The sequence below is a fragment of the Leptodactylus fuscus genome, chromosome 2 (genome assembly GCF_031893055.1).
Source record: "Leptodactylus fuscus isolate aLepFus1 chromosome 2, aLepFus1.hap2, whole genome shotgun sequence".
Lineage (NCBI taxonomy): Eukaryota > Metazoa > Chordata > Amphibia > Anura > Leptodactylidae > Leptodactylus > Leptodactylus fuscus.
The window spans coordinates 1383741-1455829 of record NC_134266.1 but is presented as its reverse complement, the minus strand read 5'-3'; the positions used below and the strand labels follow the sequence as shown (position 1 = coordinate 1455829).

Here is a 72089-nt window from a genome sequence, read left to right as displayed (position 1 = left end):
ACGGGCCAGATTTCCATTCTCTCTCTGCTTCTCGTATTAGTCCTAAAGTATTTAAACGGGTTTCTTGTAAGAAATAGACATCGGCATCAAGATATCTCAGATGTTCATACACTGCGTGTCTTGTCCTCCTTGCTCGGATGCTATTCACATTACTAGAGATAACTTTAAGATAGAAACCTGCCATCAGAACAACTAGGAATATGAGAAACAGAGAGATGGGCCCCATTGTCATAGATCAGAGTCAGAGGTGTCCTGGTGACCAGCTGTTTCCATGTCCGATTCGGACTGCCCCTCATCTCGGTGGGGTCTCCTCTTAGTGGGGGGATCGCCCTCTGGCTCCTCCTCATACTCCGCCATCATTCGTGAGAGTTCTCTGTCTAGTTCTGCTTCTCCGTCTGACTCTGATAGGACACTAAATCTATTCCCCGTTGCAGTGACCTCACCTGCACTACTTACTCTCATCTTTGTGGGCTTTTCTACCGTGGTCCACTCACCCTCAGGCTTACGGCTGGCTTTATCCTTCTTCCTCCTTTTATTATTGTTGGATGATCGGGCAGGAGAAGAGACGACCACTGAGGGTTGTACAACCTGCTCAACAACCTCCATGGTCGTCTCAATGGGACCTGACACGGCCTGGTCTTGGGTGGTATCACCTGTATGTGGTTGAGGCTCCGCCTCCGTGACTACTGACCCTGACAATAGCGCCTCCTCCTCCTCCTGTATGTCATCAGCCGCTGCCAGCAAGTCCTCATCAGGGCTATCCTTACAGATGTTATGCCAGGCATCAGGACAATCTCTGTGGGGGTGACCGATCCTACCGCACAGGTTACACCTAATGTTTTGGCATGTGGCACTCACGTGGCCCATTTCATTACATAGGCTACACTTTACCATGGAGCATACACTGGCCACATGGCCGGCCTTCCCACACTTGAAGCACCGGCGAGGCTGACCCGCATAGAAGCAGATCCCTTTTTCTCGGCCTATAAAGAACGAATTGGGCAGATGTTGGGTTATGTTGTTCTGCTGACGCAACTTCACCAGGACCCTCCAACCACCGGTCCAGACCCCGTCTTCATCCCTGTTCTTACTAAGATCAGACATGAGGTCACAATGCCTCCTGAGCCAGATGACAATATCCTGAGGGGGAACGGCTTCATTCCAAAATACAATTGTGACAGAGGCTGTATCTGGCCTAGAGATGGGGATGAAACTGAACTTATCCCAACCTTCCGTATCTCTCAACCTGGTGAGATTGGCCCAGAACCGGTCCAGATCAGACATCAGCTTAAAACTAACATCATACCCCTGGCGGTCAGGAAGGTTTATGACGGCCAGGATATCAGTCGGCACAAAGCCCATCTGGGTACATAGGAGCTCTCGGACCACAAACCTCCTATCCGGCAGATCCTCCTTGGCACCTCCGTGCCTAAACCTGACTACATTCCTCCTCCTGAAAGCCTGGCCTGTATAATTGGAGTTTGATGCAAAAGATGGAGCACCGCGGCTCCAGGCATTCCCTGAGGAGGTACGGCCGGATCCGCCATCTTGGCGTGTTTGTGGGCGCTGTGTGGGCTGCTGAGCACCTGTACCATGTGGTTCTGCTACTGTGCGAGTATCTAGAGGGGGAAAGTCCTGCACACTGGACTGTCCTGTGTCCGCCCCACCATCAACCTCTATGTCTGCAATATCACCAGACTCCAGAGACTGGACTGCAGAGGGGTCTGACACCATAGATCGTGAAGGAACCCCCCCAGAAACACCTTCCCCTGCTGGGCCATTATCACATACAGGAATATCCATAATATCAGGCACATTAGTCAGACAATCAGCGGCAGCAGAGTCCTGCACAGCAGAGTCCATATTAGTATTATAGTCAGCGGCAGCAGAGTCCTGCATAGCAGAGTCCATATTACCACTACAGTCAGCGGCAGCAGAGTCCTGCACAACAGAGTCCACAACCTGTAACCCCAAATATGTTACTCCCCCAGTACCTTCAGGTAAGAGTCCATAGTCCTGCTGCAATGACTTGTCTCCTGGGACTTGTGGTGTCTGCACAGCTGCTACTTCATTACCATTAGGCAGGGGTCCATGACCTGGTTGCAAAGTGCTGGTTGCTGGGACTTGTGGTGCCTTGCTGAGAACTGCTGCAGGTTTTTGCTGTTGCTGAACACTGGTCGCTTTCCCGTACAAATTCCCTTCCTTAAAAGGGAAACTTGCTGGCTGCAGAACTGGTTTTACATGGGACTGCTGGCTGCCACCTTGAGAGGGTTCAGACCCAGCTTTAGCACAAGGTGATGGTGACTTCTGGTATTCCTGGAACCGCTGCTGGTTTCTGTATGATTCTCCCACCGGTCCCATTTGCTCCAGTACAGTCTCGGTCTCCCGTACGTTCTCGGCGAGCTCTTTCGCCAGTGCGTTCAGCTTCCTGTCCAGTAACACCAGTTTCTCAGGGCAGGCAGACTTTTTTAGATTATACGCACATTCAATCTGTCTCTGCAGATATATTTTACTGGCCTTCAATGTCTCCAGTCGCTTGACCAGTGCTGGTATCTCATCTGCCAGGCGCAGTTCTGGTGCTCGCTCAGTAGCTGTGACAGTCTGTGCATTGTTGGAAAGCTTTGCAGGTTGGTTACCCACAGTATGGCTTCTGGTTGGTGTAGCCTGTGATTTCTGACATGCTACGGTTGTTGTCACTGCCATGGGCCCACAATGTCCAGACTGGGGACTATGTCCCAGTTTATTTCCAGTGACTGTACTGCTGGTACCTTGAAGCTTCCCCGCTGGTCTCCCTTTGATCTCCTCCACTGCCTTCACTACATTTTTGTAGTTACCGCTTCCAGATCTTGTCCGCTCAGACCGTACCAATACAGACTGCTGCATGTTCTCCTGCATGGTCTGCTTCTCCAGGGATGTTCTCCTCTGTCTGCAGGAGGGTGGGGTGGACTGGACACCTGCAACCTGCAATGGAGTCTGCACAGGCTGCAAAGTTTGCTCCTTACATTCAACCATTTTGCTTGGTTGTTGCACCGTACTACTGCTTGCTTCCGTTACTTCTTCCTTTACAACTTTCTTCCCATCTTGGCTTGCTGCACTAGGACTGCTGACACACTGGACACGATTCCCATTACTGGGGACTTTAGGATTTCCATCCATTTTTTTAGTTGTCTGGGAATTGCTTCCCAGAGAAGGCCTTGGAGCCTGGGCCTTGGCAGGGGAACTTCCCCACCCAGGGTGGCCCCGCCCTGGGCTATCTCCAGACATCAGGAGCCTCAGGAGAGCTACAAAAACACGTCCTCACAGCTAGGAGGTAGTATTATAGTAGTTATATTCTTGTACATAGGAGTAGTATTATAGTAGTTATATTCTTGTACATAGGAGTAGTATTATAGTAGTTATATTCTTGTACATAGGAGGCAGTATTATAGTAGTTATATTCTTGTATATGGGAGTAGTATTATAGTAGTTATATTCTTGTATATGGGAGTAGTATTATAGTAGTTATATTCTTGTACATAGGAGTAGTATTATAGTAGTTATATTCTTGTACATAGGAGTAGTATTATAGTAGTTATATTCTTGTACATAGGAGCAGTATTATAGTAGTTATATTCTTGTACATAGGAGACATTATTATAGTAGTTATATTCTTGTACATAGGAGGTAGTATTGTTGTAGTTATATTCTTGTACATAGGAGCAGTATTATAGTAGTTATATTCTTGTACATAGGAGCAGTATTATAGTAGTTATATTCTTGTACATAGGAGTAGTATTATAGTAGTTATATTCTTGTACATAGGAGTAGTATTATAGTAGTTATATTCTTGTACATAGGAGCAGTATTATAGTAGTTATATTCTTGTACATAGGAGCAGTATTATAGTAGTTATATTCTTGTACATAGGAGTAGTATTATAGTAGTTATATTCTTGTACATAGGAGTAGTATTATAGTAGTTATATTCTTGTACATAGGAGTAGTATTATAGTAGTTATATTCTTGTACATAGGAGGTAGTATTGTTGTAGTTATATTCTTGTACATAGGAGGCAGTATTATAGTAGTTATATTCTTGAACATAGGAGTAGTATTATAGTAGTTATATTCTTGTACATAGGAGCAGTATTATAGTAGTTATATTCTTGTACATAGGAGCAGTATTATAGTAGTTATATTCTTGTACATAGGAGCAGTATTATAGTAGTTATATTCTTGTACATAGGAGTAGTATTATAGTAGTTATATTCTTGTACATAGGAGTAGTATTATAGTAGTTATATTCTTGTACATAGGAGCAGTATTATAGTAGTTATATTCTTGTACATAGGAGCAGTATTATAGTAGTTATATTCTTGTACATAGGAGTAGTATTATAGTAGTTATATTCTTGTACATAGGAGTAGTATTATAGTAGTTATATTCTTGTACATAGGAGTAGTATTATAGTACTTATATTCTTGTACATAGGAGGTAGTATTGTTGTAGTTATATTCTTGTACATAGGGGCAGTATTATCCTATTAATATTATAAATGTGAAAGTTTGTGAGTTTGTGGGTTTGTGTGTTTGGATGTTTGCATGTTCGGATGTTTGTTCCTCAATCACGGAAAACCCGCTCCACCGATTTGGCTGAAATTTTCCACAAACATAGTCATTACACTCGATTAAACAATAGGCTACTTTTCGTCACAATAGCGCACATACGTTTGTGCCAGGACCCCCACAAAACCCAAACTCACACCACCATCTCTGCAATCTCACACACTTTGGACCATAGCAAGCCACAAAATTCATATTGCCTTTTACAGCCTCGCCCCTAACCCCACACAATCACATATACATAGACTTTACCACTCTGCCCCTCACCTTAACGATACTCCAGGAGCTTCTCTATAACGCTCCGGAGCAGCCATGTTTGCCAACCCCCACCGCTCTGACAATCCGCGACACCGCCCACATATGTCAATACCCCTAGGCGGTCTAATAAATGCAAAAAAAAAGTTTAAAAGAAGTAAAAAAAAATTAAAAAATAAAATAAAAAGGATTAAAAATTCAAATCACCCCCCTTTCCCTAGAACACATATAAAAGTAGTTAAATACCGTGAAACACATACATGTTATGTATCCCCACGTCCAAAATCGCCTGCTCTACAAAGCTATACAAATATTTTTCCTGTTCGGTAAACGCCGTAGCGGGAAAAATGGTCAAAAGTGCCAAACTGACTTTTTAATGTTTTGATTCTGATAAAAATTTGAATAAAAACTGATCAAAGCAATAACATTTCCCGAAAATGGTAGAACTACACAGTACACCCGGCCCCGCAAAACAAGACACCCTATACATCCCCGTACACACACGTATAAAAAAGTTACGGCTGTCGGAATATGGCGACTTTTCAAAAAATAATTTTTTAACACCGTTTTGGATTTTTTTAAGGGGTCAAAATGTAAATAAAACCATATAAATTTGGTGTCCCCGGAATCGTAACAAAACACAGAATACAGGGGACATGTCATTTTGGTTGCACAGTGAACGCCGTAAAACCAAAGCCCGTAAGAATGTCGCAGAAATGTATTTTTTCTTCCAATCCACCCCATTCTGAATTTTTTTCCTGCTTCCCAGTACATTATATAGAATAAATAATGGCGGCATCATGAAGAAAAATCTGTCCCGCAAAAATTAAGACCTCATATGGCTCTGGGAACGGAGACATAAAAAAGTTATGGGGTTTAGAAGGAGGGGAGTCAAAAACGAAATTCAAAAAATGCCATCGGCGGGAAAGGGTTAACTTCAAATACTTCTGTCCCAAAGTCACTATGTAAAGTTTCTCACAACACCGTATATATAGCAGCTCTAATACAAAGTAACTTCAACACAAAAGTCTCACGGATTCTCTGAATTACAGCAAAAACAAGATACAAACTTACATTTCATATCCCATCCCTTATACACAGTACGAAAACCTTACCCCCGCCTGTATATACCCACTGCTACAATCACCGCAGACCAAGTCGCGGGTAACAGCTAGTAGTAGTTATATTCTTGTACATAGGAGGTAGTATTATAGTAGTTATATTCTTGTACATAGGAGTAGTATTATAGTAGTTATATTCTTGTACATAGGAGCAGTATTATAGTAGTTATATTCTTGTACATAGGAGGCAGTATTATAGTAGTTATATTCTTGTATATAGGAGTAGTATTATAGTAGTTATATTCTTGTACATAGGAGTAGTATTATAGTAGTTATATTCTTGTACATAGGAGTAGTATTATAGTAGTTATATTCTTGTACATAGGAGTAGTATTATAGTAGTCATATTCTTGTACATAGGAGTAGTATTATAGTAGTTATATTCTTGTATATAGGAGTAGTATTATAGTAGTTATATTCTTGTACATAGGAGTAGTATTATAGTAGTTATATTCTTGTACATAGGAGTAGTATTATAGTAGTTATATTCTTGTACATAGGAGGCAGTATTATAGTACTTATATTCTTGTACATAGGAGGTAGTATTGTTGTAGTTATATTCTTGTACATAGGAGTAGTATTATAGTAGTTATATTCTTGTACATAGGAGTAGTATTATAGTAGTTATATTCTTGTACATAGGAGGTAGTATTATAGTAGTTATATTCTTGTATATAGGAGCAGTATTATAGTAGTTATATTCTTGTACATAGGGGCAGTATTATAGTAGTTATATTCTTGTACATAGGAGGTAGTATTATAGTAGTTATGTTCTTGTACATAGGAGTAGTATTATAGTAGTTATATTCTTGTACATAGGAGGTAGTATTATAGTAGTTATATTCTTGTATATAGGAGCAGTATTATAGTAGTTATATTCTTGTACATAGGGGCAGTATTATAGTAGTTATATTCTTGTACATAGGAGTAGTATTATAGTAGTTATATTCTTGTACATAGGAGTAGTATTATAGTAGTTATATTCTTGTATATAGGAGTAGTATTATAGTAGTTATATTCTTGTACATAGGAGATAGTATTATAGTAGTTATATTCTTGTACATAGGAGCAGTATTATAGTAGTTATATTCTTGTACATAGGAGCAGTATTATAGTAGTTATATTCTTGTACATAGGAGTAGTATTATAGTAGTTATATTCTTGTACATAGGAGTAGTATTATAGCAGTTATATTCTTGTACATGGGAGTAGTATTATAGTTGTTATATTCTTGTACATAGGAGGTAGTATTATAGTAGTTATATTCTTGTACATAGGAGGTAGTATTATAGTAGTTATATTCTTGTACATAGGAGTAGTATTATAGTAGTTATATTCTTGTACATAGGAGGTAGTATTATAGTAGTTATATTCTTGTACATAGGAGTAGTATTATAGTAGTTATATTCTTGTACATAGGAGCAGTATTATAGTAGTTATATTCTTGTACATAGGAGCAGTATTATAGTAGTTATATTCTTGTACATAGGAGGTAGTATTATAGTAGTTATATTCTTGTACATAGGAGGTAGTATTATAGTAGTTATATTCTTGTACATGGGAGTAGTATTATAGTTGTTATATTCTTGTACATAGGAGGTAGTATTATAGTAGTTATATTCTTGTATATAGGAGTAGTATTATAGTAGTTATTTCTTGTACATATTAGGTAGTATTATAGTAGTTATATTCTTGTATATAGGAGTAGTATTATAGTAGTTATATTATTGTATATAGGAGGTAGTATTATAGTAGTTATATTATTGTATATAAGAGGTAGTATTATAGTAGTTATATTTTTGTACATAGGAGTAGTATTATAGTAGTTATATTCTTGTATATAGGAGTAGTATTATATTAGTTATATTCTTGTACATAGGGGCAGTATTATATTAGTTATATTTTTGAATATAGGGAATATCTATTTTCCTATAGGGATATTTATTCCATCTTCGGTACTGAGTAGATTTGTTTCTTTGGCCACTTGCTCTGGTGTTTCTCTCTTGGACATGAGTCGGGGTCTTTGTCAGAGCTGCGGTGTCACCTGAATCAGGCATTCTAAGATATAAATAGACATGGTGTCCCCTCCCCCACTATAAGGCTGTGATGTGTCTAAGCTGCGGCTATCACTGACCTGTATTCTTACTATTATTTATTTTCTATATAATGAGGTCACAGTATATGGCGGGTTTATAGTATATAAATAAGCAGAGACTTAGTAGAGGATTCCGCATCGTATTACATGATTTTTATATAAATGCACCTTGTCTGGGAGGCAGGGAGAGACATTCCCTGGTGTTTAGGTCGTGTTCACATTTGGTGCAGTTTATTGTAGAGGATAAAACTCCTGTGATAAGATTATATAATATGGGGACGGCTGTGGCTTCAGATACAGATTTTATTAGCAGACGTCACCCAGTTTTCTTTTACTCTGAATCTATTTCTACTTAGTTATGCAGTAACATATTATGTATATGACTTGACAAGTTTGTCATTCAGGAGTCTGGGAAAGCTGGGTAGCAAGTAATATGGTTACTGCTACAGGTTTTTTTTGTTTTTTTATAGAGAATACGACTTCTTATGGTCCATTCCTGCAACATAGCAATGGATGATTTTTCATAATTAGACAGATCTGCCATTCAGGAGCCTGAGAGAGTTGGATCACAACCAGAATGGCTTGTATTACTGTTCCTGTTCTGGTTGTCACCAGATTACTGATCATTTACGCAGCGACAGATTTATAGGGGATTTACAGCACCTGCCCTCAGGGGCGGATCCAGGGCCGGGCGAGCCGGGCAATAGCCTGGGGCCCCACGGCACGGCCTGGACCCAGCACTGCACTTCTAATGGGGGCGGCACCTGGGCGATGTTTTTTTTCTTTTTTTTAACTTTTTTTTTCTTTTTATCAGCGTAGGACTGCTGCCGCTGTCCGTGCGCTGGTTCATACGTCTACATATTAGCGTAGGTGGCGTCATCATGCTGCCTACACTGATAAGTCTGACGTCTGCCGAGAGAAGAGACTCGCGGAGGCAGCGGGAGCAGCAGCAGCGCGATCAGTAAGTATAATAACATTTTTTTTGTTTTATTTACCAACCTCCCTGGACCTGCTCACTGCCGCTCCCGCTTCCCCTTGTACTATAGGCCGCGGAGGATGGTAGTGAGTAGGCCCGGGCCAGGCCGCGATCCCACTGACGCTATTATTATACTTCAGGGTCTTTTCAGTATAATAATCGGAGCCCCAGGGGAGGTGAGGGAACATAATAAACACTGTTACTCACCTCTCAGGGATCCGATGTTACTCCTAGCAGGCTTCGGGCCTATATGGTAATGTGTCAGACGTCATGTGGTCTGGGATATTACCATATAGGCCCAAAGCCTGTAGTAGCGGTACAATATAGGCCCGAAGCCTGCTAGGATTAAAGGGATTCTACCACTAAAGCAACATTTTTTCTAATTACCACATCTTAGTCGCCTTAAGAAAGGCTATTCGTCTCTTACCTTTAGATGTGGTCTCTGCAGCGCCGTTCCTTAGAAATACCGGTTTTAACCGGTATGCAGATGAGTTCTCCACAGCAATGAGGGCGGGCCCCAGCGCTCAAACGGCGACGAGAGCGTCCCCACTGCTGCCCGAGAGCTCCCTCCAGCGCCGCCTCCATCTTCAGAGTCAGAGACGTCTGTGTTTCAAACTATACAGAGTCAAGTCACAGCTGAAGAAGTGGTGATGGCGGTCCAAAGGGAAGAGACGGGAAATGTGGGGAGACGTCTCCGGTGAGTATTACTGCAATGTATTTATTGTAATGTCAGAATGTAATGGCAGAAAATAGGAATCGCATTTGAAAAACGCATTTTTAGGGCTAATTTTTTCAAAAAATTCTGAGGGAGGATCCCCAGACCCCCCCCGGTAAGTAGGGCCCCACCAAAGTCAATTGCCCAGGGCCCCACAAAGCCTGGACCCGCCACTGTCTCCCTGCAGTACCAATCACCACCCAGCTTTCTCAGGCTTGTCTAGTCGCTTCACAGCTATGGGTGAATATCTTAATTGTTGGAAAGATGGGTGCATATAGACGTGACATCCTCCACATCATCACCCTCATCATCCTCCACATCATCACCCTCATCATCCTCCACATCATCACCCTCATCATCCTCGAGGCCTTTGTCCCCTCCTGCAGTGACTTTCTGCCTCCATATATCGGCGGCGAGCACTGGTGCACAGTTTTACACCGCTGATGCATATTTCTGCATACATTACGCATACATTTGCATATTTAATTTTGCCTCACATCCAGTTCTCCACCAGTTGAGCAGGTTAAGTGTTTTCTTTTATGTAAATGAGCAATTTTTTTCCAGGACATAGAAAGAAAAAAACTCAGAGGAAACAACTGAAGATTCCCCAAAACTGCTGACCTTATCCTACCCAAAATATCCACTTAAAGGGGAACTCCACCCAAATAGATCTCCCAATGCTTCATATTATGGAGAGATGACTCCAAAGTGTGGACAGATATCAGTGCCCATACAGTCATAACCCAGCTCTGCAAAGGTCCTGATTGTCTGTGGACTTTAGCCTGGACTCTCTAAATAAATCCAGACCCCAAAGTAAAAGCAGGCCCAGACTAGACCCTGAATATTAATAAAGACCCCGGGTCACACCCTTAAGCAGATCTTTTTAATGCAGACCCCAGACCCGCACCAGACCCCTCTCTCTACAGGCTGAGGCCCAATGTTCGGGTTCTCATCTCCCCCTCATTCCTGCGCTTCTCTGTCCGGCTGAGGCTTTGGGAGACGCTGAGGAGGAAAAAGCAGGAAGGGGGAAAACAGAGGAAAATGTAAAGATGCAGAATTTGGGAGATTTTTTCAGATCTTTTGCCTTCTGGACCATCTGGGAGAACAGAAAACCAAAAATTACAATAAATGAACCGACATACAGCATGCTCAGCATCGGAGCGCTGTACATGATATCAGTGCATGAAATCTAAAAATCTCATTGACCTGCAGGGCTGATGAATGATCTGACAACCTCCCCATCACCCTGCGGCGGCGCAATCACACAGGACCAGTGTCAGTAAGTCCATGCATAGCTCTGTGCTGACACCTGCTGGACAAACTGCAGAACGTTCCGGCTTCATTCACAACTGCATCGTAACAGCAATTCTGGGAATTGTAGTTCTAGGAGACAAATCTGGAAGACATTCGGAGCCCCTTCTGTATTTCACATATTGGGATCACTTTATGGTATTTATTGGGTCATTATATAAGGGGCAATTCTGGATTATCCTATTACCAGACACTGGGGGGTATTCACACCACCCCCGCAAGGCTGTTACAAAATAACTAAAAACAGACAGAAATAATGGACAATAAGGTGGGCGGCCTCCGTTATCATCCGTCATATAACCATTACCATAGATATCAATGTTAACAAAACAATGGACACTTTGAACGGAACCAAAAGTCCCGCAACGGCGAAACTCCTATTAGTTGGTGTAAAAGTTCCTGGCACGTTTTTGGTCACAACTTAGGCCACTCCCCTTTCCCACAAGGCCACTCCCCTTTTCTGCATAAGTTGCGAAAATGTCTACAACACCCAATAAACTCTCCGCACATCGTGTTAGACAGTTTTACGGCGCAGTTCACACCTGAATTCTGGGACATTTTGCTTAATCTCCCAAATGATTCTATGATCACAAACTTCAGTTCTGGGCTGACACAATGATTTCTACAACCACTGAATTTATTTTGTGTCACCAAGGTCTCCCATGTTCCTCCCTTAGCACTTCCTGGCACAATGCAGTACGTTCCATCCTTTCTTACGGTGCCCGATGTGACCCAAGACTTGAATGCGAGTAAATAAGTGAAAATCTCCATAAATATCATTTATCCAAGCATAGACATAGAGACAAGTAATAATATTCTGTGTGCCTGCGGTTACCACTAGGGGCGCTCATTATACACAGCATTATATGGCTCCCTCTAGTGGTGACTACAGGCAGAACATTGCAGAATTTCCATTTATGGCTCTGGATTTGGATCTCGGTATCAGAAAAAGCATAAATTGATATAATAGGAAATGAATGGGCACAGATTTCATATTTCCAAAAATTTTAGAAGCAGGAGTGTCCATTAGTGTCCCCTTGTCCTGCGGACTCCATTATCAGCAGGTGGAGCAGACCTTATTGCCTGATATCAGCCGCCACAACATGTCCAGCTATATTTTGTTTGCCCTAAGTACATATTGGCGGTGAAGATAGTGATCAGAGAAAATAACTCTCATTTCAGTCTTGTCACCGGGATGTTTATTGATTTTCTGACTGCTGAGCAATTTGTGCTGCTGACAGAATATATCTTGTGCACCGCACGTAATATCCCCCCACTCTTATTGTTAACACTGTCAGGACCGGAATACAGGACAGCGGTGGTCACCGACTAACATAGGGAGGGGCTGAAGTACAGAGCGGGGCTGTATTAGAGGGGGTAATAAGAGTGGTGGGCTGTAATACAGAGGGTGTAATAAATAACAGTGTCCCCTCCATATATCTCTGACCTCATCCTCACCTGTCCCCTCCATATATCTCTGACCTCATCCTCACCTGTCCCCTCCATATATCTCTGACCTCATCCTCACCTGTCCCCTCCATATATCTCTGACCTCATCCACACCTGTCCCCTCCATATATCTCTGACCTCATCCTCACCTGTCCCCTCCATATATCTCTGACCTCATCCTCACCTGTCCCTTCCATATATCTCTGACCTCATCCTCACCTGTCCCCTCCATATATCTCTGACCTCATCCTCACCTGTCCCCTCCATATATCTCTGACCTCATCCTCACCTGTCCCCTCCATATATCTCTGACCTCATCCACACCTGTCCTCTCCATATATCTCTGACCTCATCCTCACCTGTCCTATCCATATATCTCTGACCTCATCCACACCTGTCCCCTCCATATATCTCTGACCTCATCCTCACCTGTCTCCTCCATATATCTCTGATCTCATCCACACCTGTCCCCTCCTTATATCTCTGACCTCATACTCACCTGTCCCTTCCATATATCTCTGAACTCATCCTCACCTGTCCCCTCCATATATCTCTGATCTCATCCTCACCTGTCCCCTCCATGTATCTCTGACCTCATACCTGTCCTCTCCATATATCTCTGACCTCATCCACACCTGTCCCCTCCATGTATCTCTGACCTCATCCTCACCTGTTCCTCCATATATCTCTGACCTCATCCTCACCTGTCCCCTCCATATATCTCTGATCTCATACTCACCTGTCCCCTCCATATATCTCTGACCTCATCCTCAACTGTCCTCTCCATATAACTCTGACCTCATCTGTCCCCTCCATATATCTCTGACCTCATCCACACCTGCCCCCTATATAAATCTCTGGCCTCATCCACACCTGTCCCCTCCATATATCTCTGACCTCATCCACACCTGTCCCCTCCATATATCTCTGACCTCATCCACACCTGTCCCCTCCATATATCTCTGACCTCATCCACACCTGTCCCCTCCATATATCTCTGACCTCATCCTCACCTGTCCCCTCCATATATCTCTGACCTCATCCCCACCTGTCCTCTCCATATATCTCTGACCTCATCCTCACCTGTCTTCTCCATATATCTCTGACCTCATCCCCACCTGTGCCCTCCATATATATCTGACCTCCTCACCTGTCTTCTCCATATATCTCTGACCTCATCCACACCTGTCCTCTCCATATATCTCTGACCTCATCCACACCTGTGCCCTCCATATATCTCTGACCTCCTCACCTGTCCCCTCCATATATCTCTGACCTCATCCCCACCTGTCCTCTCCATATATCTCTGACCTCATCCTCACCTGTCCCCTCCATATATCTCTGACCTCATCCTCACCTCTCCCCTCCATATATCTCTGACCTCATCCACACCTGCCCCCTCCATAAATCTCTGACCTCATCCACACCTGTCCCCTCCATATATCTCTGACCTCATCCTCACCTGTCCCCTCCATATATCTCTGACCTCATCCACACCTGTCCCCTCCATATATCTCTGACCTCATCCTCACCTGTCCCCACCATATATCTCTGACCTCATCCTCACCTGTCCTCTCCATATATCTCTGACCTCATCCTCACCTGTCCCCTCCATATATCTCTGACCTCATCCTCACCTGTCCCCTCCATATATCTCTGACCTCATCCTCACCTGTCCCCTCCATATATCTCTGACCTCATCCTCACCTGTCCCCTCCATATATCTCTGACCTCATCCACACCTGTCCCCTCCATATATCTCTGACCTCATCCTCACCTGTCCCCTCCATATATCTCTGACCTCATCCTCACCTGTCCCTTCCATATATCTCTGACCTCATCCTCACCTGTCCCCTCCATATATCTCTGACCTCATCCTCACCTGTCCCCTCCATATATCTCTGACCTCATCCTCACCTGTCCCCTCCATATATCTCTGACCTCATCCACACCTGTCCTCTCCATATATCTCTGACCTCATCCTCACCTGTCCTATCCATATATCTCTGACCTCATCCACACCTGTCCCCTCCATATATCTCTGACCTCATCCTCACCTGTCTCCTCCATATATCTCTGATCTCATCCACACCTGTCCCCTCCTTATATCTCTGACCTCATACTCACCTGTCCCTTCCATATATCTCTGACCTCATCCTCACCTGTCCCCTCCATATATCTCTGATCTCATCCTCACCTGTCCCCTCCATGTATCTCTGACCTCATACCTGTCCTCTCCATATATCTCTGACCTCATCCACACCTGTCCCCTCCATGTATCTCTGACCTCATCCTCACCTGTTCCTCCATATATCTCTGACCTCATCCTCACCTGTCCCCTCCATATATCTCTGATCTCATACTCACCTGTCCCCTCCATATATCTCTGACCTCATCCTCAACTGTCCTCTCCATATAACTCTGACCTCATCTGTCCCCTCCATATATCTCTGACCTCATCCACACCTGCCCCCTATATAAATCTCTGGCCTCATCCACACTTGTCCCCTCCATATATCTCTGACCTCATCCACACCTGTCCCCTCCATATATCTCTGACCTCATCCACACCTGTCCCCTCCATATATCTCTGACCTCATCCACACCTGTCCCCTCCATATATCTCTGACCTCATCCTCACCTGTTCCCTCCATATATCTCTGACCTCATCCCCACCTGTCCTCTCCATATATCTCTGACCTCATCCTCACCTGTCTTCTCCATATATCTCTGACCTCATCCCCACCTGTGCCCTCCATATATATCTGACCTCCTCACCTGTCTTCTCCATATATCTCTGACCTCATCCACACCTGTCCTCTCCATATATCTCTGACCTCATCCACACCTGTGCCCTCCATATATCTCTGACCTCCTCACCTGTCCCCTCCATATATCTCTGACCTCATCCCCACCTGTCCTCTCCATATATCTCTGACCTCATCCTCACCTGTCCCCTCCATATATCTCTGACCTCATCCTCACCTCTCCCCTCCATATATCTCTGACCTCATCCACACCTGCCCCCTCCATAAATCTCTGACCTCATCCACACCTGTCCCCTCCATATATCTCTGACCTCATCCTCACCTGTCCACTCCATATATCTCTGACCTCATCCTCACCTGTCCTCTCCATATATCTCTGACCTCATCCACACCTGTCCTCTCCATATATCTCTGACCTCATCATCACCTGTCCCCTCCATATATCTCTGACCTCACCTCTCCCCTCCATATATCTCTGACCTCATCCACACCTGTCCCCTCCATATATCTCTGACCTCACCTCTCCCCTCCATATATCTCTGACCTCATCCACACCTGTCCCCTCCATATATCTCTGACCTCATCCTCACCTGTCCCCTCCATATATCTCTGACCTCATCCTCACCTGTCCCTTCCATATATCTCTGACCTCCTCACCTGTCCCCTCCATATATCTCTGACCTCATCCTCACCTGTCTCCTCCATATATCTCTGACCTCATCCTCACCTGTCCCCTCCATATATCTCTGACCTCATCCCCACCTGTCCTCTCCATATATCTCTGACCTCATCCTCACCTGTTCCCTCCATATATCTCTGACCTTATCCTCACCTGTGCCCTCCATATATCTCTGACCTCCTCACCTGTCTTCTCCATATATCTCTGACCTCATCCCCACCTGTGCCCTCCATATATATCTGACCTCCTCACCTGTCTTCTCCATATATCTCTGACCTCATCCACACCTGTCCTCTCCATATATCTCTGACCTCATCCACACCTGTGCCCTCCATATATCTCTGACCTCATCAACCACCTGTCCTCTCCATATATCTCTGACCTCATCCACACCTGTCTCCTCCATATATCTCTGACTTCATCCTCACCTGTCCCCTCCATGTATCTCTGACCTCATCCCCACCTGTCCTCTCCATATATCTCTGACCTCATCGTCACCTGTGCCCTCCATATATCTCTGACCTCATCCACACCTGTCCCCTCCATATATCTCTGACCTCATCCTCACCTGTCCCCTCCATATATCTCTGACCTCACCCTCACCTGTCCCCTCCATATATCTCTGACTTCATCCACACCTGTCCCCTCCATATATCTCTGACCTCATCCTCAACTGTCCCCTCCATATATCTCTGACCTCATCCTCAACTGTCCCCTCCATATATCTCTGACCTCATCCACACCTGTCCTCTCTATATATCTCTGACCTCATCCTCACCTGTCTCCTCCATATATCTCTGACCTCATCCACACCTGTCCTCTCCATATATCTCTGACCTCATCCTCACCTGTCCCCTCCATATATCTCTGATCTCATCCACACCTGTCCCATCCATATATCTCTGACCTTATCCTCACCTGTCCTCTCCATATATCTCTGACCTCATCCTCACCTGCCCCCTCCATATATCTCTGACCTCATCCTCACCTGCCCCCTCCATATATCTCTGACCTCATCCTCACCTTCCCCTCCATATATCTCTGACCTCATCCTCACCTGCCCCCTCCATATATCTCTGACCTCATCCTCACCTGCCCCCTCCATATATCTCTGACCTCATCCTCACCTTCCCCTCCATATATCTCTGACCTTATCCTCACCTGTCCCCTCCATGTATCTCTGACCTTATCCTCACCTGTCCCCTCCAAATATCTCTGACCTTATCCTCACCTGTCCCCTCCATATATCTCTGACCTCACCTGTCCCCTCCATATATCTCTGACCTCATCCTCACCTGTCCCCTCCATATATCTCTGACCTCATCCTCACCTGCCCCCTCCATATATCTCTGACCTCATCCTCACCTTCCCCTCCATATATCTCTGACCTCATCCTCACCTGCCCCCTCCATATATCTCTGACCTCATCCTCACCTGCCCCCTCCATATATCTCTGACCTCATCCTCACCTTCCCCTCCATATATCTCTGACCTTATCCTCACCTGTCCCCTCCATGTATCTCTGACCTCATCCTCACCTGTCCCCTCCAAATATCTCTGACCTTATCCTCACCTGTCCCCTCCATATATCTCTGACCTCACCTGTCCCCTCCATATATGTCTGACCTCATCCTCACCTGTCCCCTCCATATATCTCTGACATCACCTGTCCTCTCCATATATCTCTGTCCTCATCCTCACCTGTTCCCTCCATATATCTCTGACCTCATCCTCACCTGTCCCCTCCATATATCTCTGACCTCACCTCTCCCCTCCATATATCTCTGACCTCATCCACACCTGTCCCCTCCATATATCTCTGACCTCATCCTCACCTGTCCCCTCCATATATCTCTGACCTCATCCTCACCTGTCCCTTCCATATATCTCTGACCTCCTCACCTGTCCCCTCCATATATCTCTGACCTCCTCACCTGTCCCCTCCATATATCTCTGACCTCATCCTCACCTGTCCCCTCCATATATCTCTGACCTCATCCCCACCTGTCCTCTCCATATATCTCTGACCTCATCCTCACCTGTCCCCTCCATATATCTCTGACCTTATCCTCACCTGTGCCCTCCATATATCTCTGACCTCCTCACCTGTCCCCTCCATATATCTCTGACCTCATCCTCACCTGTCCCCTCCATATATCTCTGACCTCATCCACACCTGTCCTCTCCATATATCTCTGACCTCCTCACCTGTCCTCTCCATATATCTCTGACCTCCTCATTTGTCCCCTCCATATATCTCTGACCTTATCCTCACCTGTCCCCTCCATATATCTCTGACCTCACCTGTCCCCTCCATATATCTCTGATCTCATCCTCACCTGTCCCCTCCATATATCTCTGACCTCATCCTCACCTGTCCTATCCATATATCTCTGACCTCATCCTCACCTGTCCCCTCCATATATCTCTGACCTCATCCTCACCTGTCCTCTCCATATATCTCTGACCTTATCCTCACCTGTCCCCTCCATATATCTCTGACCTCATCTTCACCTGTCTCCTCCATATATCTCTGACCTCATCCTCACCTGTCCCCTCCATATATCTCTGACCTCATCTTCACCTGTCTCCTCCATATATCTCTGACCTCATCCTCACCTGTCTTCTCCATAGTGGGGTCCATGTGTTTTCCACGCAGTGTCTGCACTTCATGAACTACTCTTCTCTCCGCATGATTTGTGTGGAAAACACACGGAACCCAATATAGTCTATAGGGTCCGTGTGCTTTCATTGCTCACCACTTTTTCATGCGCTTGGATTTCCGTTTGGGGGGGTGACCAAGCGAACTACCCAAACAGAATACCAAACGAAGATATGAACCCGGCCTAACCTGGAGACTTTTGTATGTTTTATCAGATTATAATTTCTACACCAAGATATTCCTTCATGTAACAATTTATAACGAACTTGTCTGACATCAGCTATTATAAGTACAAAGAGGTACAACATTATTTTTATTGTGAAGAGTGTAATGCTTTGTTTCACCTGTGGTGGCGCTGCAGGACAATAGAACACTAAGAAACCCCGATCCATAACTATAACATCGTCCAATCACTGCAGTCACCAGAGACACTGAAGATATAAGTGAGTCACCGCTGTGTATTTATATAGTATCAGCGGCCGCACCATGTATGATCAGTGATGTGTCACATGTTATTGTACATCAATCATCTGCCCCATGTAATCCTGCTAATAGTGAGTAAATACACCTGTAATACCAGGAAGAGCAAATGATCCGTAGTCCTATATATAAGTTATATTCTTGTACATAGTAGTATTATAGTAGTTATATTCTTGTACATAGGAGGTAGTATTATAGTAGTTATATTCTTGTATATAGGAGTAGTATTATAGTAGTTATATTCTTGTACATAGGAGTAGTATTATAGTAGTTATATTCTTGTACATAGGAGGTAGTATTATAGTAGTTATATTCTTGTATATAGGAGTAGTATTATAGTAGTTATATTCTTGTACATAGGGGCAGTATTATAGTAGTTATATTCTTGTACATAGGAGTAGTATTATAGTAGTTATATTCTTGTATATAGGAGTAGTATTATAGTAGTTATATTCTTGTACATAGGAGTAGTATTATAGTAGTTATATTCTTGTACATAGGAGCAGTATTATAGTAGTTATATTCTTGTACATAGGAGCAGTATTATAGTAGTTATATTCTTGTATATAGGAGTAGTATTATAGTAGTTATATTCTTGTACATAGGAGTAGTATTATAGTAGTTATATTCTTGTATATAGGAGTAGTATTATAGTAGTTATATTCTTGTATATAGGGGTAGTATTATAGTAGTTATATTCTTGTACATAGGAGTAGTATTATAGTAGTTATATTCTTGTACATAGGAGGTAGTATTATAGTAGTTATATTCTTGTACATAGGAGTAGTATCATAGTAGTTATATTCTTGTACATAGGAGTAGTATTATAGTAGTTATATTCTTGTACATATGAGTAGTATTATAGTAGTTATATTCTTGTACATATGAGTAGTATTATAGTAGTTATATTCTTGTACATAGGAGTAGTATTATAGTAGTTATATTCTTGTACATAGCAGTAGTATTATAGTAGTTATATTCTTGTACATAGGAGTAGTATTATAGTAGTTATATTCTTGTACATAGGAGTAGTATTATAGTAGTTATATTCTTGTACATAGGAGTAGTATTATAGTAGTTATATTCTTATACATAGGAGCAGTATTATAGTAGTTATATTCTTGTACATAGGAGTAGTATTATAGTAGCTATATTCTTGTCAATAGGAGGTAGTATTATAGTAGTTATATTCTTGTACATAGGAGGTAGTATTATAGTAGTTATATTCTTGTATATAGGAGGTAGTATTATAGTAGTTATATTCTTGTACATAGGAGAAGTATTATAGTAGTTATATTCTTGTACATATGGGTAGTATTATAGTAGTTATATTCTTGTACATAGGAGAAGTATTATAGTAGTTATATTCTTGTACATAGGAGCAGTATTATAGTAGTTATATTCTTGTATATAGGAGGTAGTATTATAGTAGTTATATTCTTGTACATAGGAGGTAGTATTATAGTAGTTATATTCTTGTATATAGGAGGTAGTATTATAGTAGTTATATTCTTGTACATAGGAGAAGTATTATAGTAGTTATATTCTTGTACATATGGGTAGTATTATAGTAGTTATATTCTTGTACATAGGAGTAGTATTATAGTAGTTATATTCTTGTACATAGGAGCAGTATTATAGTAGTTATATTCTTGTACATAGGAAGTAGTATTATAGTAGTTATATTCTTGTACATAGGAGCAGTATTATAGTAGTTATATTCTTGTACATAGGAAGTAGTATTATAGTAGTTATATTCTTGTACATTGGAGGTAGTATTATAGTAGTTATATTCTTGTACATAGGAGCAGTATTATAGTAGTTATATTCTTGTACATAGGAGTAGTATTATAGTAGTTATATTCTTGTACATAGGAGCAGTATTATAGTAGTTATATTCTTGTACATAGGAGCAGTATTATAGTAGTTATATTCTTGTACATAGGAGTAGTATTATAGTAGCTATATTCTTGTACATAGGAGCAGTATTATAGTAGTTATATTCTTGTACATAGGAAGTAGTATTATAGTAGTTATATTCTTGTACATTGGAGGTAGTATTATAGTAGTTATATTCTTGTACATAGGAGCAGTATTATAGTAGTTATATTCTTGTACATAGGAGTAGTATTATAGTAGTTATATTCTTGTACATAGGAGCAGTATTATAGTAGTTATATTCTTGTACATAGGAGTAGTATTATAGTAGCTATATTCTTGTACATAGGAGCAGTATTATAGTAGTTATATTCTTGTACATAGGAGCAGTATTATAGTAGTTATATTCTTGTACATAGGAGCAGTATTATAGTAGTTATATTCTTGTCAATAGGAGGTAGTATTATAGTAGTTATATTCTTGTACATAGGAGGTAGTATTATAGTAGTTATATTCTTGTATATAGGAGGTAGTATTATAGTAGTTATATTCTTGTACATAGGAGAAGTATTATAGTAGTTATATTCTTGTACATATGGGTAGTATTATAGTAGTTATATTCTTGTACATAGGAGCAGTATTATAGTAGTTATATTCTTGTATATAGGAGGTAGTATTATAGTAGTTATATTCTTGTACATATGAAGTAGTATTATAGTAGTTATATTCTTGTACATAGGAGCAGTATTATAGTAGTTATATTCTTGTACATAGGAAGTAGTATTATAGTAGTTATATTCTTGTACATAGGAGTAGTATTATAGTAGTTATATTCTTGTACATTGGAGGTAGTATTATAGTAGTTATATTCTTGTACATAGGAGCAGTATTATAGTAGTTATATTCTTGTATATAGGAGTAGTATTATATTAGTTATATTCTTGTACATAGGAGCAGTATTATAGTAGTTATATTCTTGTATATATGAGTAGTATTATATTAGTTATATTCTTATACATAGGAGTAGTATTATAGTAGTTAGATTCTTGTACATAGGAGGTAGTATTATAGTAGTTATATTCTTGTACATAGGAGCAGTATTATAGTAGTTATATTCTTGTACATAGGAGTAGTATTATAGTAGTTATATTCTTGTACATAGGAGCAGTATTATAGTAGTTATATTCTAGTACATAGGAGCAGTATTATAGTAGTTATATTCTTGTACATTGGAGCAGTATTATAGTAGTTATATTCTTGTACATAGGAGCAGTATTATAGTAGTTATATTCTTGTACATACGAGGTAGTATTATAGTAGTTATATTCTTGTATATAGGAGTAGTATTATAGTAGTTATATTCTTGTACATAGGAGTAGTATTATAGTAGTTATATTCTTGTACATAGGGGTAGTATTATAGTAGTTATATTCTTGTACATAGGAGCAGTATTATAGTAGTTATATTCTTGTACATAGGAGCAGTATTATAGTAGTTATATTCTTGTACATAGGAGCAGTATTATAGTAGTTATATTCTAGTACATAGGAGTAGTATTATAATAGTTATATTCTTGTATATAGGGGTAGTATTATAGTAGTTATATTCTTGTACATAGGAGCAGTATTATAGTAGTTATATTCTTGTACATAGGAGCAGTATTATAGTAGTTATATTCTTGTACATAGGAGCAGTATTATAGTAGTTATATTCTTGTACATAGGAGCAGTATTATAGTAGTTATATTCTAGTACATAGGAGCAGTATTATAGTAGTTATATTCTTGTACATAGGAGTAGTATTATAGTAGTTATATTCTTGTACATAGGAGCAGTATTATAGTAGTTATATTCTTGTACATAGGAGCAGTATTATAGTAGTTATATTCTTGTACATAGGAGGTAGTATTATAGTAGTTATATTCTTGTACATAGGAGCAGTATTATAGTAGTTATATTCTTGTACATAGGAGCAGTATTATAGTAGTTATATTCTTGTACATAGGAGCAGTATTATAGTAGTTATATTCTTGTACATAGGAGCAGTATTATAGTAGTTATATTCTTGTACATAGGAGGTAGTATTATAGTAGTTATATTCTTGTACATAGGAGCAGTATTATAGTAGTTATATTCTTGTACATAGGAGTAGTATTATAGTAGTTATATTCTTGTACATAGGAGCAGTATTATAGTAGTTATATTCTTGTACATAGGAGTAGTATTATAGTAGTTATATTCTTGTACATAGGAGCAGTATTATAGTAGTTATATTCTTGTACATAGGAGCAGTATTATAGTAGTTATATTCTTGTACATAGGAGCAGTATTATAGTAGTTATATTCTTGTACATAGGAGCAGTATTATAGTAGTTATATTCTTGTACATAGGAGCAGTATTATAGTAGTTATATTCTTGTACATAGGAGCAGTATTATAGTAGTTATATTCTTGTACATAGGAGGTAGTATTATAGTAGTTATATTCTTGTACATAGGAGCAGTATTATAGTAGTTATATTCTTGTACATAGGAGCAGTATTATAGTAGTTATATTCTTGTACATAGGAGCAGTATTATAGTAGTTATATTCTTGTACATAGGAGCAGTATTATAGTAGTTATATTCTTGTACATAGGAGGTAGTATTATAGTAGTTATATTCTTGTACATAGGAGCAGTATTATAGTAGTTATATTCTTGTACATAGGAGTAGTATTATAGTAGTTATATTCTTGTACATAGGAGCAGTATTATAGTAGTTATATTCTTGTACATAGGAGCTTGTACATATATACTGTATGTTGGTGTTATGTAAGCACTATATAGCAGATTTATTTAGATGCACTATAGAGTTGTTTGGCTATTACATGGCATATTGTTTGGTATTGTTTGTACCCACCTACCAGACGTCAGAAGATGTTTCACATCTTTAAGGTACTTTGCATGATAATGACCCCTGTCAGAGTTGGTACCTTCTGGTTTTTGTTACTGCTAATTAACACAGAATTCCATTTTTTTTTTTTTATCAATTCTTTCTTTATCTCTGTTGCCTGATTTGGACATTTCCCTGCAGTCCTGAATATTCCTCTTAATTCTGCTACAGCTATATCTCTCTGTTTTTCTCTCTTTTATGATAGTTAGATAGATCTCCTTACTAAGAAGCCATAAAATGTGATCAGAAACTTGTATGTGCCATAAAAAAGGAGCAATAAAAACTACAACGTGCAAAAATACAAGCGGCTGTGACATCGCGCCACCAACAAAACAGGGTAAGGTTACGGATGTCACACTACGGCGCCCCCTAGTGATTCTGTCCCTCAATATGGCGTGTAAAAAAATACACAAAAATGATTTTATTTTTTTTTTAATTTTTATTTTTACACAGATCCCCAAAAACATTAATAAAAGCAAATCAGAACCCAAAATGGTACCAAATAAAAGTACGAAACGTCCTGCAAAGACCAAGCCCTTCTATGGCTGCGACGGGTGAAAAATAAAAAATTAGGAATTTTGGAAGGTGGAGATGGAAAATATAAAAATCACTTTGAACATCTTCACTAGGGGGTGTCCTTAAAGGGTTAGGGGTGTCGCTTCCTGATGGGTTCGTTCCCCACATATCATAGGCGTCTCTTCTTATACCACGTCACACTGAGCTCCGGATTATTCGCTGATGCCGCAGAATCGGATAAAACCGCTAAACGCTGGATGTTATAGGCTGATAACGAAGCATCTACGAGAGTTATTCCCCAGGTGGGGAGAGACTGCGCCGGAATATTCTACAGATCACAGATATGTGGGCACCGGAGTAATTAAGGAGGATGCCATGGACTGGAATGGGCACTTTGGTAATAACTGGCAACGCATTGCAACCCCTGTTTTCCCTAGCTGTCTCCTGCCATGTGTGGGTGATATTTATGTCCTATTCTTCCCCTTATCCCTCTTCTACCTTCAGGTTGGCCGCCGGCAGCTGGGGCCATACTTATGCAGTGATGAGTGCAGGCCGGACCCGGAGAGGTAGTGTTCTGGGACAATAAAGTTATTCAGTATAATGGTATGAGCCTTATCTGGAATCATCACCCCCCCATCGGGGGTGTGGCCATAAATGGTTCAGCCCAAAGCCTTATAGGCCTGATCCCGGCAGCCATTTTCCTCTTCGGCTGCCTTCGCTCAAGTGGTTTAGATGTGTGTGGTTGGTGAATAACGATGGCCCATGAGTCCTCACTGCTTGCGGCCCTTAGGGCTGGTGAATCCTTCCCGTCGCGGTTGGCCTCAGCCGTCAGGCAGGAAGGTTTTTCTATATCGTCCGCGTTACCTCCTCCTGCTCGAAAGTCGGCTCGGTGCACTAGGCCTCCCACGCGCTTGAGCCCAAGCCCTTGCCCCTTCGGGAGGTGGAGTTGTTCTAGCACAGCACCAACGGTAGTGGCCGTAGCGTATGCAGCCAGCTTCCATTTTCCTGCCGGGTTTAGGTCCCCTTTAGTAATGGTCGCCAGCGCCATTTTAACATCATTTGGTGCCGGGAATCAGCAGTTGGCAAACATGGGCAACAATGGCTCACATTCTGCTCCCCCACCATCTCCCCCAGCTCTTACCCCGCCGCCTTCCCAGGCCATTAGCCTTCCAGTGAGTACTAATAATGCCCCGGAGGCACCCCACGTTCACAACATTTCCGGATCTTCCATTGACAAGTGCCTTCCTTGCCCTCAGGTGATGATGGAAGCGCTCAATTCCCGTGGGCTCTCCCCGGGAGACGCCCTGCTTCTGTCCCTAAGGACAGCAGGGTCAGATCAGTGGTGTCTCCTTCTTCATCGGGTGGCCAGTCCAGGCATAGTCGCCATGGGTCGTCCAGGTCCAAGCACAGCAGAGGCCGTCACCGCTCCCGTTCCAAGAGAAGCTGTTGGTCGGGTCAGTCCCACGGAAAGTGCAGACGTCCCTCTTCCTCCTCGTCCTCATCTTCCTGCAACTCGCATCGCTCGTGCAGATCCCATAGATGTAGGTCCAAGAGGTCATCGCAAGAACAGCCCATGGCTAGTGGGGCTTCTCAGGTCACCGTGGCCTTGGTTCTTCCATCCCGTGCGGTTCTTCCTGTTTCATCTGTATCTGATGAGTTTGACTTTGCTGGGGCCTGGGGGGGGATGGGACTAGTAGCAATGAGAACCTGCCCTTAAGGCCCTTCTGCAGCGTGCAGGGCAAGGTCATCCTGCTTCTGCTCATAAGATAGGTGAGGTACATAAGAAAGCTGAGGCTCCCAAGGCGGCGTCCACAAGGAGGCTTTTTTCTGTGGCGTCAGCCCTTTGGGGGCTCACCTGGACGATGAAACTAGGGAGAAGATTTATAGTAATCAGCACATTGACATTTGATCTTTGATATCCCTGGACCAGCACACGGTTGATAAAGAAAGGAGAGTGGCGACTGAGCGGTCCTTGGATAGACGGCCAAAAGTGGCGAAAACTTTTGGCAATTGGGCTCAGGTCTTTGCAGTTGTAGGGGGTGTGCTAGGTCAGAAGCATCCGGAGACATGTTCTGAACTGGCTTTTCAATGAGGGGCACTGCAGGTTCTTCGGACTTTGTAAATTTAAGCATGAATGCTCCTCACGTGGGGGTAATAATGGAGTTAAAACCCCGGCCAAAGTGGGCGGAGATGGGAAGAACGCCGGTGAACGTGGAGGCGATGTCCAGGGGGCTAGATGATTACCCAGATAGAGCCTCTGCAACAATTTTGGGGGTAGTTTTAGTTTCGGCTTCTTTATTCCTTTTCATGTTAGTCATGTTCCTGTTCTCTCAGATAATCTCAAGTCAGCAAATGAGTCTACAGAAGTCCTGAAAGATAAAGTCAGTAAAGAAGTTTGCTTGGGGAGGGTAAAGGGGCCATTTGTCCATCCAGCTTTTCATAATCTTAGGGTATCACCGTTAGGCGTGGTTCCAAAAAAGGAACCCGGAAAATTCTGGTTAATACAGCACTTGTCCTTTCCTAAGGGTGAGTCTGTAAACGATGGGATCCCAAAGGACGTTTCTTCCGTCAGGCTAGTCAGGGATTCCGGCCCGGGAGCTTTGTTGGCAGAGTCGGACATTGAGTCTGCTTTCCGCTTGCTTCCGGTGCACCCGAACTGTCCTCATTTACTGGGTCTTAGGGTTGATGGATTTTTCTATTACGACATGGATTGTTCCATATCATGCCACTACTTCGAGATATTTAGTTCCTTCTTGGAGTGGATCGTACAATATGAGACAGGCCTTCGCTCTGTAATCCATTATTTGGATGAATTTCTTTTTGTTGCCCTACCTGTAGCAAATTATTGCAAACATTTCGTTTTCTCATGGGTAAATTCAGGGTTCCCCTTTCAGAAGATAAGACAGAGGGTCCTACCACGTGCCTGTCTTTTCTGGGTATTGGATTTGACACCGTTAATATGGCCTATCACCTCCTGACTGATAAACTGACTAAATTATCCGAATTAATCTTGGGTTTCCTGGGTGGTGAAAAAGTTTCACTGAGGCAAATGCAGTCCCTCTTAGGCCTCTTGGTTATCGAGTGTAGGATCATGCCCATGGGGCGGGCGTTCTCTGGGTGATTATCTATAGTTACCAGGGGGCTCAGTCTCCCCATATTAGAATCAGGTTAACAAGACCACTACAACCAGATCTGAAGGTTTGGCGGTCCTTTTTGGCCCTTTACCACGGTCGGACGTGCTGGCAAGAAGGCGAGTTTTCAAATGAAGATCTCGCTTTGTTTAAGGATGCGTCTGGCAGTTTGGGTTTTGGAGCCATTTTTGGCTCACTCTGGAGCGCTGGCGAATGGCCTGAAGCGTGGCGGGAGTCAGGACTGTGTCGTAACCTTGCATTATTGGAGCTTTTCCCCATAGTATTAGCGATTGAGATTTGGGGTCACCTCTTAGCAAACAAAAGGGTGATTTTCAGGACTGACAATAGGAGCGGGGTTCACTGTATAAACACCCGGTCGTCATCTTCTTTGCCGGTCCTTTCGCTTCTGCGCCATTGGGTGCTGAAGTGTTTAGAGTTTAATATTTGGTTTAGGGCCAAGCATGTACCCGGTGTACTGTATAAAGTCGCTGACGCCTTATTCCACTCGCTGTTGCCGAAAGCTGTGCCGGAGGGTGTAGTCTGCCCGCCGGCCCTTTTGGAATTAGTGACCCTCGTCTGATGCTGTTAGTCCAGTCTTCGGTGGCGCCGTCAACCCGGTCTAGTCCCGCCTGCCCTGTGACCACTGTGTCTAATTACTTAGCCATACGGCCCAGTTTTCCTGGTTCATAGTGATGGGTCTTTTGTTACACGGTACCAGATCATTATTTTGTTGGGTGCAGCCCTGGGGGGTTTGGGTTTGGTTGGGTCTGAATTTGTGTCCCATTCCTTTAGGATTGGGGCTGCCACGGATGCTTGGTAGCAGAGGAAGGGAAACGTATTGGTAGAGTGAAATTGAATTGTTATGCGGGTTTTGTTCGTCCCGAGCTTGTTCTGTGATTTTCTTTTCTTTTGCAGATGGGGTTGACCCGGTTGTTTGCATCTTTGGGCTCTTGTATGTGTTTTGGGCAGCACAATGCGCGGAGGTTCGGCCTGGTGGAAGGAACCTGGGTTTTCAGCGGATTCAGGTGTTGTGGAAGGGGACCCGAGGTTTAAGATGGTCCCAAGTGCTCCTGGAAGAGGTGGCGGTCAGCAGGTGTGTTAATTCCCCCTTGATTCTTGCCCTGCACGCTGGAGGCAATGACCTGTGCCATGTTAGGATGGTGGATCTTCTGGCGGTCATGCGGTCGGACTTAGAATGAATCCCTAAGTTTTTCGGTTCAGTTGTGTTAGTCTGGTCTGAGATCATTCCTAGGGCGATGTGGCAGGGAGCAAGTCAGAAGATCGGTGAACGCCAGGATGGCCAGGTATGTGAGATCTCGCGGGGGAGTTGTAATGCGGCATCGACAGTTAGAAGGGGATAACGCGAACCTGATGGAGTTCATCGGAATGAAATTGGCTCAGTCATTTTTCTTTGCGGCTAGCAAGAAGGAATTGAGCAGGCGATTTTTCTTTTAAATGGGGGTCGCTGTCCGGTGTAGGCTTACGCCGGCCTCTCCGTGATGGTGGATCAGAAAAAATGAGAGGCGGACCGGAAGCCGGGCGAGCCCTCCGGATGTACAGGGCGGGGCTTACTCCTCCAGTTCAAATATTTTCTTATGCAAATTAGTTATGCAAATTTAAATCTGTTTGTTGACGTAAGAGTTAATAAAGCTGTGGCCGAACGAAAGGTGAAATCTTGTCTGTCATTATTTATACGGCGCGGTTTAGTGGGGTTGCCAGGTAGTTTAATGATTGATTTCCAGCCAGTCAATCGACACAAATGGCAGCAATGCACCAATCATGGAAATGTTTCCAGCAGCACAGAGTATTTCAGGAGAGGAGCGAGCTGACAAGGAGGCAGGTAAGTGTATCTGCTATTGGTGACGTATATGGTTCCTCTTCTTGCACCTATTAGAGTAACCCTTTAAGGGCCTCTCCCCGCCTCACGGACATGGCGAATTATTCTATGTGCTTGGTACAGAACTTTTTGTGGCTTTGTGGCCTCGGTCTCGGCCGCACCCGTCTGTCCTCGCACCTTCTGATGACATCATCAGTCACAGTGTAATTATTATCCAGGGATTTTGGGGTCATCTAATACTAATCGTGTCTCAGATTCATGACGTCATCACCTGGCGCCTGCCATCCGTCTCCCGCTATAATGTGATTGGTCGATCGCGAGGAACTAAAGTAAAAGTTGGTCACATTGTTGCTGTAAGTGATAACGATTAATCCTGTGGAATCTTAGAAAACATTGAATAAATCTCATATAAAATCTGGAAGGAGGAAAATAGAAGATTGTTACGCTGACGATTCGTCTTCGCCTTTCTCTCTTTACCTGCCACTGACCCCGGAACAGATCCCCAAATTCATTCCGACCCCCAGATAAACGTATTCAGTCCCGAGATCAGACCCCAGACCCATAACCCAGACCCCTCCATTCATTTGGTCCCCTAAATTACTAAAGATCCCAGGACATCCCTCCGACTACAGGAATAGGTGACGCTCTGTGACCTGAGGTTATCTGGCGTCTTGTGTAAACCTCAGATAACACCTCCGTCCTGATATCTCCCCTGAGCCAAAAGACAAACCCAGCTCTGCTACACCCTGCTCTATGTGTAGTAGGGGTGTGAGTGACACCTGGTGATGGGGAGGAGGGGGATGGGAGGAGGCCGAGACCTGGAGTACAAGTGGTTTTCTATTGGTCCTTACCTGTAAGGTTCAAGCAGGAAGAGAAGGAGATCGGGAGGAGGAGGAGGCCGGGGCTGAGGATTTGCTTCTTGAGAATCTGATTCTGAGACAGTCTTGGAGTTTCGGTGACTTGGATCTAAGAGGATTTGGTAGAGACCCCCGGACCCCCCTGCCAACATGCGAATCCTATTGTACCTGTGCACAGGTGAGCTCTGCTTCATCCCCGGGTGTGTGTGACCCGCGCCCAGCCCTCCGCTGCCTCTCAGGTAACTGACACGGGGCGTGCGGAGATCAACCGGAACACAAAAATGGCGCAAATATGTGAAATAATGGTGCAAATGAAGAAGCGCTGTGTACATGTGACCGGGCGACAATAAGAAAGCGACACGATGGCGAAAATGTCGCGGCAGAATCCAAATTATTGTTTTGTATCAAGATTCCACAATCGTATTTGTAACGCAAACCGTGTCTGGTCAGCCGCCATGTGGGTGAGTGTCTATGGCGGGATCTTATTGTGTCAGCAGGTGTAGCAGAGCCGGGTTTGTCATGAGTCCTAATGTGTTACCTGTAGTTTCACGCTGTGTGACATTGCTGTGTATGTGAGGACCAGAACAACGGACACACAGACCACTAAAATAGCAGATGGCAACTCTGACCAATGGACTTTGTTGTCCTCCAATTTGTGGGGTCTCCAAACAGATGCAGATGTGACCCCCGGCCCTACATAGGCCCTCCACAACACAGCAGTGACCGATCCAGCTCTGCTACATCAGTAGGGTTGGGAGACCTGAGGCTGCTGGGAAATATCAGTATAAGTTATGTATATTGTGTGTATTACTTGTATGTCGCCATCATATTCCGCAGCGCTGTACAGACATTCCTTATCAGTATGAAACCGCCAAAGTTACAGATCCAGCGATGACATTTCTGGTGGGCGATCTATTGCTCGCTGGTATCAGCCATTCTGGGCTGGGGAGACACTGCCCTCTAGTGTTGATCAATGTGATAGTCAAACACTCCCTGCCCCGGGGTCAGCGCTTTACTCCATGTCACAAACCTCCAGCGCTGACGACACAGGTGTGACTATGGGGTTAGTGTCTCTTTAAATCTCTTAAAGACACAGAGCGTGAGAAAACTGGAATAGAGACTGGCATAGAATCCTGTGAGGGGGTGTCGGAGGTCAGAGGTCGTGCCATCCTGGCCACCGCTATAGGAGGGGAAGCAGCAGATTCTTCCATTTCATTGTCAGTTTTGTTGACTGTTCATCATTAGCACTTTCTGGTGTTTGTCCGTCCTATAGATCTGATCTGTATCACAGCTGAGGGTTTGTATCAATGGGTTCGGTCTGTAAATGATGGTTCTATTCACTGACAGCGACCAGAGACATTGAAAATGGCGAAGAATAGAAATACAAAGTTGTCAGAAGGCGTCAGGAGATTGAGCTGTAATATATAGTCAGGTCTCACTACTGCCCCCTATAGAGACAGAACTTGGGGTTCCTGGTGCAGGATTATTATTACTCTGGTATTGGGTATATATGAGCTGTATAGTGATACATATTAGGGATATTTGCCCCTCCTCCACTCCTGACACTGCCCCAAGATCCCCAACTTGGCCCAGGCCTGTAGGTTACACAAGGGGGAGCTGTCACCAGAAACTGGGCAGATACCAGCCGTGACCACACGGGAAGATCAGGATTCAGAATCTTTAGATTGTGGGGGGTTTTTTTTCTGTGGCTGGGCCCCCCCATCACCTTTGTTCCTGTGCCGTGGCTGGGCCCCCCTTAGTTTCTGGGCCCCTCATCCCTTTTGTTTCTGGGCCGTGTCTGGGCCCCCCTTTGTTTCTGAGCCGTGTCTGGGCCCCCCTTTGTTTCTGGGCCGTGGCTGGGCCCCCCTTTGTTTCTGGGCTGTGGCTGGGCCCCCCTTTGTTTCTGGGCCGTGGCTGGGCCCCCCTTTGTTTCTGGGCCGTGGCTGGGCCCCCCTTTGGCCGTGGCTGGGCCCCCCTTAGTTTCTGGGCCCCTCATCCCTTTTGTTTCTGGGCCGTGTCTGGGCCCCCCTTTGTTTCTGAGCCGTGTCTGGGCCCCCCTTTGTTTCTGGGCCGTGGCTGGGCCCCCCTTTGTTTCTGGGCTGTGGCTGGGCCCCCCTTTGTTTCTGGGCCGTGGCTGGGCCCCCCTTTGTTTCTGGGCCGTGGCTGGGCCCCCCTTTGGCCGTGGCTGGGCCCCCCTTAGTTTCTGGGCCCCTCATCCCTTTTGTTTCTGGGCCGTGTCTGGGCCCCCCTTTGTTTCTGGGCTGTGTCTGGGCCCCCCTTTGTTTCTGGGCCGTGGCTGGGCCCCCCTTTGTTTCTGGGCCGTGGCTGGGCCCCCCTTTGTTTCTGGGCCGTGGCTGGGCCCCCCTTTGTTTCTGGGCCGTGGCTGGGCCCCCCTTTGTTTCTGGGCCGTGGCTGGGCCCCCCTTTGTTTCTGGGCCGTGGCTGGTCCCCCCTTTGTTTCTGGGCCGTGGCTGGGCCCCCCTTTGTTTCTGGGCCGTGGCTGGGCCCCCCTTTGTTTCTGGGCCGTGGCTGGCCCCCCCTTTGTTTCTGGGCCGTGGCTGGGCCCCCCTTTGTTTCTGGGCCGTGGCTGGGCCCCCCTTTGTTTCTGGGCCGTGGCTGGGCCCCCCTTTGTTTCTGGGCCGTGGCTGGGCCCCCCTTTGTTTCTGGGCCGTGGCTGGGCCCCCCTTTGTTTCTGGGCCGTGGCTGGGCCCCCCTTTGTTTCTAGGCTGTGGCTGGTCCCCCCTTTGTTTCTGTGCCGTGGCTGGGCCCCCCATATCTTTTGTTTCTGGGCCGTGGCTGGGCCCCCCTTTGTTTCTGTGCCGTGGCTGGGCCCCCCTTTGTTTCTGGGCCGTGGCTGGGCCCCCCATATCTTTTGTTTCTGGACCGTGGCTGGGCCCCCCTTTGTTTCTGGGTTGTGGCTGGGCCCCCCTTTGTTTCTGGGTTGTGGCTGGGCCCCCCTTTGTTTCTGGGCCGTGGCTGGGCCCCCCTTTGTTTCCTTCTGGGTTCAGAAAATTAAACATTGTCTGAAAGTTTAGTTACACTTAAAAAATCCATCTCCCGCTGACTGTAATGTGAACACTGCTGTACTGACCCCACTGGTGACCACTGTGATACTTTCCACCCGGCAGCTTCCTCCATGTTACAGGTGCAGGTGAGACTAGAAGTATTAGGGAGGGGGGCTGTGTGTGAATACCGTCATATGGTGTGGGTGTAGTTACTCATTCACTTGGTTTCATTCTAAGTGGCCGTGTGCAGTATTATTTACTAGCCTGCATTATTTATATAGCAGTCACACATACCAATGCACTGTATGCAGCTACATCTCCCCCCTGCCCCATATGTGTGTCAGTATGCATTTCAGTGTTACACTCCTTGTAGTAAGGATTACAGGACTTACTTTCCCTATGGTCCAATTCACATCTGTGTTTGCTATTCCGTTTGGGGATTTCACTTGGGGGACCCCCCCCCCTTCCCTAATCGATTACCGAACACACTAAAAAGCGGTGAGCAGTGAAAACATACGGACCCTATAGAGTATAATGGGATCTGTGTGTTCTGCGCAGTGTCATGTGGAGAGATGTAAGCAGCAATGTCCTCTCCGCATGATTTGTGCAGACACTGCGTGGAAAACACACGGACCCCATTATAGTCTATAGGGTTTGCTTTCACTGCTCATTGCTTAGTGAGGGGGGACCCCAAGTGAACTCCCCAAATACCAAATGCAGATGTGAACCGGACCTTAGAAACACATCAGCTCTAGACTCTCCTGGCCACATAGTTTGTTACATTGTATCAGTGCATGGAAAATGTATCGGTCTGGAGTCCAGGCTGTAACTGGAGCAAACCCTCAGCTGTGAGACGTTTTAGGTCTGTACAGGGTTATGATATAAACAGGACTATGAGCTCAGTCAATGGCGGGGAGCGCGGCCTCCGAAAATGGCGACAGATTAAAATATAAAGTGTGATGGAAACAAAGAACGACCCTAAGAGTAAAGTGTCAGTGTAATAATAGAACTGGAGACCCCTTACATTTCTCTAAGGTCCTTGAGACCCCCCCTCTACCCCACCCCCATGTCCCTCTCCTGATACATATATATATATACACAGATGAGACCCTCCCCACCCCCATGTCCCTCTCCTGATACTTGTAACATATATACTGTATACACACAGATGAGACCCTCCCCACCCCCATGTGTCTCTCCCGATACTTGTAACATATATATACACACAGATGAGACCCCTCCTCTACCCCACCCCCATGTGCCTCTCCTGATACTTGTAACATATATACTGTACACACAGATGAGACCCCTCCTCTACCCCACCCCCATGTGCCTCTCCTGATACTTGTAACATATATATATATACACACAGATGCGACCCTTCCCGCCCCCATGTGTCTCTCCTGATACTTGTAACATATATATACTGTGTATACACACAGATGAGACCCTCCCCACCCCCATGTCCCTTTCCCGATACTTGTAACATATATACTGTATATACACAGATGATACCCTTTCCGCCCCCATGTGTCTCTCCCGATACTTGTAACATATATATACTGTATATACACAGATGAGACCCTCCCCACCCCCATGTCCCTCTCCCGATACTTGTAATATATATACTGTATACACACAGATGAGACCCTTCCCGCCGCCATAGGTCTCTCCCAATACTCTCTGCTTTCTGTATCTCAGGATTGCTGACTGTTTCGGTGATTAGAGAGAGAGATCTTGACCTCCAGGCGGGAAGGCACGAGGGGGGGGCACAAACCTGAAAAACCTGATCCTGTCCCTGCCCATAGCTCAGCCCCATATACTGAACATGTCAGAGCTTACACATACTGTATATAGGATGTTACACATACTGTAATACACCGTGTGGACTGGGCGGGGGGGATTGTAAACTGCTGAGGTCAGGGATGATGGGAGTGATACATTGTGATATATTGTGGGACGTTGTGATACATTGTGGGACATGGTGATACATTGTAATACATTGTGGGACATTGTGATTCATTGTGGGACATTGTGATACATTGTGGGATATTGTGATACATTGTGATACATTGTGGGATATTGTGATACATTGTGGGATATTGTGATACATTGTGGGACATTGTGGGACATTGTGATACATTGTGGGACATTGTGGGACATTGTGATACATTGTGATACATTGTGATACATTGTGGGATATTGTGATACATTGTGGGACATTGTGGGACATTGTGGGACATTGTGGGACATTGTGGGACATTGTGATACATTGTGGGACATTGTGGGACATTGTGATACATTGTGGGACATTGTGGGACATTGTGGGACATTGTGATACATTGTGGGACATTGTGGGACATTGTGATACATTGTGGGACATTGTGGGACATTGTGGGACATTGTGATACATTGTGATACATTGTGATACATTGTGGGATATTGTGATACATTGTGGGACATTGTGGGACATTGTGGGACATTGTGGGACATTGTGATACATTGTGGGATATTGTGATACATTGTGGGATATTGTGATACATTGTGGGACATTGTGGGACATTGTGGGACATTGTGATACATTGTGATACATTGTGATACATTGTGGGATATTGTGATACATTGTGGGATATTGTGATACATTGTGGGATATTGTGATACATTGTGGGACATTGTGGGACATTGTGGGACATTGTGGGACATTGTGATACATTGTGATACATTGTGATACATTGTGGGATATTGTGATACATTGTGGGACATTGTGGGACATTGTGATACATTGTGATACATTGTGGGACATTGTGATACATTGTGGGACATTGTGGGTAGAGATGAGCGAACAGTGTTCTATCGAACTCATGTTCGATCGGATATTAGGCTGTTCGGCATGTTCGAATCGAATCGAACACCGCGTGGTAAAGTGCGCCATTACTCGATTCCCCTCCCACCTTCCCTGGCGCCTTTTTTGCTCCAATAACAGCGCAGGGTAGGTGGGACAGGAACTACGACACCGGTGACGTTGAAAAAAGTAGGCAAAACCCATTGGCTGCCGAATACATGTGACCTCTAATTTAAAAGAACAGCGCCGCCCAGGTTCGCGTCATTCTGAGCTTGCAATTCACCGAGGACGGAGGTTTCCGTCCAGCTAGCTAGGGCTTAGATTCTGGGTAGGCAGGGACAGGCTAGGATAGGAAGGAGAAGACAACCAACAGCTCTTGTAAGAGCTAAATTCCAGGGAGAAGCTTGTCAGTGTAACGTGGCACTGACGGGCTCAATCGCCGCAACCCAGCTTTCCCAGGATCCTGAATGGAATACACTGTCAGTGTATTCCCGTATACCCGATATATACCCCGATACCCGTTCCAACGGTGTGCCCCCCCACCTTCACCCCAGAAATACCCTGCAAGTCCCCTAGCAATAGAATTGGGGCTATATACACCCACAATTTTTACTACTGCCATATAGTGCCATTGTCTGACTGGGAATTCAAAGAATATATTGGGAATACAAATACCCTCATTTCTTGCTACTGCCATATAGTGCCAGTGTCTGACTGGGAATTCAAAGAATATATTGGGGTTACGTGCACCCACAATTTTTACTACTGGTATACAGTGCCATTGTCTGACTGGGAATTCAAAGAATATATTGGGGTTATAAATACCCTCATTTCTTGCTACTGCCATATAGTGCCAGTTTCTGACTGGGAATTCAAAGAATATATTGGGGTTACGTGCACCCACAATTTTTACTACTGGTATACAGTGCCATTGTCTGACTGGGAATTCAAAGAATATATTGGGGTTATAAATACCCTCATTTCTTGCTACTGCCATATAGTGCCAGTTTCTGACTGGTAATTCAAAGAATATATTGGGGTTACGTGCACCCACAATTTTTACTACTGGTATACAGTGCCATTGTCTGACTGGGAATTCAAAGAATATATTGGGGTTATAAATACCCTCATTTCTTGCTACTGCCATATAGTGCCAGTTTCTGACTGGTAATTCAAAGAATATATTGGGGTTACGTGCACCCACAATTTTTACTACTGGTATACAGTGCCAATTTCTAACTAGGAATTCAAAATGCGCAAGGCTCCCGGAAAGGGACGTGGACGAGGCCGTGGGCGAGGTCGGGGGAATGGTTCTGGGGAGCAAGGTAGCAGTGAAGCCACAGGGCGTCCCGTGCCTACTCCTGTGGGGCAGCAAGCATTGCGCCACTCCACAGTGCCAGGGTTGCTTGCCACATTAACTAAACTGCAGGGTACAAACCTTAGTAGGCCCGAGAACCAGGAACAGGTCTTGCAATGGCTGTCAGAGAACGCTTACAGCACATTGTCCAGCAGCCAGTCAGACTCTGCCTCCTCTCCTCCTATTACCCAACAGTCTTGTCTTCCTTCCTCCCAAAATTCCGAAGCTTTACAGAACAATAACCCAAACTGTCCCTGCTCCCCAGAGCTGTTCTCCGCTCCTTTCATTGTCCCTCAACCTGCCTCTCCACGTCACGATTCCACGAACCTAACAGAGGAGCATCTGTGTCCAGATGCTCAAACACTAGAGTCTCCTCCATCTCCGTTCGATTTGGTGGTGGATGACCAGCAACCCACCCTCATCGACGATGATGTGACGCAGTTGCCGTCAGGGCATCCAGTTGACCGGCGCATTGTGCGGGAGGAGGAGATGAGACAGGAGTTGGAAGAGGAAGTGGTGGATGATGAGGACACTGACCCGACCTGGACAGGGGGGATGTCAAGCGGGGAAAGTAGTGTGGATGTTGAGGCAGGTGCAGCACCAAAAAGGGTAGCTAGAGGCAGAGGCAGAGGTCAGCAGCTTAGGCGAAGCCAGGCCACACCCGGAATCTCCCAAGATGTTCCAGTTCGTACCCAGCCCCGAAAAACTCCCACCTCGAGGGCACGTTTCTCGAAGGTGTGGAGTTTTTTCAAGGAATGCGCCGAGGACAGATATAGTGTTGTCTGCACAATTTGCCTCTCGAAATTGATTAGGGGCTCTGAGAAGAGCAACCTGTCCACCACTTCAATGCGCCGTCATTTGGAATCCAAGCACTGGAATCAGTGGCAGGCAGCAACGGCAGGACAAAGGCCGCCTGCCGTTCACGCCACTGCCACTGCCACTGCCTCTGCCACTGCCTCTGCCTCTGCCACTGCCACTGCTGACTGTGCTGGCGATGCACTCCAGAGGACGAGCCAGGACACCACTTCATCTGCCTCCGCCACTTTGTTGACTTCTACCTCATCCTCCCCTGGTCCTGTCTTATCTCCTTCTCCTGCACCATCAAAGGCACCATCAGGCGTTTCTTTACAACAACCCACCATCTCTCAGACATTGGAGCGGCGGCAGAAATACACTGCTAACCACCCACACGCGCAAGCCTTGAACGCCAACATCGCTAAACTGCTGGCCCAGGAGATGTTGGCGTTCCGGCTTGTTGAAACTCCCGCCTTCCTGGACCTGATGGCAACTGCGGCACCTCGCTATGCCGTCCCTAGCCGTCACTACTTCTCCCGGTGTGCCGTCCCCGCCTTGCACCAGCACGTGTCACTCAACATCAGGCGGGCCCTTAGTTCCGCGCTTTGCACAAAGGTCCACTTGACCACCGACGCGTGGACAAGTGCATGCGGACAGGGACGCTACATTTCACTGACGGCACACTGGGTGAATGTAGTTGAGGCTGGGACTGCTTCCCAAACTGGCCCGGTGTACCTCGTCTCCCCGCCTAACATTCCTGGCAGGGACACGAGAAGAACACCCCCCTCCTCCTCCTCCTCTACCGCCTCCTCCTCCGCCACCGCCTCCTCCTCCGCCACCGCCTCCTCCTCCGCTGTTAGATTGACCCCAGCTACGAGTTGGAAACGTTGCAGCACTGGCGTTGGTAGACGTCAGCAGGCTGTGCTGAAGCTGATCAGCTTGGGGGACAGACAGCACACTGCCTCCGAGGTGAGGGATGCCCTCCTCGATGAGACGGCAATATGGTTTGAGCCGCTGCACCTGGGCCCAGGCATGGTCGTTTGTGATAACGGCCGGAACCTGGTAGCAGCTCTGGAGCTTGCCGGACTCCAACATGTTCCATGCCTGGCCCACGTCTTCAACCTAGTGGTGCAACGTTTCCTAAAGAGCTACCCCAATGTTCCAGAGCTACTGGTGAAAGTGCGGCGCATGTGCGCCCACTTTCGCAAGTCGACAGTAGCCGCTGCTAGCTTAAAATCTCTCCAGCAACGCCTGCATGTGCCACAACACCGGCTTTTGTGCGACGTCCCCACACGCTGGAACTCAACGTTTCAGATGTTGAATAGAGTGGTTGAGCAGCAGAGACCTTTGATGGAATACCAGCTACAAAACCCTAGGGTGCCACAAAGTCAGCTGCCTCAGTTTCACATCCATGAGTGGCCATGGATGAGAGACCTTTGTGACATCCTACGGGTCTTTGAGGAGTCCACAAGGAGGGTGAGCTCTGAGGATGCGATGGTGAGCCTTACAATCCCGCTCTTGTGTGTTCTGAGAGAATCCCTGATTGACATCAGGGATAACTCAGATCACACAGAGGAGTTAGGGATAGCATCCGATCCGTCACAGCTGGAGAGTAGGTCCACACATCTGTCCGCTTCACTGCGTTTAATGGAGGAGGAGGAGGAGGAGGAGGAGGAGGAGGAAGAAGAGTTGTCCGATGATGTGATGGTGATACAGGAGGCTTCCGGGCAACTTCGAATCGTCCCATTGTTGCAGCGCGGATGGGTAGACATGGAGGATGAGGAGGAAATGGAGATTGAACTTTCCGGTGGGGCCAGAGGAGTCATGCCAACTAACACTGTGGCAGACATGGCTGAGTTCATGTTGGGGTGCTTTACAACCGACAAGCGTATTGTCAAAATCATGGAGGACAACCAGTACTGGATCTTTGCTATCCTTGACCCCCGGTATAAAAACAACATCTCGTCTTTTATTCCGGTAGAGGGGAGGGCCAATCGCATCAATGCTTGCCACAGGCAATTGGTGCAGAATATGATGGAGATGTTTCCAGCATGTGACGTTGGCGGCAGGGAGGGCAGTTCCTCCAGTAGGCAACCAAGTTCTCACCGGTCCACACAAACGAGGGGCACACTGTCTAAGGTCTGGGACACCTTGATGGCACCCCCTCGCCAAAGTGCCGCCACGGAGGGTCCTAGTGTCACCAGGCGTGAGAAGTATAGGCGCATGTTGCGGGAATACCTTTCCGACCACAGCCCTGTCCTCTCCGACCCCTCTGCGCCCTACACGTATTGGGTGTCGAAGTTGGACCTGTGGCTTGAACTTGCCCTATATGCCTTGGAGGTGCTGTCCTGTCCTGCCGCCAGCGTCCTATCTGAGAGGGTGTTCAGTGCAGCCGGTGGCATCATCACTGACAAGCGCACCCGTCTGTCAGCTGAGAGTGCCGACCGGCTCACTTTGATAAAAATGAACCACCACTGGATAGAGCCTTCATTTTTGTGCCCACCTGTGTAAAGCACCCCAACATGAAACTCCATGTCTGTACTCAACCTCTCCAATTCCTCCGCATCCTCATACTCATCCACCATAAGCGTTGCACAATTCTGCTAATACTAGGCTCCCTCCAACATGATTTCCCCCAACTCTGCTGGTTAGAGGCTCCCTCCACCCTGATTTCCACCAACTCTGCTGGTTAGAGGCTCCCTCCACCCTGCTTTCCCACAACTCTGCTGGTTAGAGGCTCCTTCCACCATGAATTTGCCAAAACTGGGCTGTTTAGAGGCTCCCTCCACCATGAATTGGTCCAAACTGGGCTGGTTAGAGGCTCCCTCCACCATTAATTGGTCCAAACTGGGCTGGTTAGAGGCTCCCTCCACCATGAATTTGCCCAAACTGGGCTGTTTAGAGGCTCCCTCCACCATGAATTTGCCCAAACTGGGCTGTTTAGAGGCTCCCTCCACCATGAATTGGTCCAAACTGGGTTTTTTAGAGGCTCTCTCCACCATGAATTGGTCCAAACTGGGCTGGTTAGAGGCTCCCTCCACCATGAATTGATCCAAACTGGGGTGGTTAGAGGCTCCCTCCACCATTAATTGGTCCAAACTGGGCTGGTTAGAGGCTCCCTCCACCATTAATTGGTCCAAACTGGGCTGGTTAGAGGCTCCCTCCACCATTAATTGGTCCAAACTGGGCTGGTTAGAGGCTCCCTCCACCATGAATTTGCCCAAACTGGGCTGTTTAGAGGCTCCCTCCACCATGAATTTGCCCAAACTGGGCTGGTTAGAGGCTCCCTCCACCATGAATTGGTCCAAACTGGGGTTTTTAGAGGCTCCCTCCACCATGAATTGGTCCAAACTGGGCTGGTTAGAGGCTCCCTCCACCATTAATTGGTCCAAACTGGGCTGGTTAGAGGCTCCCTCCACCATGAATTGGTCCAAACTGGGTTTTTTAGAGGCTCCCTCCACCATGAATTTGCCCAAACTGGGCTGGTTAGAGGCTCCCTCCACCATGAATTGGTCCAAACTGGGGTTTTTAGAGGCTCCCTCCACCATGAATTTGCCCAAACTCTGCTGGTTAGAGGCTCAATCCACCCTGATTTTCAAAACAAATGTTGGTGCCAACCTCAACTTACTACAAGGGCCAAATTCACTGCTGGTGACAAGCTCTCCTCACTGCAAGTGCCAAATACACATGTTTCAAGGTGTTTTCCTACTGTCAGAGAGGTGGTATTGAGTGTGTAAAGTGTGTAGTTGTTAGGCTGTGATGTTGGGGTAATAGAGGGTCTTTGGTGTGTTAGATGCCCCCAGACATGCTTCCCCTGCTGTCCCAGTGTCATTCCAGAGGTGTTGGCATCATTTCCTGGGGTGTCATAGTGGACTTGGTGACCCTCCAGACACGGATTTGGGTTTCCCCCTTAACGAGTATCTGTTCCCCATAGACTATAATGGGGTTCGAAACCCGTTCGAACACACGAACATTGAGCGGCTGTTCGAATCGAATTTCGAACCTCGAACATTTTAGTGTTCGCTCATCTCTAATTGTGGGATATTGTGATACATGGTGGGGCATTGTGATACATTGTGGGGCATTGTGATACATTGTGGGGCATTGTGGGACATTGTGGGACATTGTGATACATTGTGATACATTGTGGGACATTGTGGGACATTGTGATACCTTGCGAGACATTGTGGGATATTGTGATACATTGTGGGACATTGTGGGACATTGTGGGACATTGTGGGACATTGTGGGACATTGTGGGACATTGTGATACATTGTGGGACATTGTGATACATTGTGATACATTGTGGGACATTGTGATACCTTGTGATACATTGTGATACATTGTGGGACATTGTGGGACATTGTGGGACATTGTGATATATTGTGGGACATTGTGATACATTGTGGGGCATTGTGGGACATTGTGATACCTTGCGATACATTGTGGGACATTGTGATACATTGTAAGACATTGCGATACATTGTGGGACATTGTGATACATTGCGGGATATTGTGATACATTGTGGGACACTGTGATACTTTTGATCAGAATTTGTAGTTTTCGTTTGGCAGCAATAGTTTACATGCCCTTTATTTTATTTTATTTTTTATCTCTTGTCTGAAAAAACCCCCAAAACCTAATTTAATGTCCGTTGCTCTCATCCATCTTTATGTTCCTCCATCTAAGAAACATGGCGGCTGCTTTTTCTTCTTCTTCATGCTGAACTTTTTCTTAATTTACAAAACTAAATAAATGGGACATAAGAAAGTGTCGGCCATGTTGTTTACATTACAGTCAATGGAAACAAGCGCAGGAGATGCCAGATCAGAACAATGGGTTGTAATAACTGTAGTGTGAACATCGCCTTAGCATGATACATGTATGTACTTGACATCTTTATAAAATAAGAAATCCTCCCCTAAGTTATCACCAAGTGTAAGGAAGCTGAGAGACGCAGCCCAACCAGTCACATGAAGAAGACGTCCGTAATGTCAACTGAATATAATGGTGAGGCCGGAGGCTTAGCCATACTGTAGGGCTCTGTGCAGACCCGCTGGGCATGTGAGGAGGAAAACTGCAGAGAGCGCGGCAGGAACATACTGTGTATGGGGGGAGCATTATACTGTGTGTGGGGGGAGCATTATACTGTGTGTGTGTGGAGCATTATACCGTGTGTGTGTGGAGCATTATACTGTGTGTGTGGGGAGCATTATACTGTGTGTGTGGGGAGCATTATACTGTGTGTGGGGGGGAGCATTATACTGTGTATGGGGCGAGCATTATACTGTGTATGGGGGGAGCATTATACTGTGTATGGGGGGAGCATTATACTGTGTATGGGGGGAGCATTATACTGTGTGTGGGGGGAGCATTATACTGTGTGTGGGGGGAGCATTATACTGTGTGTGGGGGGAGCATTATACTGTGTATGGGGGGAGCATTATACTGTGTATGGGGGGAGCATTATACTGTGTGTGGGGGGCACTAGGGAGCATTATACTGTGTATGGGGGGAGCATTATACTGTGTATGGGGGGCATTGGGGAGCATTATAATGTATATGGGGGCAGTAGGGAGCATTATACTGTGTATGGGGGAGCATTATACTGTGTATGGTGGGCACTTGGGAGCATTATACTGTGTATGGGGAGCATTATACTGTGTATGGTGGGCACTTGGGAGCATTATACTGTGTATGGGGGGGCACTGGGGAGCATTATACTGTGTATGGGGGAGCATTATACTGTATGTATGGGGGGCACTTGGGAGCATTATACTGTGTATGTGGGGACTTGGGAGCATTATACTGTGTATGGGGGGGCACTGGGGAGCATTATACTGTGTATGGGGGGGGCACTGGGGAGCATTATACTGTGTATGGGGGGGCACTGGGGAGCATTATACTGTGTATGGGGGGGCACTGGGGAGCATTATACTGTGTATGGGGGGCACTGGGGAGCATTATACTGTGTATGGGGGGGCACTGGGGAGCATTATACTGTGTATGGGGGGCACTGGGGAGCATTATACTGTGTATGGGGGGCACTGGGGACCATTATACTGTGTATGGGGGGCACTGGGGACCATTATACTGTGTATGGGGGGCACTGGGGAGCATTATACTGTGTATGGGGGGCACTGGGGAGCATTATACTGTGTACGGGGGAGCATTATACTGTGTACGGGGGAGCATTATACTGTGTATGGGGGGCACTGGGGAGCATTATACTGTGTATGGGGGGCACTGGGGACCATTATACTGTGTATGGGGGGCACTGGGGACCATTATACTGTGTATGGGGGGCACTGGGGAGCATTATACTGTGTATGGGGGGCACTGGGGAGCATTATACTGTGTACGGGGGAGCATTATACTGTGTACGGGGGAGCATTATACTGTGTATGGGGGGCACTGGGGAGCATTATACTGTGTACGGGGGAGCATTATACTGTGTACGGGGGAGCATTATACTGTGTATGGGGGCACTGGGGAGCATTATACTGTGTATGGGGGAGCATTATACTGTGTGTATGGGGGGCACTGGGGAGCATTATACTGTGTATGGGGGAGCATTATACTGTGTGTATGGGGGGCACTGGGGAGCATTATACTGTGTACGGGGGGGGCACTGGGGAGCATTATACTGTGTACGGGGGAGCATTATACTGTGTGTATGGGGGGCACTGGGGAGCATTATACTGTGTATGGGGGCACTGGGGAGCATTATACTGTGTGTATGGGGGGCACTGGGGAGCATTATACTGTGTGAGGGGGCACTGGGGAGCATTATACTGTGTATGGGGGGGCACTGGGGAGCATTATACTGTGTATGGGGGGGCACTGGGGAGCATTATACTGTGTATGGGGGGCACTGGGGACCATTATACTGTGTATGGGGGGCACTGGGGAGCATTATACTGTGTATGGGGGGCACTGGGGAGCATTATACTGTGTATGGGGGGCACTGGGGAGCATTATACTGTGTATGGGGGAGCATTATACTGTGTACGGGGGAGCATTATACTGTGTATGGGGGGCACTGGGGAGCATTATACTGTGTATGGGGGAGCATTATACTGTGTGTATGGGGGGCACTGGGGAGCATTATACTGTGTATGGGGGAGCATTATACTGTGTACGGGGGGGCACTGGGGAGCATTATACTGTGTATGGGGGAGCATTATACTGTGTGTATGGGGGGCACTGGGGAGCATTATACTGTGTACGGGGGGGGCACTGGGGAGCATTATACTGTGTACGGGGGAGCATTATACTGTGTGTATGGGGGGCACTGGGGAGCATTATACTGTGTATGGGGGCACTGGGGAGCATTATACTGTGTATGGGGGAGCATTATACTGTGTGTATGGGGGGCACTGGGGAGCATTATACTGTGTGAGGGGGCACTGGGGAGCATTATACTGTGAGATATACATTATCTGCTCCCCCTGATAATCCGTCCAGCGCTGCGGCTTCAGTCCCATAGATTCGTCAGTGAGATGTTTCGCTGTAGAACATGCAGCCCCGCTGAGGTCAGTGACTAGTTGTACTGCACATGTACGGTGCACCATCACCCCAGGACAGGCCAAGGCCCAATCAGCCCCTGGAGTGACGGTATAATGCTCCCCAGTGCCCCCCATACACAGTATAATGCTGGAGTGACGGTTCCAGCGCAGCGAGGAAGCAGACGGGTATTTCTTATTGGATTACCCCGTCTTACTATAATGTCCCCAATTCCTGGCCGGCTTTCTCAGTGACATCCACACTTTTGTAACGTATTTACTGTCTTTGAACTCCAGACCTTGTGCCCTGCGGGGGCGGGGAGGGTAAATAGACTGCGGTTAGCAGTCGCCTCACCTGAGAGTCTACAAGAATCCGGCTTTCCTTGGCACCACTACACAAGAACCAGCCCCTCACCCCAGCAAACTGAGCCAACCCGCGCTTGGGGCAATGAAAGATTAACCTCCGCCTCTAGCTGACTAAATATGGCTCCTCTCTCCCAGGACGCCGCACACAGCGCAGCCGGGGCTCGAGCGCCCCATAACCCGCACAATGCGGCCAGTGACTATCCTGCTCGCCCAGGTCTTATCACCCGCCCCTAGTGAGTCTCCTGGACGGGCAGGGGTCTCCTCCATTTAGCTCAGCACACACATTGAGGCCCGGCCCCAGCTTGGACTGAGCCTGCAGGGCCCTCCCAGGAGGGGGCGCCTTCTCCTCCTTGGGCTCCTCAGGGCAGTCTCATACACCATAAGGATCACACTACTGTTCAGGTCTGCACGGGGACCCGAAAGACGGAAAGGATGTCCACTGAAAAATACCAACCCTCACAGAACCAGAGAGTGCGAGGGCCAAAGCGGCCGCACAAACCATCTGGACAACATCTGGCTTAATGGGGTTGTCGGTCCTGTAAATGAATTCCTGGTAGTGATGACCTGTCCACAGGATTGGTCCCCGGTATATGATATAGGGGGGATACGGCTCTAAACCTCCGGGTATCAGACGCTCCAAGTGCACGGGGAGTGGGTGCAATGCCGCTAACAGACGCTGAATGGGCTGCCATATCTCGGGGGGGCTGCCATATCTCGGGGGGGCTGCCATATCTCGGGGGGGCTGCCATATCTCGGGGGGGCTGCCATATCTCGGGGGGGCTGCCATATCTCGGGGGGGCTCCCATATTTTGGCGGGGCTTCCATATCTCGGAGGGGCTGCCATATCTCGGGGGGGCTCCCATATCTGGGGGGGGGCTGCCATATCTGGGGGGGGGCTCCCATATCTCGGGGGGGGGGGGGTCTCCCATATCTCGGGGGGGCTGCCATATCTCGGGGGGGCTGCCATATCTGGGGGGGGCTCCCATATCTCGGGGGGCGGCTCCCATATCTCGGGGGGCGGCTCCCATATCTCGGGGGGCGGCTCCCATATCTCGGGGGGGGGGGCTGCCATATCGGGGGGGGGGGGGCTGCCATATCGGGGGGGGGGGGCTCCCATATCTGGGGGGGGCTCCCATATCTGGGGGGCGGCTCCCATATCTCGGGGGGCGGCTCCCATATCTCGGGGGGCGGCTCCCATATCTCGGGGGGCGGCTCCCATATCTCGGGGGGCGGCTCCCATATCTCGGGGGGGCTGCCATATCGGGGGGGGGGGCTGCCATATCTCAGGGGGCTGCGATATCTGGGGGGGGAGGGGGGGCTGCACCACATGTATGGTCTGTCTTCATTGAGATCAGATGTGCCCTCAGGAGTCCAGGTAAGGCGACAGCGATGGTAAATGGGATGTGTCTGATGATTGGGGGTCACAAATAAGGGGGGGCCCCGGTCTATACGTCCTGTGTCTTACTTTTTTGCTGTTTTTCACCATTTTCCACTTTTTCTTGTGATTATTTTCTTCCTCGGCTTCTTTGCTGTTTTTCTGTTGTTCTCTGGTATCAGACGGGTCCGCACATGTCCAGCTCCTCCTCCTCCCCCTCCCGATGTCCTCGGTGCGGACGGGCGTTCATTGCATTCCTGGAGACGGGTGCCAGGAGCGGGTCACTGCTGAGAACAAATACTGACGAAATGTAGCCGACAGCTATTCCTTGTAACTGGCCGTCACACATGCTCGGCTCGGGGTCGGGGGAGGGCAGTAAACTGCTGAGAGGCCTCCGGTGGCTTCTTACGGATTTAGCAGTCACCAAATTTACGTAACATTGCATTTGTACAAATTGCGCAGTGAGGTCACCGCAGCGTGAAACATACGACAAATGTTCTTTGGGCAAATACAACATTTGTAGCCTCTTGGAACAAAAGATCAGACCTGCTGAAATCCAGAAATCGTGACCCGGTGATCGGGGGATTTAGGATCTTCCCATCTCTAGTTGGCGCCGCTCCCGTGATCTTTCTCCACTGCCAGGACGGGACGGCGTCTTCTCACTTCTGCCAAACCCAAGTTGATCTTTCCAGCAACCGCACAACCCTTCTCCACAGGCTGCGTCTGAAGTGAATGCGATAACCTGCAGTGCCGCACCCGTCCTGTGGTCAGTGGTGGCGCTGTTTAGTAGACATTAATCATAGTTTTTCCCTCCTGGCCCACCTGCACCCCTGGTCTGTAGTGACTAATGATATAATCCACATGTCTTACAGCTTTATAATCCGCCACTTAGTGAGTCACTTATTACGGATGACGATCGCCGTCTTCATTGCCAAATGAGGAGGAAGAAAACCATCATTACTGTACAATAAAACACTAGACCTTTGTGATGCAGGTGGGGCCGGGGTTCGGCTATAAAATGCTACTCGGTGGCGTAGTCTTTGTTTTTACTTTTGTTTTTCTGTGTAGTGTAGAAAGAATATTTTACTGGAAACTGCCAAGAAGTAGGCTGCCTGCCGGAGCACGTACATAGACAGACCGCCTGCCTCACTGACACGGGAACGAACCTAATAACCAAATAGATGGGTGTAGTAGTGCTCAAGTCTGACAACACCAACTTGCTGATGGTTTCCTAACGTTGTAACATGTCTCCTCTGAGAATAATGCTGCTTTCTCCAGTTATCAGGCTGTTTCCTGGCTCTTCCCCCTCTGCTAAACTGACTTTCACTCTGAAACTCCTGCTATGTCTATGTTTAGATGTAAATACTACTGGGAATTGTGCTGCCCCACAACAGAAGCTTTCTATCACAGCCAAAGTGCCGTATTCTTATTAGGATATGTCAGTACTTCTGTGTATATGTCCTGCATCTTTCTGGGTCTGTTTGAGTGACATGGCGGTTATAGTGATGTGTGTGGCGGCTATAGTGACGTGTGTGGCGGCTGTAGTGACGTGTATGGCGGTTATAGTGACGTGTATGGCGGCTATAGTGACGTGTGTGGCGGTTATAGTGACGTGTATGGCGGCTATAGAGACATGTATGGCGGTTATAGTGACGTGTATGGCGGTTATAGTGACGTGTATGGCGGCTATAGTGACGTGTATGGCGGCTATAGTGACGTGTATGGCGGTTGTAGTGACATGTGTGGCGGTTGTAGTGACGTGTGTGGCGGTTGTAGTGACATGTATGGCGGCTATAGAGACGTGTATGGCGGCTATAGAGACGTGTATGGCGGCTATAGAGACGTGTATGGCGGTTATAGTGACGTGTATGGCGGTTATAGTGACGTGTATGGCGGCTATAGTGACGTGTATGGCGGCTATAGTGACGTGTATGGCGGCTATAGAGTCGTGTATGGCGGTTATAGTGACGTGTGTGGCGGTTGTAGTGACGTGTGTGGCGGTTGTAGTGACGTGTATGGCGGCTGTAGTGACGTGTATGGCGGTTGTAGTGACATGTGTGGCGGTTGTAGTGACGTGTGTGGCGGTTGTAGTGACGTGTATGGCGGCTGTAGTGACGTGTATGGCGGCTGTAGTGACGTGTATGGCGGCTGTAGTGACGTGTATGGCGGCTGTAGTGACGTGTATGGCGGCTGTAGTGACGTGTATGGCGGTTGTAGTGACGTGTGTGGCGGTTGTAGTGACGTGTGTGGCGGTTGTAGTGACGTGTATGGCGGCTGTAGTGACGTGTATGGCGGTTATAGTGACGTGTGTAGCGGCTGTAGTGACGTGTATGGCGGCTGTAGTGACGTGTATATCAGCTAGACTCCACCACCAGCTCAGAGAGGGTACAGATAGGGCCTGCAGAGGGGAAAACTGCCAAAACTGCAGACTGTACGTCACGTAATGACCAAACCTAGTATTAGCTGCTGTGTACAGACATAAGGGCTTATCCTGAATAGTCCCCTGGTGTGACACAGGGCAGTGGGCTCAGTGTGAGCAGTGCTCCGTTTCGGTGCAGGGCTGCAATCTTTAGCGTTTACTGTCCTTGTAGATAATAGTGGGTGAGGTCAGGTCGGCGCTGTGTGGACGTAGCCCGCGGTTTCTGACTGCGCCATGTGGACGTAGCCCGCGGTTTCTGACTGCGCCGTATGGACGTAGCCTGCGGTTTCTGACTGCGCCGTGTGGACGTAGCCCGCGGTTTCTGACTGCGCCGTGTGGACGTAGCCCGCGGTTTCTGACTGCGCCATGTGGACGTAGCCTGCGGTTTCTGACTGCGCCATGTGGACGTAGCCCGCGGTTTCTGACTGCGCCGTGTGGATGTAGCCCGCGGTTTCTGACTGCGCCGTGTGGACGTAGCCCGCGGTTTCTGACTGCGCCGTGTGGACGTAGCCCGCGGTTTCTGACTGCGCCATGTGGACGTAGCCTGCGGTTTCTGACTGCGCCGTGTGGACGTAGCCTGCGGTTTCTGACTGCGCCGTGTGGATGTAGCCTGCGGTTTCTGACTGCGCCATGTGGATGTAGCCTGCGGTTTCTGACTGCGCCGTGTGGATGTAGCCTGCGGTTTCTGACTGCGCCATGTGGACGTAGCCCGCGGTTTCAGACTGCGCCGTGTGGACGTAGCCCGCGGTTTCTGACTGCGCCATGTGGACGTAGCCTGCGGTTTCTGACCGTGCTGTTATACTTTGTGCTTTATAACCCTTTCACCTGGACACTCTGTCGCCCAGGCCTCGCCCTCCTCATAGATACAGACTGATTATAAATGTTTCGTGTTCCCAGGGCTTCTATTTTCCATCATTTCCACAATCTCTGCTTGCTGTCAGTGAATGAGAAGACGCCGAGGAATTAACCCTGTACATACTAATCCTTCTGAGAAGAGGAGACCATTGTACCCAGTGCAGACAATGCCCTGTGAGCTCCACGGCCTCGACCCCAGACTGATACATTGTAGCAAACTAAGGCCTAGCTAGTCCTGCTCTGAGACAATTGTAGACAACGCTCTGTGAGCGCAACACGACAGCGGCAGCCGCACAAATCTCTCTGCTCGTTTGCTATGTTTTTGGAGATCCGGCTGTTTAGCTCCCAGAGCATTGTATACATAGGAACAAAGCTTCAGCTGAGAGCAGGACGCGCCATGTGCAGGGTCACCCCCTCCTGAGTCTTCTGTACCCCCCTATTTATTGTCCTCCAGCTTATGTGATTCTGGGCTCAGTCCCGCCTGTCATGGCCGCCATGTTCATTGTCTTTTCTCCCGCAGTGTTGATAGCGGTCGGTGCCATCAATGTACAAACGCCCCAAAAATCAGTCGATGCTGCGAGAGGGAAGAGTGCCGTCCTGCAATGTCTCTACCAAACCACAGCCACAGACATGAGCAAAAGCACCATATCCTGGAAGAAACTGCCCGAAGAGGTAACGTCAGCGGAACGTCAGACTGTAATACGGGGGCAGCGTCTGGTGTCATATATTATACACAACCGTCAGTGTCTGCACCCGAGCTCTAGAGTTGGCCCCTTAGATGTTGGGCCCCCTAGCACCGGATATCCTGGGAGTTATGGCCGAGCCCCAGAAAAAATACTCACCTCTCCCGTTCTTGTCTCTCCTCACAGCAAAGCATAGACAGTCCTAATGAGGGACCATAATGAGGAACCTCCAGGTCATCGGGGGTTAATGAGAACTGCCCAAAATGGGTATTTCACTAATAAATCACTTGAGTTACTCGCTGTACATTATCATTTGTCTGTACCGTTACTATAGGACGGGTGAGTGTTGTAGCAGCTGCGTCCTAGGTGAGAGGGATCAATGGCCTCTTCCATATACTATAATACCCCTCCCCCCAAAAAACAAAAAAACTTTAAATATAATGGAAATGCAGTGCTGCAGATCAGCCAGAAGAGGGAGACAGAGTACACCGCTGTATATGCGCCATTATATAACGAGTGCATGGAATTAGTGAGCGGCTGCAGATTATTCGGTGGATTTTGTTCCTTCTAGTACATTCCCCCCTTTCCCCCCTCGCCACTTGCAGGGAATGAGGAAAACTTCCCGCAGCACCACAAATGTGAGAAGTAACAGCTCAGAACGGATATAAAGGATATGCTTTGTATGTTTAAGGGGGGCGCTGTTGCATTGACTTCTATGGGGAGATCTCTCCACCATCTGGTGAAAAATGGTACTGCAAGTGTTATCTCAGATCATCACGTCATCCGCAGACATAGTAACTTAAAGGGGAAGGCTCACTAATGAGTTTCTCGGTTTCTTTCAGACTGTGGCAATCACTTACCTTGGAGGAGACTTTTTTAGCGATGACGCCTATAAGGGCCGGGTGTCCTTTAACAACAGCTACTTATTAAAGAACGCCTCCATTCTCATCGAGCAGCTTAGGATGGAAGACAATGGGACATATAAGTGCGACGTAGAGACTGCACAAGACTTTCCAGGGACCCGCACTGCCAAAATGGACCTTGTCATCTTGGGTAGGTCCAATGATAGTCGTAGTGACTGTGAGATTCCTGTACAAGACAGACCGTGGTAATAATGTAATATGGGAAGGTTAAAGGGTTAACAGAGGGGTCCCTTGTTTATAACCATTGGCTACAAGAGTCTCTCACATTGGAGAGAGAGATTTCAGTGAAATCCCTGTAATGCATCATTTCTCCTGTGGCGGCGCTGTATTGATCACTTGCTGCTGGATTACCCTGCAGAGGATTGCTGGCGGATCTAGCAGAGATCAGATCATTGTAGGGAGGGGGGTCATCAGATGAAAAGCGGTGTCAGAACTGGGCGCCTACTCCCCTGGAAAATCCAATAAGACGGCCCCCGAGGAGACCCTGAACAATAAGCAAAACTGCTGGGGTCAGGCTGCCAAAATAGAGCAATTACTGCTACTGTATATGGGTCTGGATTCCTGTTATGAAATTCTCTTTTACATCTGGGGTCTTTGTTCTCTTTGGGGGCGGTCATGTCCCTGGAATTTCCTTCTCTTTGGGGGGTCACACACCTGGGGTTTCCTTCTCTTTGGGGGGGGGGGGGTTCACATCCCTGGGGATTCCTTCTCTTTGGGGGGTCACACACCTGGGGATTCCTTCTCTTTGGGGGAGGGCACACACCCGGGGATTCCTTCTCTTTGGGGGAGGTCACGTCCCCAGGGATTCCTTCTCTTTGGGGGAGGTCACGTCCCCGGGGATTCCTTCTCTTTGGGGGAGGTCACGTCCCCAGGGATTCCTTCTCTTTGGGGGAGGGCACACACCCGGGGATTCCTTCTCTTCGGGGGAGATCACGTCCCCAGGGATTCCTTCTCTTTGGGGGAGGGCACACACCCGGGGATTCCTTCTCTTTGGGGGAGGGCACACACCCGGGGATTCCTTCTCTTTGGGGGAGGTCACGTCCCCAGGGATTCCTTCTCTTTGGGGGAGGGCACACACCCGGGGATTCCTTCTCTTTGGGGGAGGTCACGTCCCCAGGGATTCCTTCTCTTTGGGGGAGGGCACACACCCGGGGATTCCTTCTCTTTGGGGGAGGTCACGTCCCCGGGGATTCCTTCTCTTTGGGGGAGGTCACGTCCCCGGGGATTCCTTCTCTTTGGGGGAGGGCACACACCCGGGGATTCCTTCTCTTCGGGGGAGATCACGTCCACGGGGTTTCCTTCTCTTCAGGGGAGATCACGTCCCCAGGGATTCCTTCTCTTTGGGGGAGGGCACACACCCGGGGATTCCTTCTCTTTGGGGGAGGGCACACACCCGGGGATTCCTTCTCTTTGGGGGAGGTCACGTCCCCAGGGATTCCTTCTCTTTGGGGGAGGGCACACACCCGGGGATTCCTTCTCTTTGGGGGAGGTCACGTCCCCAGGGATTCCTTCTCTTTGGGGGAGGTCACGTCCCCGGGGATTCCTTCTCTTTGGGGGAGGTCACGTCCCCAGGGATTCCTTCTCTTTGGGGGAGGGCACACACCCGGGGACTCGTCTCTCTTTGGGATCTTTCCAGAATTCTACTGTTTGTCAGGGCATTAGGAGTTAATTGCGATAACGTTGTTTTTGTGTTTTGTTTCCTCCAGTTGCTCCATCCAAACCAGTTTGTGCAATTGTCGGGACGGCAGAATATGGCCAGGACATCAAACTGACCTGTAACTCTGAGGAAGGGTCCCCGGCCCCCAACTATGCATGGAAAAGCTACAGCCCACAGAATGTGGAACGGCCATTACCGCAGACTGCAGTCATAGGTATCTATATAGCGCTCACATACTCCACAGCGCTGCACACAATAGGGCGTTTATAGGGGTTATTTTAGATTACAAATAAAGGTCTGCTGTTTTCCAGGGACAGCGCCACTCCTGTTCATGGTTGTGTCTGGTATTGCATCTTAGCACTAGAGATGAGTGAGTAGGTATTCCATGAAATATTACGGTATTTGAAATACTCGTACTTGGTCGAATACCATGCGGTAAACGCAGTAAAAATTTGATTCCCCTCCTGCCTTCCCTGGTGCTTTTTTTACACCAATAACTGTGCAGGGGAGGTGGGACAGGAACTAGGACAACGGAGGCATCGAAAAAACAAACGTATATAGTCATTGGCTGGTAGGCAGGGATAGGATAGGAAGGAGAAGAAAACCAACAGCTCTTTCAAGAGCTACATTCCAGTGTCTTGTCAGTGTCCATCACTGTAACGTGGCATTGACAGGCTCAATCTGCGCAACCCAGCTTTCCACAGTGTGGAGGATCCTGAGTGGCATACACTGAAAGTGTATTCCCAAAGACCCTATATACCCCCAATCCATGTTCCAACAGTGTGCACCCCCACCCCCACCCCTGAAACTAACTTGAATACACTGTGTGTATATCCCCTAACAATAACATTGGGGCTACATACACCCTCAATTCTTGCTATTGGCATATAGTGCCAGGTTTGGAGTGTTAATTCCCCAAATACATTGGGGCCTGCATCCCCCCTTAATTTGTTGATTTTGGCATAAACACCCAGGTTCTGAGTGTGTTTAAGCAAGGAAAGCATATTAAAATGCGCAAGGCTCCCGGAAAGGGACGTGGACGAGGCCGTGGGCGAGGTCGGGGGAATGGTTCTGGGGAGCAAGTTAGCGGTGAAGCCACAGGGCGTCCCGTGCCTACTCCTGTGGGGCAGCAAGCATTGCGCCACTCCACAGTGCCAGGGTTGCTTGCCACATTAACTAAACTGCAGGGTACAAACCTTAGTAGGCCCGAGAACCAGGAACAGGTCTTGCAATGGCTGTCAGAGAACGCTTACAGCTCATTGTCCAGCAGCCAGTCAGACTCTGCCTCCTCTCCTCCTATTACCCAACAGTCTTGTCCTCCTTCCTCCCAAAATTCCCAAGCTTCACAGAACAATAACCCCAACTGTTCCTGCTCCCCAGAGCTGTTCTCCGCTCCTTTCATTGTCTCTCAACCTGCCCCTCCATTTCGCATGTGTCCAGATGCTCAAACACTAGAGTCTCCTCCATCTCCGTTCGATTTGGTGGTGGATGACCAGCAACCCACCCTCATCGACGACGATGAGACGCAGTTGCCGTCAGGGCATCCAGTTGACATGCGCATTGTGCGGGAGGAGGAGATGAGACAGGAGTTGGAAGAGGAGGTGGTGGATGATGAGGACACCGACCCCACCTGGACAAGGCGGATGTCAAGCTGGGAAAGTAGTGTGGATGTTGAGGCAGGTGTAGCACCAAAAAGGGTAGCTAGAGGCAGAGGCAGAGGTCAGCAGCTTAGGCGAAGCCAGGCCACACCCGGAAACTCCCAAGATGTTCCAGTTCGTACCCAGCCCCGAAAAACTCCCACCTCGAGGGCACGTTTCTCAAAGGTGTGGAGTTTTTTCACGGAATGCGCCGAGGACAGATATAGTGTTGTCTGCACAATTTGCCTCTCGAAATCGAGTAGGGGCCCTGAGAAGAGCAACCTGTCCACCACTTCAATGCGCCGTCATTTGGAATCCAAGCACTGGAATCAGTGGCAGGCAGCAACGGCAGGACAAAGGCCGCCTGCCGTTCACGCCACTGCCTCTGCCACTGCCTCTGCCACTGCTCACAGTGCTGGCGATGCACTCCAGAGGACGAGCCAGGACATCACTTCATCTGCCTCCGCCACTTTGTTGACTTCTCCCTCATCCTCCCCTGTTTCTGTCTTATCTCCTTCTCCTGCACCATCAAAGGCACCATCAGGCGCTTCTTTACAACAACCCACCATCTCTCAGACATTGGAGCGGCGGCAGAAATACACTGCTAACCACCCACACGCGCAAGCCTTGAACGCCAACATCGCTAAACTGCTGGCCCAGGAGATGTTGGCATTCCGGCTTGTTGAAACTCCGGCCTTCCCGGACCTGATGGCAACTGCGGCACCTCACTATGCCGTTCCTAGCCGTCACAACTTCTCCCGGTGTGCCGTCCCCGCCTTGCACCAGCACGTGTCACTCAACATTTCGAACATCGAACATTTTAGTGTTCGCTCATCTCTAATAATGAGGGATTGGTGATATTTCTGCCAAAATTTATAAAACTTCTATTACATTGTTCTTTAAAAAAAAAAAGGTGCAAAAAAACATTTTGGCAAAAATACGTAAGCTCGCAACCCACGTCAAGGGTCCTCATTGTCCTGCGAGTCCCTACACTAACTAAGGCTGCATTCACATGGAGTTATTTGGTCAGGAATTCCTCCTCCTAAAAACACCTCCCCATAAAGCTGTATATAGGGCGGTATATAGGGCTGTATATAGAGCGGTATATAGGGCGGTATATAGAGCGGTATATAAGGCGGTATATAGGGCTGTATATAGAGCGGTATATAGGGCTGTATATAGAGCGGTATATAGGGCGGTATATAGGGCGGTATATAGAGCGGTATATAGGGCGGTATATAGAGCGGTATATAGGGCGGTATATAGGGCTGTATATAGAGCGGTATATAGGGCGGTATATAGGGCGGTATACAGGGCGGTATATAGGGCTGTATATAGGGCGGTATATAGGGCTATATGGTGAGGCGTTTTTTGGAAGAAGAATTTGAGTCCGTTTCCTGACAAAAAATCTCCATGTAGCGCAGCCTAAGGGTAAGTTCACACTGAGTTTTTTGGATCGGCACTTGAGGTGGAGGCCGCCTCAGGGTCCGATCCAAAAACCGCATAGCCGCGACTGAAAGCCGGAGCACTGCACCAGTATCCAGCCGCGCACTCCGCTCCGGATTAGGCCCAATGAATGTCCGGAGGAGGGAGAGTCTTCAGGCCGCACCGCGAGGTGACTCCGCCTGAAGAATGAGCGCGTCGCTCCTGAGCGGCCATCTTTTTGGTCAGGGTTTTGAGGCGATTACGCCCTGACCAAAAAATCCCGGTGTGAACTTACCCTTACAAAGCAAACCTAACTAACTAAATGGTGGTGAAGGGGAACGTCCGATGTCTTCTATTGCTTCAGTGACTGATGGAGGAGACGATTTAGTATCACAGACCAGTGACCTGTTACTAGACCGTCTGCTCCATCTGACCCGGAAACACATCATGTTCTCCCTTTATTAGCAGTAAGTAGAGGGGCCATTACTAATAATAAGGCCTTGTATTATATCCTACTAAATGATGGGGGTTGTGCTTCTTCTCTCAGGTCCATGGAGTCGGAGCTCCTGTGATGGTCCATCTGACCCTCCATAAATAAGGTCCTGAGATAAGAACCCCAACCCAATGATCCAGAGGAAGGCGAAGAAAACCCCGGAGATCTGAGTCTCAGGGGAAAAAATAATTCCTTCCTGACCCCAAATATGGCGATCGGCAATATAACCCTGGACCATGTCTATCCCTCTGCCTGCTGCTGAGCCGAAACCTGCTCCGAAGAGCTTACAGTCTAGAGATACTGCCCGAAGGCTCACAATGTATATAGATGTGTATATAACAACATAATATCCAAATGACCTACATTGCCCCCCCCCATACCCACCAGTCGTCCCCCCCCACCCCAACCGCGGGTGAGGTACATGGAATTACAACAATTATATTAATATCCAAATGCCTGACATTGCCCCCCCCCTCATACCCGCTAGCCCCCCCCAGCTCTTCTTCTTTCCTCCTCGTCTCTGCAGTCGGAGCTCTTCTCTCCTCTTCTTCTTTGCAGTCGGAGCTCTTCTCTCCTCCTCTTCTTCTTTGCAGGAGCCTGAACGCTCACGACGTATATATACATGTATATAGTGACATGTATGTAATATAAAACAACCCCCTCCTGCTCCGGAGAGCTTACAGACTAATATAAGGAATCCTCTCTATGATAATACCTAATAAATGGTGACCATGATGGCGGCTTATCCCCGGGGCAGGGGCTACACGACAACTTCAGCCACAACACACATCACACAGTCAGAGACCACCGTGTCATGGTCAAATACCGGCATTACCGCCAGTGACATGAATGTGGTTGTGTCTCGATGACTCACAAGGGCTCAATGACAGTCAGACCGCCATTGCAACCACCGCCAGAACATAGCAGATGACTTGCTCGTCATAACCCAACCACATTCACTTCCATTAAACGGAAAAAGCGCTAACACTACGATATCCAACCACATGACACATGCCGCAGCCAAAGCCGCCATGTAGCCCCGACCTCAGAGATAGAAGCCATCCCCAGGGCAGGAGCTACTCAGCAACTTCATGCATCTAAGCACACATCACGCAGCCAAATACCTATGTGTAGTGCGGCCGGCAAACCCGCCAGTAACGCGAATGTGGTTGTGTCTCGATGACTCACAAGGGCTCAATGATGGGGGGACCACCATTGCAACCACCGCCAGAACATAGCAGATGACTTGCTTGTCATAACACAACCACATTCCCTTCCATTTAATGGAAAAGACCTGAAACTGTAATCTCCAAGCACATGACATATGCCGCAGCCAAAGCCGCCATGTAGCCCCGACCTCAGAGATAGGAGCCATCCTGGTGACCATTAGCCCTGGACTAAAGAGAGGATTCCTGCCAATAAAGTCAGTATTGATTTCAAAGGCTTACAATCTATTCCGGAGAGTTCCTTCCAACCTTCCATGATAAGACCAGCCCTGCTCTTCTGAGCTTACAATCTAAAGGAAACCATCATTAATGTCTGCCCTGCTCCAAGGAGCTTACAATCTAAAGGAAGGAACGCTCCATTCCCTAGTCTAACACCTGTGTGTGTGGAGAAGACTTTGCGTAAAGAACTTCTGCAAATAAAAAAACAAAACAAAGGGAAAATCAAAATGATTTCTCTCCACTGCACCCTGACTGCCATAGCCCCACCTCATAGCTTCTAAGCCCCACCCATGAGCTTGTAAACCCAACCCCTGAGTTTCTAAGCCCCGCCCATGAGCTTGTAAACCCCACCCCTGAGCTTCCCAGTGGAGTATGACGCTCCAGTACTTACCTCTAGAAGCTTGTGGAGGTGGCCGCTCCGTCCATACGCTTATGGAGAGGCTGAAATAAAGTGATATATAGAACGTGAGTGATTGTAAAACATGACATCATCACCATTACACAAACATCAAGCCATTCACAATACAATAGACATGTCATGTGACCGGCCCCAGGTAATGACATCACAAGTGAGGGAGGAGTTATCTCTGCCATTGTAACTGTTATGTTTATGGTATAAAAAGGGGCGGAGCCTCCCATAGGACCTCAGATTTCTATAGGTCAGGAAATAATTTATGGCACCAATATAGTAGAGCTCATAGCTGGCGCCTGAGGATGGAGGACAAAATCTGCATCCCCTCCCCAATGTCTCCCCCATACCTCTCCTCCTCCAGTCCCCGGCCCGGACCTTGTCTATAGTAATAAGTTACAGTGTAAGGTGTGTTTATGCAAATCCATCATTGTGATGTCACATGGCCTGGTGATGTCATACGAACAAGTGATGTTCCATGGGAGAATTCATCTCAGGTTGTTTGGAGTTACTAAAGTGGAAATTTCCAGTGTTGTTCCCGTCACTTTTGTTTGTAGAATTTGGCTCCTCTTTCCCGGGCCTATGGGGGGCGCTCACAATAACTCGTATGGCTATAATCACACGGGCAGTTTTGGAGCAGTTTTTACTGCCAGGAGTGGATCCAAATGGAACGGGACAGATAAAGGAAGAACAAATCTGCCTGTGTGATGTCATCCATAGTGCGGTATTACTAGTATAATAAATAGGAGCCACAGAAGCTATATCTAGAGGAAGCTTACATCTAGCTACAGTGAATCCCAAATTCCCCCCAGCATGGACGCCCCCTATAGGACATACCTGTTCTCCCCAGCATGGACGCCCCCTATAGGACATACCTGTTCTCCCCAGCATGGACGCCCCCTACAGGACATACATGTTCCCCCCAGCATGGACGCCCCCTATAGGACATACCTGTTCCCCCCAGCATGTACGCCCCCTATAGGACATACCTGTTCCCCCCCCAGCATGGACGCCCCCTATAGGACATACCTGTTCTCCCCAGCATGGACGCCCCCTATAGGACATACCTGTTCTCCCCAGCATGGACACCCCCTATAGGATATACCTGTTCTCCCCAGCATGGACGCCCCCTATAGGACATACCTGTTCTCCCCAGCATGGACGCCCCCTATAGGACATACCTGTTCTCCCCAGCATGGACACCCCCTATAGGATATACCTGTTCTCCCCAGCATGGACACCCCCTATAGGACATACCTGTTCTCCCCAGCATGGACACCCCCTATAGGACATACCTGTTCTCCCCAGCATGGACGTCCCCTACAGGACATACATGTTCCCCCCAGCATGGACGCCCCCTATAGGACATACCTGTTCTCCCCAGCATGGACGTCCCCTACAGGACATACATGTTCCCCCCAGCATGGACGCCCCCTATAGGATATACCTGTTCCCCCCCAGCATGGACGCCCCCTATAGGACTTACCTGTTGTAGTTCTCTCCTCAGTCTGGACATCTTCATCTGTCGCCATCCTCTGAGCGGCTCCTGTAGTGTCAGCTCTATCTATACCATCGCCACCGCTGTGATGTCATCATGTTCTAGTGATGTCTTAATGGCCTTGGAATTCCAAAGCAAAAGGTCAACCTCATTTGCATGTCACTGACATGAATCTGTGTCTTACACCCTGGAGACCCCTTTAATCCTGGGTCGGGGTCTTGTGTATCTTTCTCTTGTTACATTCTAGTAGAATCCTCGCGGCTTCGCTCGCAGATAATCTGTTACATTGTTGCTTATGGTGACGTCACATTCTCAGTGTCGCAGGAAATCTTATTTTTCCACTTTTAAGTTTTTATTATTTTGGCATTTTACTAATTTCTCGTAACATTGATGTGAACGACTTTTATTTTATTTTTAATTTCCATATTTTTATTGATGTTCCATATTCAGCACATATTATGTAGTAGAAACTATTAAAAGTATTTTTTGAGCAATTTTTCGTCAAAAAATTTAAATTTCTTCCCCTTACACAAACATATAAAACATTTACACCCAATAACAACATAGCGCACCCCTCCCCCAGTCTCATCTATAAGGAGATCATTGGATTCCAGTTACAAAACTATCTATTGTAAGGCTCAGTGATGAAATCAGGGGCCACTATGGGGTATAATACTGTGTGCAGGGGCCACTATGGGACATAATACTGTGTGCAGGGGCCACTATGGGGGATAATACTGTGTGCAGGGGCCACTATGGGACATAATACTGTGTGCAGGGGCCACTATGGGACATAATACTGTGTGCAGGGGCCACTATGGGACATAATACTGTGTGCAGGGGTCACTATGGGGGATAATACTGTGTGCAGGGGCCACTATGGGGTATAATACTGTGTGCAGGGGTCACTATGGGGTATAATACTGTGTGCAGGGGTCACTATGGGACATAATACTGTGTGCAGGGGTCACTATGGGGGATAATACTGTGTGCAGGGGACACTATGGGGTATAATACTGTGTGCAGGGGTCACTATGGGACATAATACTGTGTGCAGGGGTCACTATGGGACGTAATACTGTGTGCAGGGGCCACTATGGGACATAATACTGTGTGCAGGGGCCACTATGGGGGATAATACTGTGTGCAGGGGCCACTATGGGGGATAATACTGTGTGCAGGGGTCACTATGGGACGTAATACTGTGTGCAGGGGCCACTATGGGACATAATACTGTGTGCAGGGGCCACTATGGGGGATAATACTGTGTGCAGGGGCCACTATGGGACATTATACTGTGTGCAGGGGCCACTATGGGACATAATACTGTGTGCAGGGGTCACTATGGGACATAATACTGTGTGCAGGGGCCACTATGGGACATAATACTGTGTGCAGGGGTCACTATGGGACATAATACTGTGTGCAGGGGTCACTATGGGACATAATACTGTGTGCAGGGGCCACTATGGGACATAATACTGTGTGCAGGGGTCACTATGGGACATAATACTGTGTGCAGGGGCCACTATGGGACATAATACTGTGTGCAGGGGTCACTATGGGACATAATACTGTGTGCAGGGGTCACTATGGGACATTATACTGTGTGCAGGGGCCACTATGGGGGATAATACTGTGTGCAAGGGCCACTATGGGGGATAATACTGTGTGCAGGGGCCACTATGGGACATAATACTGTGTGCAGGGGCCACTATGGGACATAATACTGTGTGCAGGGGCCACTATGGGACATAATACTGTGTGCAGGGGCCACTATGGGACATAATACTGTGTGCAGGGGTCACTATGGGGGATAATACTGTGTGCAGGGGCCACTATGGGGGATTATACTGTGTGCAGGGGCCACTATGGGGCATAATACTGTGTGCAGGGGCCACTATGGGGCATAATACTGTGTGCAGGGGACACTATGGGGCATAATACTGTGTGCAGGGGCCACTATGGGACATAATACTGTGTGCAGGGGCCACTATGGGGGATAATACTGTGTGCAGGGGCCACTATGGGGGATAATACTGTGTGCAGGGGCCACTATGGGGGATAATACTGTGTGCAGGGGCCACTATGGGGGATAATACTGTGTGCAGGGGCCACTATGGGGGATAATACTGTGTGCAGGGGCCACTATGGGGGATAATACTGTGTGCAGGGGCCACTATGGGACATAATACTGTGTGCAGGGGCCACTATGGGACATAATACTGTGTGCAGGGGCCACTATGGGACATAATACTGTGTGCAGGGGCCACTATGGGACATAATACTGTGTGCAGGGACCACTATGGGACATAATACTGTGTGCAGGGACCACTATGGGACATAATACTGTGTGCAGGGACCACTATGGGGGATAATACTGTGTGCAGGGGTCACTATGGGGGATAATACTGTGTGCAGGGGACTCTATGGGGATAATACTGTGTGCAGGGGCCACTATGGGGGATAATACTGTGTGCAGGGGCCACTATGGGACATAATACTGTGTGCAGGGACCACTATGGGACATAATACTGTGTGCAGGGACCACTATGGGGGATAATACTGTGTGCAGGGGTCACTATGGGGGATAATACTGTGTGCAGGGGACTCTATGGGGATAATACTGTGTGCAGGGGCCACTATGGGGGATAATACTGTGTGCAGGGGCCACTATGGGACATAATACTGTGTGCAGGGGCCACTATGGGACATAATACTGTGTGCAGGGGCCACTATGGGGTATAATACTGTGTGCAGGGGCCACTATGGGGTATAATACTGTGTGCAGGGGCCACTATGGGGTATAATACTGTGTGCAGGGGCCACTATGGGGGATAATACTGTGTGCAGGGGCCACTATGGGGGATAATACTGTGTGCAGGGGCCACTATGGGGGATAATACTGTGTGCAGGGGCCACTATGAGACAAGTGCATACAAGCCCCCTGCTGATGTTGCATAGGGTGGGATTTGAACCCAGGTCCCCCGCACTGCATTGCTTACTGCTACTTACTGATTGTTTCCTTCCTATTTTAGACAAAGGAGAACTGACTTTAAAAAACCTTTCCATGGATTCCTCGGGATTCTTCATCTGCACGTCCAGTAATAGAGTCAGCAGTGACTCCTGCAACATGACCCTGGCCGTCATGCCACGTAAGATGCCACCAGGACCTGTTATTACCAATAGGAACTGACCTAAAGGGATTTTACTTTCTGATTTTTGTTTTTCTTACTTCTATTTTCTGTCCATGATTCTGGGGCGGCCATCTTGTCTGAGCGTCGCTGTTCTGTTTGCAGCATTTAGTGACCTGCTTTACAGGGCCATAGGCTGCAATAGACCAGAGCTGACTCATTGCTGTCTATGGAAGAGTTTTCTAGACATGCTCAGTGCGGGAAGGGGGAGGAGATAAGCTGTGACCTCATCTATTGTGAGTAATGATGTAATGATGGGTCAATGGTGTTATCTGTACAGGTGACTGCTGCAAAGAAAATCTCTCCAGAATTGGCAAGTGGTGCTCTATTATTAAGCTTAGTGGTCAGAGTGGAAATTGCAGAATATAGTAAACCCGACAGACTCCACAGAAGGATTTACATTTTTTTAGTCTTCCTATTAATTGTCTGTCTTCTTTCTTCTGGCACAGCCTCCATGAACATTGCGCTGTATGCTGGAGTGATCGGGGGGAGCGTCGCCGGCATCATAGTCATCGGTATCATCGCTTACTGCTGCTGCTGCCGGGACGGCAACGACAAGGAAGACTATGAGATGGCGTAAGTTTGTGTTTCCCATTGTAAGGCTGCGGCTGTACGGCGACTTTGGTCATGTGATACATTGCAACCTAAACTAAAGCAAAAAATGCAAACCTGCTGGATTTCTGGCTGCAAGTTACAGCCAAACCTTGTGGTGATCACTGGGCTACCCTAAGCAGACAGACACAGCGAGACTCTACCGTGCCCACCTTTCCTATACAGTCACAGCGAGACTCTACCGTGCCCACCTTTCCTATACAGACACAGCGAGACTCTACCGTGCCCACCTTTCCTATACAGCCACAGCGAGACTCTACCGTGCCCACCTTTCCTATACAGTCACAGTGAGACTCTACCGTGCCCACCTTTCCTATACAGCCACAGCGAGACTCTACCGTGCCCACCTTTCCTATACAGCCACAGCGAGACTCTACCGTGCCCACCTTTCCTATACAGTCACAGTGAGACTCTACCGTGCCCACCTTTCCTATACAGACACAGCGAGACTCTACCGTGCCCACCTTTCCTATACAGTCACAGCGAGACTCTACCGTGCCCACCTTTCCTATACAGCCACAGCGAGACTCTACCGTGCCCACCTTTCCTATACAGGCACAGCGAGACTCTACCGTGCCCACCTTTCCTATACAGTCACAGCGAGACTCTACCGTGCCCACCTTTCCTATACAGCCACAGCGAGACTCTACCGTGCCCACCTTTCCTATAAAGCAACAGCGAGACTCTATAACGTGCCCACCTATCCTGTGCAGACACAGCGAGACTCTACCATGCCCACCTTTCCTATACAGTCACAGCGAGACTCTACCGTGCCCACCTTTCCTATACAGTCACAGCGAGACTCTACCGTGCCCACATTTCCTATACAGTCACAGCGAGACTCTACCGTGCCCACATTTCCTATACAGTCACAGCGAGACTCTACCGTGCCCACCTTTCCTATACAGACACAGCGAGACTCTACCGTGCCCACCTTTCCTATACAGTCACAGCGAGACTCTACCGTGCCCACCTTTCCTATACAGCCACAGCGAGACTCTACCGTGCCCACCTTTCCTATACAGCCACAGCGAGACTCTACCGTGCCCACCTTTCCTATACAGCCACAGCGAGACTCTACCGTGCCCACCTTTCCTATACAGTCACAGCGAGACTCTACCGTGCCCACATTTCCTATACAGTCACAGCGAGACTCTACCGTGCCCACATTTCCTATACAGTCACAGCGAGACTCTACCGTGCCCACATTTCCTATACAGTCACAGCGAGACTCTACCGTGCCCACCTTTCCTATACAGTCACAGCGAGACTCTACCGTGCCCACCTTTCCTATACAGACACAGCGAGACTCTACCGTGCCCACCTTTCCTATACAGTCACAGCGAGACTCTACCGTGCCCACCTTTCCTATACAGCCACAGCGAGACTCTACCGTGCCCACCTTTCCTATACAGCCACAGCGAGACTCTACCGTGCCCACCTTTCCTATACAGTCACAGCGAGACTCTACCGTGCCCACATTTCCTATACAGTCACAGCGAGACTCTACCGTGCCCACATTTCCTATACAGTCACAGCGAGACTCTACCGTGCCCACATTTCCTATACAGTCACAGCGAGACTCTACCGTGCCCACCTTTCCTATACAGTCACAGCGAGACTCTACCGTGCCCACCTTTCCTATACAGACACAGCGAGACTCTACCGTGCCCACCTTTCCTATACAGTCACAGCGAGACTCTACCGTGCCCACCTTTCCTATACAGCCACAGCGAGACTCTACCGTGCCCACCTTTCCTATACAGCCACAGCGAGACTCTACCGTGCCCACCTTTCCTATACAGCCACAGCGAGACTCTACCGTGCCCACCTTTCCTATACAGTCACAGCGAGACTCTACCGTGCCCACATTTCCTATACAGGCACAGCGAGACTCTACCGTGCCCACCTTTCCTATACAGTCACAGCGAGACTCTACCGTGCCCACCTTTCCTATACAGCCACAGCGAGACTCTACCGTGCCCACCTTTCCTATAAAGCAACAGCGAGACTCTATAACGTGCCCACCTATCCTGTGCAGACACAGCGAGACTCTACCATGCCCACCTTTCCTATACAGTCACAGCGAGACTCTACCGTGCCCACCTTTCCTATACAGTCACAGCGAGACTCTACCGTGCCCACATTTCCTATACAGTCACAGCGAGACTCTACCGTGCCCACATTTCCTATACAGTCACAGCGAGACTCTACCGTGCTCACATTTCCTATACAGTCACAGCGAGACTCTACCGTGCCCACATTTCCTATACAGTCACAGCGAGACTCTACCGTGCCCACCTTTCCTATACAGTCACAGCAAGGCTTTCCCTTTCACTTCTCGGCCCATACAATACACACTCCTGCGATGCGCCCTCTGCTGGCAGAAAGCTATTTTTGCATTTACTTTTACTATTCCCTCTGCATTCAGTCACCTAGTCAGTGACCGATTCTGCAGGAAAAGATGGAGCTTGATGGTGGCAGTGACTGCATTTGGGGGTGATAGAAATGGATGCAAAAAAGACAGGGAGCGAAACTCAGCGGCCAAGATGGTTCTACTTGCCAAGAGGTCTAGAATACAGCACCTATGTAAGATAACTGGTCACATCCAGAGCTGCCTTCAAAATCTCCATGCAGCCCCATCTGGTTGGGAAGGCCTTGTGCTGCGGGAGATGTCTATACCAGGCACTATGAATTACGGTGATGTTATGTTCACCCAGTAGGGTTTTGGATGCAGCTCTAGATGCAATTGGAGTATGAGCCATGATTTCATTCCATAAGTAAAATCTCATCTGTGTTTCTGATTGGTTGATCCCTTAGAGAAAGAGATGAGGAAGAGGAAGATCCTGACCAGCAGACACAGCAAAAGAAGCAAATACAGCAACAGCAACAATACCACCAGGAGGATGAGGGCGAAGATGATGATGATTTTGAGGATAACCCACCACGTAAACCACCCATGCCGCCAGGACATAAACCCCGCCTGGTTCTCGACCCCGTAGACGCCTAATTGGGAAACTTTTTTAAAAAAAATATATATTTTTTTTTTCTTCCTTCAGGACTGACGGTAGGAACACACAATGCACATGAGCGCCTGGACGGGGCGAGGGGCACAGGCGGGGCAGGGGGGGGGGGGGGGGCTTACACAAATTAGACATTCACACTGGAAACATAGCGTACGATCTTCAGACGTCTGCAGGTTCTCGCATCGCTTCTGTATCATCCGGCCGCACTGGAGATCAATGTCAGACTTTATTTTTCTCTTTTCTGGAATGTGCTTTGTAAATAGGTCAATACTTTATTAGGACGACCTCTCACCTCTGACCTGTGTGGGATATTTACACAATCCTACAATAATGGACCTCAGATTACTCAATGGAAAGCGAAACATTTTATGCAGGAAACTAGATGGTTAAGTGTGTAACGTGATAGAGAATCTATAATCAGAACTTTTTTATTCAGAAACCTTTAGTTATTGTCTATATTGGATCATTTATTACAATGTCTCTTTTATCATCAGGGCTTTTTGCTTCATTTCTTATTTTTATAACGGTCAGAGTTCTCGTCTTCTGATGGAAAGCTCCAAAGGTTCTACTTACATAGAATTAAAGGGGGACCTTTCACCAACTCCACCTTTGTCATCCTTCAATAGGCGCTGCTCCACAGATTCTGGCGCAGTTGGAATTTTTTCTCTAGCCCCTACCATTCCTGAGCAATCACGGCTGATAGTTTCCCCATAACTGTACTCTCTGCTGTTAGGTGGGCGGTCCCTGTCTACGCTGGAGTCAAGGACCGCCCACCTGATAGAAGAGAGTCAGATTGTGCTGGAAGTAACAGACGTGATGACTCGGGAATGGTGCGGGCTAGAGAAAAAATTCCGACTGTGCCAAAATCGGTTGTGAGGAATCTATTTAAGGATGAAGTTGGTGGAGGTGGTAAGAGGTCGCCTTTAAAATATACCTGCAACCGCCACTAGAGGGAGCTCAATGGACACAGTTGTAATAACTGACCATTATAAACGTATAATAAGAAATTAATCAACATGAACTTTTGTATTGGGGGGGGGGGGAGCTTAGAGGGGTTTTTGTTTTCCCTTAATTTATGTAGGGATGAAAATAAAGTTTCTTATTCTTATACAATTTTCTGTTCATTATTTAACCCCTTAAGGGCAAAGACACATTTTTTTTAAAAAAAACATGAGTCACTTTACATGGTAACAGGTTCACACTTGTGTTCGGGGTTCTGATTTTCGGATCTGCTTGGGGACCCAAAAAACAAACATTATGAGCTTAAAGGGATCCTATCATTCACACACAATTTTTTGTAGATACCACGGTGGAATAGCTTTAAGAAAGACTATTCGTCTCCTACCTTTTCATATCCGCGCCGCCGTTCGCCTACAATCCCGGGTCTTGTCAGTATGTAAAAAAGCTCTCTTGCAGCACTGGGGGCGTCCCCAATGCTCCCAGGGCGTAGGCCAAGCAGACTGCGCATGGATACAAGAAAAATGGCCACAGTATTGTAAGCGGCCATTTTCTTGTGGCCAGTGGACATGCTCAGTCGGCTTGCCCTAGGCCTAGAAGTAAGAAGACGATGCCAGAAGAAGACGCGGTGAAGACCTCGCTGCAGATAAAGATGGAGGCGGTGCTGGAGAGCTCTCTGGCAGCATTGGGGACTCCCCCAGTGCTGTTTGAGCCCTAGGGCCCGCCCCCAGTGCTGCGAGAGAGCTCATTTACACACCGAGAAAAAACAGGATTGTAGGCGAATGGCGGCGCGGAGAAGAAAAGGAAAGGTAGGAGACTAATAACCTTTCTTAAGGCTATTCCGATGTGGTATCTAGAAAAAATTGTGTGTGAATGATAGGATCCCTTTAAACCTTTGCCAACCTCTACCTGGGCTGGTGGGAGAAGGAGGTGGTCTTTGTGGACCCCATGGGGTTGTGTTCTTCTGATATCCTCATGTGGATCAACTATATAGACGTTGTGTTCATTGGGGGGGGGGGGGGGGTCACGAGAAAGTCCCATTCTGACTTTGGGCGACCACTTATTACCGATATTCTTGGTCTTTTCTTCACGTTCCATCACGTTTTTGGATTTAACCATCAGAAAATCCCCATCGGCTATTTATAGAAAGGAAACTGCAACGGACTTCTTGCTCAGATGGGAGAGCTGGCGTGCACCCCTACGCTTTACCAAAAGGCCAATTTCTTTGGTTTCTGAAATTGTATCTCTATATCGGACTAGCGAGTGTTGGATCTTCCTGATCAGCCGTTGGTGGTCCATTATTTGGTTTAGTAGGTAATATTTTCGTGCCTGGTTGTCTTCGTAGATTCTGTGGAGTTGGTTCTAATCTCTTCTCTCTGAGATATTCCTTCGGGTTTCCTCCTGATATTTCACATCCATGTTCGCTGTGTATGATGTTTATACTTACCTGCGATCGATCCTGACTAATACGCGGCATGATACTGGCAGTGAGCGGGATTTTAGTGGAGGTGCGACGTAACCTTGCAATGTTATTGGTGGCTTGTATGCGCATGTACGGGGACTCTAGCCTGGGCTGTTGGAGGGGCCTGTCCGTAATATGATTGGCTCTCGTCAGCTAGAGGGGGCGATCCCATTTCTATTTCAAGCCGCGACCTCCGCCCCTCCGTGCAGCCATGTATCAGTGCCGGTGGGGGTGATGGGGGGACCGTTCGTTTTGTCTAGTTACATCACAACAAGGCTGGGAGACGAATATAGTACAGAACATTAGTACAGTAAGCCTCTGATAATGTGTCCGTAGCAGCAACTATATAACCGACACTGAAACGCGTTAGTATACTATCTACAGCTCTAATCACTTCTCTGCCCCATAGAATAACCCCGAGAGATGTGATGGAATCCAGAAATCAGTGAGGGGACTTATAGCGACATCGGCCCCACTTATATTTCATCTAGGGTTTAGTTCTCCTCTAAAGGGTTGGTGATGAATTATCTAGTCATAGGGTCACATCGCACTGTGTGAATGCTAATCAATGCGATGTGTGTGTGTGTGTGTGTATATCCTATCCTGAAAGTTTGTGTTTGGATGTTTGTTCCTCAATCACACAAAAACGGCTGAATGGATTTGCATGAAATTTGCCACATACATAGATAGGAACCCCGATTAGAACTTAGGCTACTTTTTATCCTGGTAGATGACGTCACTACATGACCGCAGTGAAGGAATGTAGGTTCACACAACAATAAAGGACCTGTGATGACGTCATCACAGGTCCTTGAGCCATTCTAGGATAGGATCATTCTAGGCAGTGGGTGGAGCTACACGCTATTTTGTGGGCGGAGCTATATAGGATGAAGCTGGACAGTGTGAAAGCCGATGAAAATGGAAGATCAGGAGATTACACAACATGCACTATGTGTGTGGGCAAGAGGAGTAGATCGGGTGTAGAGTTTCAGTGAATACGACGGGGAATGTGTTGTTCTGCCTCTGATGGGGGAGAACTTGGCAGATTTCAGCAACATCCGTTCAGCCCTTTATAACACAGAAGCTGCTCAGACAGTCACATAACCAAACCCCTGTAATCACAATTGCCCGATATAGCAGAGCTTACGCAGCACTGTAGCACACCTCTGTAGGCTCTCCATATACAAACAGCTGGATATTCTACGCATATGCAGCGATGTAGCAGAGCCGAGACGCGGGAGCAGGGTGATCGAACTTTGGCACATTTCAGTAACATCCATTCAGCCCTTTGTAACACAGAAGCTGCTCAGACACTGACATAAGAACACCTTCTAATCCAAATGGCCAGATGTAGCCGAACTTAGGCAGCGCTGTAGTACAGCTCAGTATGCTGCGCATATGCAGCGATGTAGCAGTGCCGAGACGCGGGAGCAGGCGGATCATCCACAACAGCAATTGGCTAAATATAAGTGGCTCAGCGCCAACACCAACCCACAGACAAAGTTGCGGGCATATGCTAGTATGTGTCTGTATATATATATATATATACATATATAATATATCATATATGGATGTGGTAAGGGTAACACAATATATAATGACTCACAAATAACCAAACTATATAGTAATAAAACCACAGCGCACACATCTATGATCTCTGTGGTATCAGGACCAGTCAGGTTTGTGTTAACACAATACCAGGGAGGAAAGACATCAGCAATGATCTTAGAGAAGCAATTGTTTCCCATTGGAAGGGATAGGAGTCCATTCAAAAACAATCTGAAGTTTTACAGTGAGAAAGATTATTCATGACATCTGACAACCTCCCCGGAGTCCCAGGAACTTCACCCCAGGGTCAGACTGTACAATGCTCCGAGAGATCGGAAA

General features: G+C 47.3%; 1 protein-coding gene across 1 annotated transcript; it reads left to right on the top strand.

The window, feature by feature from the left end:
- The first annotated feature begins 30335 nt into the window (after window positions 1–30335).
- GPA33 (glycoprotein A33) lies at window positions 30336–67873 on the top strand. Its single transcript, XM_075263277.1, has 7 exons — window positions 30336–30439; window positions 51302–51453; window positions 52307–52517; window positions 54094–54258; window positions 63990–64106; window positions 64595–64721; window positions 67578–67873. The coding sequence occupies exons 1-7, from the start codon at window positions 30412–30414 to the stop codon at window positions 67765–67767; spliced, it is 990 nt and encodes a 329-aa protein (XP_075119378.1). The 5' UTR covers window positions 30336–30411; the 3' UTR covers window positions 67768–67873.
- The last annotated feature ends 4216 nt before the right edge of the window (window positions 67874–72089 follow it).

Bases quoted from the DNA above. Each gene is read 5' to 3' on its own strand.
- GPA33 (XM_075263277.1), top strand. From the start codon at position 30,412: ATGCGAATCCTATTGTACCTGTGCACAG. The intron at 52,518-54,093 runs GTAGGTCCAATG...TGTTTCCTCCAG, and splicing joins AATGGACCTTGTCATCTTGG to TTGCTCCATCCAAACCAGTT. The intron at 64,722-67,577 runs GTAAGTTTGTGT...TTGATCCCTTAG, and splicing joins AAGGAAGACTATGAGATGGC to AGAAAGAGATGAGGAAGAGG.